Here is a 72,089-nt window from a genome sequence, read left to right as displayed (position 1 = left end):
GAGATGTGGAAGATGTTTCCATCAGTTCTGAATCTAATGGAAATACCATCGTCACAGCTGGGGAACACTTCATTCAGCACACACACACACACACACACACACACACACACACACACACACACACACACACACACAGAGTACTGTGGAAAAGTCTTAGCCACATGTAAAGAAATTGTCAACCAAAAATGGCTTAAAAATAATGAAATGAAATATTTCAACACAAAAAAAAAATACTATAAACGACTGAGCATCTTACAGAACCAGCCACAGAAGAATCTGGACACTGTCACTACGTTCAGACTGCAACCTGAAACGACCCATATCCGATTTGTTGTGAAATCCGATTTTTTTGTTAGGCCGTTCACATTACCAATTATATGAGACTTGTATGCGATCTCCAATATGAACGGAAAACGACCCAAAAGTGTCCCGCATGTGCAAACTGACACGTAATAAGCACATCTACGTAATACGTAAACAAAAAAAAAAAGCGCACTCTTCAAGTTTAATGATTTTTTGTTTGTTTGTTTGTTTAATTATCTGGTTAGTGTTAAAGTGTGAGGTCTCGTGTGTGTTTTTGTTTCTGAACTGAAATGAAAACGTGTAGCCTGGTAACGAGGGTTGACTCCTAAATGTCTCTCTAATTTCTATATAAGTGCACTACATGTTACTAGGAAGTAATGGATTTTTAAACTCTATATAGTGCACTCGAGCTTCAGTAGGCAGTCATGTGGGATACGGCCGCTGTATTACCAAACTCTTAATTCAGGCTTAATAATTTGCACATATTTATTTCGTCATATTAAACTTTTTCTACGTTTTTATAAATATTTATTTAGATTGTTTATAGCCAGCTGAATTCTGCAACTTCTCTCAGCGCTGGCTCAAGGTGCAGAAACACCAGTGCAGTTTGCTATGGAGATGACGCGAGACCTGGCGATGTGGTTTTTGTGGCGGCGGCGGAACTCACACAATAATCTGATTAATGTGGGCAGCAGAGTAATGAGACTGAAGGTGTCAAATTACTGGAAATTTCCAGAACAATCTTATAATCTTGTAATACAGGATGGTTTAAGTTATAAACCAGTTATAGAAACTGTTTTATTTAATCAGGCTAACAGATCAACATCCAGGTCCCTACCAAATCCACCATTAGCTTGATCAATTCTATAAAAGTCTATTTAAATTCTGAAAACTGTACAAATGTTGTTTTCCACCAAAGAGGCGGGATTAGCCAATGCAGAATAGTGACGTTTGTCTCTTGTTGATGACGTGTAGGTCGCATGAATGCGACCTGTCCGGTCAGACTGCAGTCGCATGTGAAAATAACGGATATGCATTGGAATTAGGACCACATATCCAAGCGGCCTGGGTCGCATGTGAAAAAATCGGATCTGTGTTGTTCAGATTGTCAATAACAAATCGGATACAGGTCGCATATGGGCAAAAAAATCGGATATGGGTCGTTTCAGGGTGCAGTCTGAACGTAGTCTTTGACTGTCACACTTGCTTCTTAATTTTGCACCAAAACCCAGTAGCCTTCATGATGTTTTCTTTTTTAATCTGAAAAGTGCTCTCTTATGTAATATGCTGCTCAGATACAAACTTTTTTTTTCTGTAACATTTAATTTTGTGCTGGAAAAAAAAAACGAACGTTTGGAACTCTAAAATGTTTTTGTTCAGACTTGATAATGTACAAGTCATAAAATAGAAATCTATAACAAAGTTTGTTTGAAAAAAAAAATAGGGGGCCTAAGACTTTTGCACAGTCCTGTGTGTGTGTGTGTGTGTGTGTATATATATATACTCAGGAATACACTCCACTCAGAAATCAAGAACTGGACAGCTGAAGATTACAAAATGTGTTCGGGTCTGATGTTGCGTGCACTAAACAAATATTGGCATCTTTAAACCTTTAAACAAGAACAACAACAATACCGGTAATAATGTTAGAGTTTACAGGTTTCACATTATTCTTATTATTATTATTTCTAATAAAACTGTTTGTTATGCATAACCATCTCCTTTTCAAAATGTACTAAAAATATTCTCACATATACTTTCCAGGTGGCACGGTGGTGTAGTGGTTAGCGCTGTCACCTCACAGCAAGAAGGTCCTGGGTTCGAGCCCCGTGGCCGGCGAGGGCCTCTCTGTGCGGAGTTTGCATGTTCTCCCCGTGTCCGCGTGGGTTTCCTCCGGGTGCTCCGGTTTCCCCCACAGTCCAAAGACATGCAGGTTAGGTTAACTGGTGACTCTAAATTGAGCGTAGGTGTGAATGTGAGTGTGAATGGTTGTCTGTGTCTATGTGTCAGCCCTGTGATGACCTGGCGACTTGTCCAGGGTGTACCCCGCCTTTCACCCGTAGTCAGCTGGGATAGGCTCCAGCTTGCCTGCGACCCTGTAGAACAGGATAAAGCGGCTACAGATAATGAGATGAGATGAGATGAGATGAGATGAGATGAGATGAACTTGGATAAGTGGCCCTGAGAAACCTTTGCTATTAAAATGTGCAAACATTATTGCTGGCACTAGATGGCGCTACGAGAAATGAACTAATCAGAGTGTATGGCTGCAGAAAGACAGACTGGTCACAGCAGCTGATCATATCCAGTGGAACTGGGTAAAAGCTCAGACATGCTGTTTTACTTTTCCCTTGTCATCTTGTTACAAGAAAAAACTGTGTGTGAGCGAGTGAGTCGATAGAATTCTACATGCAACACTTTCTATTTACAACCCCGATTCCAAAAAAGTTGGGACAAAGTACAAATTGTAAATAAAAACAGAATGCAATGATGTGGAAGTTTCAAAATTCCATATTTTATTCAGAATAGAACATAGATGACATATCAAATGTTTAAACTGAGAAAATGTATCATTTAAAGAGAAAAATTTGGTGATTTTAAATTTCATGACAACAACACATCTCAAAAAAGTTGGGACAAGGCCATGTTTACCACTGTGAGACATCCCCTTTTCTCTTTACAACAGTCTGTAAACGTCTGGGGACTGAGGAGACAAGTTGCTCAAGTTTAGGGATAGGAATGTTAACCCATTCTTGTCTAATGTAGGATTCTAGTTGCTCAACTGTCTTAGGTCTTTTTTGTCGTATCTTCCGTTTTATGATGTGCCAAATGTTTTCTATGGGTGAAAGATCTGGACTGCAGGCTGGCCAGTTCAGTACCCGGACCCTTCTTCTACGCAGCCATGATGCTGTAATTGATGCAGTATGTGGTTTGGCATTGTCATGTTGGAAAATGCAAGGTCTTCCCTGAAAGAGACGTCGTCTGGATGGGAGCATATGTTGCTCTAGAACCTGGATATACCTTTCAGCATTGATGGTGTCTTTCCAGATGTGTAAGCTGCCCATGCCACACGCACTAATGCAACCCCATACCATCAGAGATGCAGGCTTCTGAACTGAGCGCTGATAACAACTTGGGTTGTCCTTCTCCTCTTTAGTCCGAATGACACGGCGTCCCTGATTTCCATAAAGAACTTCAAATTTTGATTCGTCTGACCACAGAACAGTTTTCCACTTTGCCACAGTCCATTTTAAATGAGCCTTGGCCCAGAGAAGACGTCTGCGCTTCTGGATCATGTTTAGATACGGCTTCTTCTTTGAACTATAGAGTTTTAGCTGGCAACGGCGGATGGCACGGTGAATTGTGTTCACAGATAATGTTCTCTGGAAATATTCCTGAGCCCATTTTGTGATTTCCAATACAGAAGCATGCCTGTATGTGATGCAGTGCCGTTTAAGGGCCCGAAGATCACGGGCACCCAGTATGGTTTTCCGGCCTTGACCCTTACGCACAGAGATTCTTCCAGATTCTCTGAATCTTTTGATGATATTATGCACTGTAGATGATGATATGTTCAAACTCTTTGCAATTTTACACTGTCGAACTCCTTTCTGATATTGCTTCACTATTTGTCAGCGCAGAATTAGGGGGATTGGTGATCCTCTTCCCATCTTTACTTCTGAGAGCCGCTGCCACTCCAAGATGCTCTTTTTATACCCAGTCATGTTAATGACCTATTGCCAATTGACCTAATGAGTTGCAATTTGGTCCTCCAGCTGTTCCTTTTTTGTACCTTTAACTTTTCCAGCCTCTTATTGCCCCTGTCCCAACTTTTTTGAGATGTGTTGCTGTCATGAAATTTCAAAATGAGCCAATATTTGGCATGAAATTTCAAAATGTCTCACTTTCGACATTTGATATGTTGTCTATGTTCTATTGTGAATACAATATCAGTTTTTGAGATTTGTAAATTATTGCATTCTGTTTTTATTTACAATTTGTACTTTGTCCCAACTTTTTTGGAATCGGGGTTGTAGATGTGTTGCTGGCAGGTGCAGCAAAACAACAGAAGATGGATTTATGTTGCATTCATGGCCCAAGAATGTTCAAACTGCAAAGATTTGGACGCGTTTTGCGAGAAATTCACGGATTGGGCGCCTACGAAGTGGTCTCTCCTCTGCTCTGCATATTTTACTGAAGACTCGTACAAAACCTCTGATCTGTTGAGGAGCGTTGGCTATAATAAGCCCGTATTGAAAGAGGGTGCAGTACCAACAATTAAAGGAAAAGAAAACTACAAGAAAAAGAAAGTAAGTTCAGTTGCACCAGTTCTCCCGGACTGTGAGCTGAGCAGTAATGGCAGAGTACTCAGTATGGAGAATGAGTGGACCAGCCGTCAGATTTCTCTGCTGGATATGCCCCCCCCCACTGGATATGCTTGCCTCAGCAGGAATATCTCACCCTTACATGGAAGAAGCGAATGAACGAAGAACTGAAAGTCAGATTGTTTCAAAACAATTCGCCACAAGATCGGCCTTCAAGAAGCGAGAACACAGACGGGTAAGATGCGACTCTCATTTGGTTACATAACACGTTGTTTACCTGCATTTAGATTAATACATGTAACTTGTATTGTGTGTTTAAGTTACCGGTATAAGATTATTTAATTTGCTTCAGAATGTGATTGTCTCAGTTCATCTGATTATTTAATTAGCCTTTTACGTTTTATCAGTAAAATATAGCAGCAGTTCCCGCTGTGACGTCACGCACTCAGTGTTGGCTGGCTCAGCGGGGCAGCTCGAATGCTAATTTTGCGGTCAATTTTAACTCTCAAAAATATATATATTTTTTATTCCCAATTATGCAGCATACAAGAGTCAAGGATGGAGATACTATCTACTCAGAAATGTATTTAAAAATAAAGGTTCCGCGTATCTGCTTTAAGAATGTAATTGGTGAGCCAGCCTCAGGTAGCGACTCCACAGTCGCGGTGTGGCACCACTGCGTACTGACTATGTAAGTGCCACGTTACATAACCGCAATTTGCGATGTAATCCTCTGTAGCTGAGCGGTCTAGCCGGCTGTTCAGGAAAGGAACAGATTTTACAATTTCGGTTCAAATCCTGGTGTCGATGTAAAAGGTTGAGCTCAGACCTGCACAGGTTTCTAGTTGATTATAGAGATCTTGCAGTCACGTGACCGGAAAGTACACAGCCGCCAACTTGTCGGTAAAAAATACTGCTTCACTTGTGTACAGAATGGATCAATTTCAACCGACGGACTACACGGCTCATTTTTCTAATGAATAGATAACTAGATATATGTCTAAAATAAACGATCTACAGATTAGTGACCCTTATGGCTTACCGGACGGAGTTTTCATGACCGTGTCAGTGGATATGGAACTGCCAGCGGAATACCCAGACGTGTATAATTACCTCATTAACTTTCCCTCGCTGTTCAGTGGTGAAGCACTGCGTGCTTATAAATCTCTGGACAGTTATCTTTACAGAAATTCAGGATTTGTCAGCGACTCAGATGTGGCATCTTGTAAACAAGAAAATAACAATCCTCATTGGACGGGTAAGTCACTTAAGTATTGAGTATAGCACTGACCAGCCGATTATAGAATAGAATAAGGTAATTCCAGCTGTAATTCCAAATCGTCCGTGTTGTTTACCATGGATCTGGCGTTGGAGAGGTAGAGGCTTAGCAGTGGAGGTTTGAGTGGTTGTTTTCTGAGCTTAGTCAACAGGCCGGCTCTGCCTGCAGCCTCGCTTTTGCTTCCGCTCCCGGCGCCGCCTCCTTCGCTTTGCTTCCGATAACAATCCACGGAGACCCCGCTGGTCTCGCTATCTCGTCCGGAATGTTGTGCATGTGATGGAAATCGCTACAAACCGTCATTTTCTGCTGGAAACCAATGTCCAGTAAGTCCATACGGTTGTAGTGGATATTGAAGTCCGGTACAGACGAACAACACGCAAAAATACACACACAAAACATAAAAAACGTGCACAGGTAGGGAGAGCTTGTAGCCGCAGCCATTGTAGTAGAATTGTATATAGTAGGGTTTTCCAGAAGAAGAGGTAGAAGTAAAAGCAGAAGTAGAACCAGAAGTAGAAGTAAAAGGCGGAAATATGGTGTTTGACCGACAAGATGGCGTCTGTCACAATCTGGATCGGCTGTGACATCACATGCAAGTGCTCCATAGGGTAGGTTTCCTAATAACATTGCCCTTTAGAGCTAAAGACTGAGTTGAGAGACTCTCTGAAGCAATGAACGGTGTCTCTGTATGTGGTTTTCCCAAACTCACTCCTAAGAAGGAGTCCAAAGAGCGTCTTTGCAACGCACGTCCCTGATATAGGCATTAGTAGTTGCTGAAGGCAATCGTACTGTCGTTGCCGAAGGCATTAGTAGTTGCTAATCCAGTCGATGAGGTCACATGACATATTTGTTTTTAACCAAAATCTAATGAAATATAAAGTGTTTAAAATAAGATTATATATAGTATCATCTGGAAGCATTACATATATAATGTGGTCATTAATTAATGAAACTATTTTGCGTTTTTGGGCATTTTTTTTTTCTTTTTTATTCCAAGCGTGTTTTTAATTAAATGAACAAACGTTCACATGAAAGAATGAGCAAATAATAAGCTAAATAATTAAGTCAATGTGCTCCCATGCTCGCTCACTTCACTCCCCCCATCCCATGCACTCATGATTGTCACCTCGCCCCGGGCCGGAGTCCATCAAGGGGCAAGGTATTGTTTTCGGTGGGGTTTTTTTGTAAACGATATTATGGGAAAACAGCTGGACTGATCTTCATGAAACTTCCAGGATAGATGTAGCCTGGCAAGCCAGACTAAATGTGAATATTTAGTCTGGCCTCGATCCGTAGACATTTCCGAAGGGGGTAGGAGGAACAAACCGCTGTCTTTCAAACTGTCTCTGTGCGTATAGGCCAACGCTCTGACCAATCAGCGCAACAGTGACTGTGACGTAGTCAGAGCGACAGAAAGCAGTGGGGGAGGCCTTGAAATAAATAATTTTTCAAAATGCGTATTAATTAATAAACAGGTTCTAGATATTAAGAAGTTTGGAGATAATGACCACAAGTTTGGAGTCTATACCACATACACTCATTTTTTTTTCCCCAAGTGTTTTTCAAGGGTTTGCTTAAACTGTTTTTGAGAGTTTTTATTTAGTGGTGTTTGGTGAAATAATTTCCCTTAAATTTAAAATAACGGGAAAATAAGAAACAATCAAAAAGTAATGTTTCAAAGCTGTTTATTAATTCTTCGTACTGCACAAACTAGCCCCATCCTTTTGGCTACGAGCGGAGCCAGCTAGTAGATCAGACTTTTGCCATAGCCGGTCGGCAAAACAGCGAAAACGTCCTTCTTGAAAAGGAATGAGCGGAGAGCCTCTTCCTGCTCATGTTTCAACGAAAACTCCAAGTCTAATTCTTCTAAAACTGATTCCAAAGTGGAGTCAAACGCGCGCTGTTCACTAGCCGTAGCCATCTTTCCTGCTGTGCTTTCTCCAGCGTCGCGCAGCTTTGTCGTCACTCCTGCAAAAGCCCGCCCAAAGAATCCAAACAAAAACCTTGCGTTGTGATTGGCGGGCACGATTTGATGTCCGGGGTGTTTTTGTTTATATGGTGCGAGGCTAGACCCACTCGCAGGCAAAAAATATTTTTGGCCGCTAGGCGGGTGGGTCTAGTTTACTAGGCTAGGATAGATGGGCATTGGTCTCAAATAGAACCACCGACATTTTGAGGGTCGTCCGGTCACGGTCAAGGTTTTTTTGTGGCTACTGCCTCATAAACAGTGTCATCGTGCTGTTAGAATGTAAGAGTGTAACAATCGCGTGGTATGGTGCGTTCTGATTGGCCGAGAGCAGTACGGTGCGTTCTGATTGGCTGAGAGCAGCAGAGAATCAGAATCAGAACCATGTTTATTGGCCAAGTATGTTCACACACAAGGTTAAAATCAAGGTCAAGGTCACCAAAAAGGTCAAAATTGTTTTTTCACGATATCTTCCTTCATATTCATCATAAGTGGTACCGGGCGAGGTTTGTTTTGCCTGGCAACACTTGTTTCAACTGTTATCAACAATGCAAAGTGGGCAATGTTCTCCCTTATAAGTAGACATGCACAGAGAGAGAGAGAAAGCGAAAGAGAGAGAAAGTGAGAGAGAGAAAGCAAGAAAAAGCAAGAGAGAGAGAGACAGAAAGCAAAGGAGAGAGAGAGGTTTTGATCTGTGTGTACCTAAGGAGGTTGAATGGACCTTATATATACTAGTGCATCTCAAAATATTAGAATATTGTGAAAAAGTTCAATATTTTCCATCAGTTATTTAAGAAAGTGAAAACGTTATAGACTCATTACACATAAACTAAAATGTTTCAATCATTTTTATATTTTAATTTTAATCAGTATGGCATACAGTACAAAAACAAACAAAACCCATCTCAAAATATTAGAATATTTAATTTCAAGTTTGAGTAAAACAGGGGCGGCACGGTGGTGTAGTGGTTAGCGCTGTCGCCTCACAGCAAGAAGGTCCTGGGTTCGAGCCCCGGGGCCGGCGAGGGCCTTTCTGTGTGGAGTTTGCATGTTCTCCCCGTGTCCGCGTGGGTTTCCTCCGGGTGCTCCGGTTTCCCCCACAGTCCAAAGACATGCAGGTTAGGTTAACTGGTGACTCTAAATTGAGCGTAGGTGTGAATGTGAGTGTGAATGGTTGTCTGTGTCTATGTGTCAGCCCTGTGATGACCTGGCGACTTGTCCAGGGTGTACCCCGCCTTTCGCCCGTAGTCAGCTGGGATAGGCTCCAGCTTGCCTGCGACCCTGTAGAAGGATAAAGCGGCTAGAGATAATGAGATGAGATGAGATGAGTAAAACAGTATGAACACAGTGTATCTCTCGGTCTAGTTCAGTACACACAGCCACAATCATGGGGAAGACTGCTGACTTGACTGTTGTCCAGAAGATGATCACTGATGCCCTCCACAAGGAGGGTAAGCCACAAAAGGTCATTGCTGAAAAGGGTGGCTGGAAAAGGTGCACAAGCAACAGGGATGGCCGCAGTCTTGAGAGGATTGTCAAGAAAAGTTGATTCAAGAACTTGGGAGAGCTTCACAAGGAGTGGACCGAGACTGGTGTCAGTGTATCAAGACCCATCACGAACAGCCATCTTCAAGAAAGGGGATACAACTTTCGCATTCCTAATATCAAGCTACTCGTGAGCCAGAGACAATGTCAGAAGTGTCTTATCTAGGCTAAGGAGAGAAAGAAATGGACTGTTGCTCAGTGGTCCAAAGTCCTCTTTTCAGATGAAAGTACATTTTGCATTTAATTTGGAAATCACGGTTCTAGAGTCTGGAGGAAGAGTGGAGAGGCACAGAATCCAAGGTGTTTGAAGCCCAGTGTGAAGTTTCCACAGTCTGTGATGATTTGGGGTGCCATGTCATCTGCTGGTGTTGGTCCACTGTATTTTATCAAGTCCAAAGTCAACACAGCCACCTACCAGGAGATTTTAGAGCACTTCATGCTTCCATCTGCTGACAAGCTTTTTGTAGATGCTGATTTCCTTTTCCAGCAGGACTTAGCACCTACCCACAGTGCCAAAACTACTACCAAATGGTTTGCTGACCATGATATTACTGTGTTTGATTGGCCAGCCAACTTGCCTGACCTGAACCCCATAGAGAATCTATGGGGTATTGTCAAGAGGAAGATGAGAAACACCCGATCCAAAAATACAGATACGCTGAAGGCCACTATCAAAGCAACCTGGGCTTCAATAACACCTCAGCAGTGCCACAGACTGATCACCTCCATGCCACACCGCATTGATACAGTAATTCATGGTAAAGGAGCCCCAACCAAGTATTGAGTGTATAAATGAATATACTTTTCAGAAGTTGGACATTTCTGTATTGTAAATCCTTTTTTTGATTGATCTTAGGGAATATTCTAATAATTTGAGATACTGGATTTCTGATTTTCATGAGCTCATTCTCATCTCATTATCTCTAGCCGCTTTATCCTGTTCTACAGGGTCGCAGGCAAGCTGGAGCCTATCCCAGCTGACTACGGCCGAAAGGCGGGGTACACCCTGGACAAGTCGCCAGGTCATCACAAGGCTGACACATAGACACAGACAACCATTCACACTCACATTCACACCTATGGTCAATTTAGAGTCACCAGTTAACCTAACCTGCATGTCTTTGGACTGTGGGGGAAACCGGAGCACCCGGAGGAAACCCACGCGGACACGGGGAGAACATGCAAACTCCACACAGAAAGGCCCTCGCTGGCCACGGGGCTCGAACCTGGACCTTCTTGCTGTGAGGCGACAGCGCTAACCACTACACCACTGTGCCGCCCATTTTCATGAGCTATAAGCCATAATCATCAAAATTAAAACAAAAAAGGCTTTAAATATTTCACTTTACATGTAATGAATATAGAATATCTGAAAGTTTACCTTTTTGAATTAAATTATGAAAAAAAGGAACTTTTTCATGGTTTTCTAATTTTTTGAGATGCACTAATATATATATATATATATATATATAAATAAAGGAGGTCAATTCAACCTCTGGGTGGCACGGTGGTGTAGTGGTTAGCGCTGTCGCCTCACAGCAAGAAGGTCCAGGTTCGAGCCCCGTGGCCGGCGAGGGCCTTTCTGTGTGGAGTTTGCATGTTCTCCCCGTGTCCGCGTGGGTTTCCTCCGGGTGCTCCGGTTTCCCCCACAGTCCAAAGACATGCAGGTTAGGTTAACTGGTGACTCTAAATTGACCGTAGGTGTGAATGTGAGTGTGAATGGTTGTCTGTGTCTATGTGTCAGCCCTGTGATGACCTGGCGACTTGTCCAGGGTGTACCCCGCCTTTCGCTCGTAGTCAGCTGGGATAGGCTCCAGCTTGCCCGCGACCCTGTAGAACAGGATAAAGCGGCTAGAGATGATGAGATGAGATGAGAATTCAACCTCCTTTGGTACACACAGATCCAAACCTCTCTCTCCTGCACATGCGTGCACACACACACATTCAATGTTACAGGTGCAGAAATGTGTCTCATTCATGAAACTAAATACATACAAAGTTAGTATTAATCACTCGCCTAATGGAGTTATCCATCCATTATCTGTAGCCGCTTATCCTGTCCTACAGGGTCGCAGGCAAGCTGGATCCTATCCCAGCTGACTATGGGTGAGAGGCGGGGTACACCCTGGACAACTCGCCAGATCATCACAGGGCTGACACTAATGGAGTTAAATTTGATGAAAATGTAGCGATATCAATGTGACATTCCGATATCCATACGCAATTCAATTACATATTAAAATATATTCATAATGTTTTTCATACATTTATTTAATAATTAACTCAATGTACTTGCAATGTGCAAGAAAAATAATTGAACACGATCAGCAGATTCAACACCAGTCTCCCCTGTTGACTGTGAGAGTCCCTCGGTGGCGCAGCGCATCCTGTGTATTCGGCTGTGACCGAGTCGCTCTTTGTTGTGAACGAGTGGTCCGGGTCCCTCGTAAATTCAGAGCAAACTAAAGGACTACTTTGGCTACGATGTAGTTCGGGAAAACCACGTTAGCTTGACAATCGATCTTAGGAGGTAATTTAAGACTCTCTTGGCCTTAAGAGGCTTTCAGGAAACCCCGAATTATAGTCTTTGCCATTGTCTTTGTGTCTCGCCTGACCATTGCCTGTTTACTGACGCTGCCTGTCTCTCGATTTGGATTTACTGGCCAGTGTGCTCTTAAGGTCCATCTGCATTTACATACTGCATATTTCGTGCTTAGAACTCTTTCGCTATGAGCGCTTAAGAAATATTTTTGTTGCTGTTGTGCTTTTACATCCATCCGTCGTCTGCATAGCTGACACAGACGAGAGCCGCTGAGAAGAAAATCCACAATAATAAATGCACAGAAACAAGGATTGTGTTTGAGTAGCAGTTTATTGTGTCAGATAATTATATTAATATTTAACTGTTATTTATTTGCAAGTCTTGCACATAAGGCTTACACAGTAAGAATGCGCTTAACAGAAGAGACACACACACACACAAGTGGTTTTCCATTGCAGTCTGAAGCTATGCTTGATCCTGTGTCACATTTTTTTTTTCATACAGTTTAAAAGAAAAAAAAAAAAAAGAAAATGAAATTGGCTCAGGAGTCAAAGTGTAACTTTATTTTTTAAAAACTATTTTCCTGCTGATTTTGTTTCAGATTGTTGTCCTGCAACAGACATTTCAATTGAACAGTTTGTCACTCTTTATTTTGCATATACAGTGTAAAATATGAGGAGCTGATTTGTTTTACCCACCCAGAGCCCTTTGTACCGAACACTAGGACTGAGTTTATTTGTAGAAATAACGTCAGAATGTTGGTTTACACAAAAGCAGCCCAGTTTAAGCTCACCTACCTACCGACCTGTCAATCAAACCACTACCTCTCATTCCTGCGAGCTTGATTTGGAATTAACGTATTAAAATAACAGCAGCAAAGACACACACACACACACACTTCCTAACGCTCGAGTAACTGCATAGCAATGCATCATTCAAATATTAGCTTCAACTCAAAAGGACTTCTACTGAAATATCTAAACTTTTAAACAATACTATTTCTATCAGTTATCAGTAGTCAATTATACACATCTCGGACTTGATCGTCCTTCATCTAACTGATCTGCTGGTCATCTTTTCCTCTTCTTCACAGTGTAAAGTGCTTGGAATCAGAGTTAAAGCTTGAAAAGAGATGGAATAATAGTATTTCTTTGTCAATAAAGCATTTAAAAATAGACATATGTCATTTATCATCAGTCCGATGCAGAATTTAGACACAGAACATGAACGTTTATAGAAACCATTTCCAGTTGAACATTGAGTTTTTCACTCACTAACTTTGGCCTTTATTCATCAAATTGTATGTTTAGTTGTCTGAAACACACACACACACACACACACATAATTTTCTGCACCGTTTATGAAATTGTTCCGACTTTGGAATGAGTGAGAATTTCAGCACGATCTTTGATTCGACTTTGAATAATTAGGAACAAGACTCCGCCCACCAATTTGTAATTTGTATATTCTACCCAAGCACCAGTTCACCATCGTTTGCATTTACAACACAGAATTGATGAGAATTTTCCTTATGAACGCAGATGTAGCTGCTACCAGGACATTAGGGTGATTCTCATGAAGACCTTCACATTAACATAAAGTTTTTCACCTTATTTCAGTATTTTTTCAAGTTGAGAGCCTAAAATAGTGTGAACTTTACTATGTTGATATTTTTTTAACGGAAAAATATTTTAATGGAATTTTATTCTTATTTGAGGCTTACATGATCCAGAATAATTCTCATCACCGTTACAGTAAATGATGAAGCTAGATCATGAGTTAAAAACATTTGACAATTTATTTCATATTTCCACAAAATATCCCATTAAATGAACAGCACAGTCCATGCCAATTACTTTATATATTTTTTGACATTTATTTATTGCCCTCACAGTGAATGGTAATGAGAATATTGAGTAACGGTAATGAGATACTCTTGGCTAATTTCACAAATAACCTGACACATGCTAGCATCCTATAACTTTGCCACATGTTAAAGCCTTATATTGTGATAATAATCATAAAATAATATATATATTTTTTATTTTTTAAAGTAATGAGTATTAAACCATAACGGTAATGATAATAGACAGTGTAACTGAGGACAGATTTAGCAACATTAACATAAATATCACAAAGTAAGAGAAGAGTGAGCAACTGACCTTGTCTCCATTTTGAATCTTGTATCTGAAGTGATGCATCATGGGATAGCTGATCAATTTAAAAGGCACGGTGTACTTTTTATAGGGGGGTGAAATCATGAAACGGTAATGAGAAACATTTGGTGCGGACACATTTATTTTGTTTAAAATCAAGTACCTTTTTTTGGTCAACACAAAAAATATTAATATTATGCATAAATATAGATGTTTTAAAATAACTTTACACTATTATTTTTTATATAATTAGGAATTTTTATATGATTTAAAGTGAACATTAAAAAAAGGGATGCGGACACATAACGGTAATGAGAATTTCCATAGATTTTTTGTTTAATTGATATAAAAGTTAGTTTATATGATGATGAAAACCATTTGTCCATACAGTGCTCCCTATTTTCTTTACACAAAATATCAGAGTTTATGTGAATTAAGTATTGATTTTGGAAAATGCGTCCTGGACATGTTCACTGCAGCTTCATGAGAATCGCCCATTAGTCCTGAAATTCATTTAAAAATGACGTTTTGTTTTTTTATTAAAATTATTAATTTAATTAAAATGAATGATAGTTTTTAAGGGTGAAGATGTAACGCGTCAAGTCAAAAAGTTACAAAACTACACAATCAAGGTGTGCGTTTATAGAAAAAGTGTTTTCAATCCTCTTACACCACAAAAACTTGACGATTACGGTGTTTAATAAATTAAAGGAGGGCAGTATTTTTATCCGTTTATAGCTGCGTTATGTTTAAAGCTATGGAATGTCCATGAAACAAGTTCCTTCCTGTTATAGCAGCTATAAACACAGTTATTCCACACAGCCAGCTTTTTTGATGTTAATATGACAGAGAGGAGGAGGGGAAAAAAAAATCACGCTACTGATAAACCTGTAAACTGTGCTGTGGGAGAAAACGTAGAGTTTTAACTGACAAATCTGTTACAAATCACTTGCACTGGCGACTCCTTCCTTTTATTATTCATCTTCGATGAATAACCTCGCTGAAGTAGTCCTGGCAAAAAGGTTCTTAACAAATGATGGACTGAAATAGATTTGACTGAAAGAACTAGTGTGTTAAATAAATGTTTGATTTCAACTAGTCGGACAGGATTAGGATTAGTTAAATCCCAATTTGTTCAAACGTTAGTCAGTCAGAGTTTTCCGCTTCCTGACGTGAAGCAAAGTGATGGATTGTGAATCCGTACTTGTTCTGCGTTCCGATTTGGTCGTATCGATGTCGTGACTGACAAATAAAAGTCAAAGTACCATTGTTCTGAATTAAACTACAGTAGAACGATCACTATCTATTAGACTTTCGCAGCGAGCAGAGAATAAGGCCACAATGGAGAACTTCTTCAAAACCTGTTGTTAGGATTCTTAGAAAGAGTTGATCAGTATAAAAATAGACCTGAACTGTAATTTATAGGCAGCATGTCGGTAAATAATGAAACAGTGAGAAGAGTTAGAGGTTAATTTTTGGAAATAATCTAAAGCAGGTCTGTCCACCCTGATGGTAAACCTGTATATACTCAGAACACAGCATGACAGTTTTTTATTTTCCATATAAAACGGATCTCTAAAGCAGAACCCTGACCGTTACAATACAATCCATCAGTCTATTTCCGCTCTTTGGGTTTCTCTTCTTGTTCGTCCGTCGCCGCCGCCGTGTCCATTACCCTGTAGTCTTTCAGAATGGCATGTGCTGTTTCTTTACCCGTCTTTTTCACCATGGCCTTGATGCCCAGGTTGTCCATGTTGAACGCGGTGAGGCCCACGTTAATGGCGGAGTTGACGGCGTGGTCTGTAGCCTGCCCTGCTTCAGCCCCATACCTTCACCAAATTATTAACACGAGTTAAAAGAAGGTGATGAGAAGCTGAGGAGTGCGTTAAAGCATGTCGGAGGGGTTAAAGCATGTAGTTTAAAGCAGTCAATCAATCAATCAATCAATCAATCAATCAATCTCATGCACTGGGAAGCGCAAACACCACAAGAATAAAATCACATAAAAATTGAAACAAAAAAAATGGTTATATGGCGTTTTGATTCTTTACAATCATAATCGACACTGAAGTGCAAGATGTAGATTTGTAAGATGGTGATAAATAGACGGATAAGCCGCACCGTTTCCCCCAGGTTTCATTGACACGGTGATACTTTTGGCTGCTGGTTTTATTCATAAAAACGCAGTGTCCTAGTAACGCGTGTGCGCCGTGTGGATCGAAAACATCCACATCCCAACGCAGCAGCTACGCTTGGACAACATGTCTGGCTTGAATTCAGGATGAAGCAAAGCTAAACACTGCACCTTTTGGAACATCTGCTGGTCACAGGAGAGGAAAGGAAGTGCTATCTGCCCTCTTCCACATACATGATCGGTTATTACCTCGCCTGGGACGGAGTCCACCAGGGGGTGAGGTATTGTTTTCGGTCGGGCTTCTTTCTTTCTTTCATGAACGATATTACGGGAAAACAGCTGGATCAATCTTCATGAAACTTTCAGGACAGATGGGCATTGGTCTCAAATAGAACCGCCAACATTTTAGGGGTCGTCCGGGTCAAGGTTTTTGTGGCTACCGCTTCATATACAGTGTCATCGTGCTGCAAGAGTGTAACAATCGCACAGTACGGTGTGTTCTGATTGGCTGAGAGCAGCAGAATCAGAACCATGTTTATTGGCCAAGTAGGTTCACACACAAGGTCGAGGTCACCAAAAAGGTCAAAATCGTTTTTTCGCGATATCTTCCTTCATATTCATCATAAGTGCGACCGGGCGAGGTTTGCCTTGCCTGGCAACACTTGTCATCACTGTGATTGAATTGAGAATTCTCAATCCAAGGGAGTCCAAATGGTCAATATTTCTGAGAACACCGTGTGCCACAGCAGCTCTGTTAATAAGGTTATTTCTAAGATTAAACAGACTTTTTATAATAGGGGAGGGCGGTATGACAAAAATATCGCATCATTGCTCTCAAAGGCATTTATATGGTATCGTGGTATGGACCACAATATACAGGTTTGCAAACTGCCAGCAACACAATTATTGTGTTAGGAGAAGGAAAAGGGAAAAAAAAAAAAGGCACTGGAAAAGTGGGGAGAAATAAGTTGAAAAATTATGTGCACATAATGTGCTGAACAGGGCTTTGAACCGGTTCAAGGAACGAAAACGAAAACCGGGAACTTTTTCTATTTCACATGGAACAGAAACGAAACCAGAAACTTTATTATTTTTTATGTTCCGGAACAGAAACGCTTATTAAAAATAATGGTAACCGGTTAATACCGGTTTTTATTTCGTTCCTCAAAGTTTCCGTAGCCTACAAATAAAAAAGTCATTCTTCTCCTGCGCAAGTTTCTATGACCCGCTGGGGTTCACTTCCTGTGTGACATTCGCTGACTGAATGGAGAGAGCGGGAGGGTGGACTACTATCACGTCTCCACATCTTAAATAAGAGGTAAATATTGCAGTCTATCGTTATTCAAAAACGTCAATTTCAAACACGATATCAATATATTTGTCCACGTTAATGAGAGGCTCGCGAACATTAAATGACGTTAACCTCTGTTAGCCTATCAATGCATAGGGCCTGACTAGCCTTTGGTAACACACTAAACGAATTATCTTTCGTTTTTGGCACTTTTTCTGTTTGTGTAGATGGGAAGACATACTGAGAATCCAAATCGCCAACATTTGAAATAATAATTGTTTTGAATTATTTCTTGTCTTATTTAATGAAGGTTGTAATAGAATTAGCCTACATTTGGCTTAAGCTGGATGAGACAGAGACATAATTTTATAGCCATTTGTTAAACAGCTGACAGGGAACGTAATTAACCGCTCCGGGAACGAAATTTTTTTTGTTCTAACCGGTTCAGGAACGTCTATTTAATGGTGGAACCCAAAACCGGAAACGTTAAAATTCTGTTTCTGTTCGGAACGAACCAATAGGAAAAAAATTCTGGTTCAAAGCCCTGGTGCTGAATTCAGTGAGTCAGTCAGTAGGTCATTATAATAAAAAATAAAATTAAAAAAATTTATAGAAATACCACAATATCCACATTATCTCAGCAAAGTACCCTGTGATAATTTAAGGGCCCGGGTCCCACAACACCGATAACTATAACTACACCTATAACTGTCACTCTGCCTGAATTTAGTTCCAGTCTGGAGCAGAAACACCACAACTATAATCCCGACTTTAATATCGCTTGGTCCTGACACTCAGGGAAATAAATGCGTGCAACTTAGGAATAGTCATGGAAGTTTTTTCCAAGTCGTAGCACATTATTCCGGGTCGTACTGTACAGCTTGGGCTTCAAAGCAGCCCACGTACGGTACACACTCCGGCGAGTGACAAAATATGGATGCACTGCAAAAAATGATATCTTAGCAAGTGAAAAGAGCTTGGAAAATAGTTGAAACGATCTAGCGTTTCCTATTAGAAGAATGCAATACACCAAATCTGAGATTATTAAACCTAGTTCTAAATTGCAACCAACTTATTCGAAGAGGTCTTATCAAGTAAAAATATCTGTCCATGCAGCAAGATCATTTGACGAGTATTAAATCATTTTGTCCTTAAATTCGGTTTTCAATTTTTTGCAGTGTAGGACACCGACGACGGAAATATCATTATAAAGGATACAAAATACAGGGGGGGCGGCACGGTGGTGTAGTGGTTAGCGCTGTCGCCTCACAGCAAGAAGGTCCGGGTTCGAGCCCCGTGGCTGGCGAGGGCCTTTCTGTGTGGAGTTTGCATGTTCTCCCCGTGTCCGCGTGGGTTTCCTCCGGGTGCTCCGGTTTCCCCCACAGTCCAAAGACATGCAGGTTAGGTTAACTGGTGACTCTAAATTGACCGTAGGTGTGAATGTGAGTGTGAATGGTTGTCTGTGTCTATGTGTCAGCCCTGTGATGACCTGGCGACTTGTCCAGGGTGTACCCCGCCTTTCGCCCGTAGTCAGCTGGGATAGGCTCCGGCTTGCCTGCGACCCTGTAGAACAGGATAAAGCGGCTACAGATAATGAGATGAGACAAAATACAGGGCGGTTATGGATTTTAATCTGGATGCAATACGGATGCTAATAATTTACAGATTGGTCACGGACGTTTTCAGTATATTACAGATCGATTACCAATTTCATCCGAATGATGAATCATGGATAAAAAATTAAGAAGACTGCCGAAGTTCATAATTAAAATATCTTGCCTGAATTTATATGTTTATTAATTTACTATTGATATTTCATGGAAAATGACATATCCGTGAATAAAAGATCCGTGCTTTGTATTATATACGTTATTTAGCAGCTGGGAGGTCCGTATCGTGAAATACCGTGACCGAGGTCTTGAAAGTACTGAGCGAGGCCCTCTGGGCCGAGGTCACGGTATTTCACCATGCGGACCGACCTTAAGTTGGTAAATAATATATTTATTTTTTTCTTTACCGAATTCTAACAGAAAACGAGAGCGCCCGAAAGGGAAAACCGAGCCGAGCCGCCATTTTGAATCCTCATTCACGGCTGTAATGCAAATGGCTTCCTCCTTGGTATACAAGTGCACTTCCATGGCAGGGAAAAAAAAAAAAAGACAAACTACATTTTGCTGCCTATGTAGTCCCCTATTTATACAAATAGGAGTCATTCAGGATTCAGCCATGTTTTTGCTCGGTGTTAGCAACAGTTAGAGGTTTTTAGCTTTCTCCTGAAATGTTTTATTTTATTTCTTCTTCCTCAGGGTAGTAAAACTCGCTTTCGCTGTGAACACTGTCGTTATCGCTATCCATGATGTAAAATTAATGCTATTCTCCTGAGAAATGCAGGCAAAAATTTATAAGATTTTTGATAATCTTATAAAAAAAAAAAAAGATACAAGTTGACAAAAAAAATGCTACTATGTTTGTTGTTGTTGTGAACGAGCGAGTCGCCAGAGGTCCGTCACAAGGGTCCATATCGTAGGATACAGACCCGCTCGCCAGCCAATCAGAGCGCAGGATTTGGACCGCGAAAAAAAATAAAGGTTTTTATTTTCCGTGAATCCGTATTCAGCGACTTCATGATGCAGCAAGGATGTACAAAGATGCCTGGGGGAAAATAGCACGTGCTCAGACAACGTCACATGTGGCTCCAGAAGCAATCTCAGCGATACGGATAAACCCAGGCCTGGGCTATAGGTATCGTTACCGGGCTGGTGTGAGCACCAACCACAAACTACAGGGGACCAATTTATTCATAGTTATCGGTATTGTGGGACCGGGCCTTAATACAAAAGGAAAGTAACACTGTCGTATCACCCAGCCCTGCCTACAGCATCCAAACAGTAAATCTATTTATAATCACAACTATTCTGTTTATGAATTTATAAATATTACAATATTTAGGGAAAAAAAAAGTTGATAATGATTTATTGAAATGATTTAAATGACTTCCTGAAATGATTTCACGTACACTAATGAAAACTAATACTGAACGAGGAATTGCAATGAATTTGATTTTTAGAGAAAAATAAAAAAGGGAAGGGAATTAAAAAGTTTTCATTCCATTAACTGAGGAATCAGTGTGTTTAGCTGGAAGGGGTCGTGTCCCATCACCAGAACTGTAATTAGGAGCAACAGCTATCAGTCATAACCATGATTAACCATCGCCATGCTTTAGATTGTTAATAATTAGCAATGCAGTTAGAGCTCCTTTTTCTCATTCGGGGGATCTAATATGTTCTCTAGACCCCTGAATCTGTAAACAAATAGAGGGGAGAGATTGACATGTAAGTGGCTTTAATCTAAAAAAAAAAAAAAAGAAAAAAAAAAAAAAAAAAAAAGAGTCTGAGTGTAATGCAAGTGAGTCAGGGTTAAAACAGGATCAGCTTAAAGTGCTGATTAGATTAGATACGAGATCGCAGTCAGTCAGTCACAGTGTATGATGCTTCCTTTCGGAAATCGTTACAGTCTATAATACAGACGAGGAGTCAGGACTTGAAGGCTTTCTTACTCACTTATGCTTGACGGTGGTGACCGTCTCAGTGGCGACGCTCTTGGCGATGTTCTTGGCTGCGGTTTCCAGGCCTATCCACATCGTGGCAAATCCTGAGCATCAGACCAGAGAGAGAGAGAGAGAGAGAGAGAGAGAGAATACAGAAACCGAGAATGTAATAATAAGCTTAAACATCTATTACCATTTAGATTTATACAAAAGTCTGCATCCCACATGAACTCTGGATGAAATGGCAAACGCTCCATTTTGGCCACAAGCAAATATGTAAATTATTGATTTGACTGATTGATTGATTAGTTGGGATGTGTTTTGAAAGTTTAAAAGTCTGAACTAGGCATGTAGCAATATATAACACGATGATAAATCACGATACAAATATATGAGTATTTTAATTTCAACTACTCAAATTAACAGGAACACAGAGTGATCTATATCCCCCGCCCTATATACCAAGTTTCAAGATATTATTTGTCGTCACACTTTTCAAGTTCTGCTGCAGGAAACCAACCCGACCTCTTTACACTGACCTCAGCAGCCCATTGCATACGTAAACCCAGCGGACCTTTGGTCCAAGTGAGATAAAAATTAAAATCTCTCACATTTCTTAGTATCAAAAGGCACATATACATTACTTAATCAACACATATACCAACTTTCAAGACCGTACCGCTCATAGTTTTCAAGTTCTGCTCCGGAAACAAAACCTACCCCGAAGACTAACCTGAGAGACTAAGTCTGAAATTGTTTCCATGGAAACATAAATCTAAATTTCTCAGTATGAAAAGGCACATCTACATCACCTTGTGAACATGTATACCAAGTTTCAAATCCGTATCATGAACAGTTTTGGATATATGCTCCGGAAACGAACATTGCTCTTAGAAAAGTCAAAGTCAAAATCTATTTATGTAAAAATTTGAAAAATACTTTCTTTCAAAAATCCAAAATAGCAAAAGGCACCAGTTCACATGTTGCTTGATATGTATACAAAGTTTCATGAAGATATCTTCAGTAGTTTTAAAGATATGGCCCGGAAACGAAAATGTGACTGGACGGAACCCGTTTCTACATAATATATTAATATAATAAATACATTGCAATAATGGGTGGCACGGTGGTGTAGTGGTTAGCGCTGTCGCCTCACAGCAAGAAGGTCCAGGTTCGAGCCCCGTGGCCGGCGAGGGCCTTTCTGTGTGGAGTTTGCATGTTCTCCCCGTGTCCGCGTGGGTTTCCTCCGGGTGCTCCGGTTTCCCCCACAGTCCAAAGACATGCAGGTTAGGTTAACTGGTGACTCTAAATTGAGCGTAGGTGTGAATGTGAGTGTGAATGGTTGTCTGTGTCTATGTGTCAGCCCTGTGATGACCTGGCGACTTGTCCAGGGTGTACCCCGCCTTTCGCCCGTAGTCAGCTGGGATAGGCTCCAGCTTGCCTGCGACCCTGTAGAACAGGATAAAGCGGCTACAGATAATGAGATGAGACATTGCAATAATTGTCAGGCTGCATTATTTTAGCTTTTTCTAGCTGAACTTGCATTGTTTAAACAGCAGAGGGTGAAATAACATACAGGACACTTTTTCGATGGAATAAAAACGTGTTCTATTCCCTTCTAGCGGGTTTCATTCATTTGGTTTGATAGCATGCAATATTGTCAGCATATCGCTTATCCTACATGTATTACGCCACTCTACCCAATGGAGAATGAGCATTGAATATGGTTTACGATATTTGCATGGTTGTCAAGACAACATGACGTCACACGTCAGAGACATAAAACTTCTGCGCTAGCCAGCGACTGGGACAATTTGTAAACAAACATGGCCGCCAGGTTTGCTTTGTTAAATACGAAAGATTTTGAGAGAATTTAGAAAGAGAACGAGGTGTTGAACACCCGAAAGGAACGTGCATGTATAATAATAATGGCTTTTTTCATGGTATATCAGATATATTCCATTCAGCTACTCATCTTCGACTCATTCAACATCATGCTAGCTGAATGGAATATATCTGATATACCACTCAACGCCAGACAGTATTTTTTAAATAGCAGGAACACATGGCTTCAATCTAGGTGGAAGCAACACTGCTCTAAAATGGGAAAGAGCTGTTGTGCAACTGGCTATACAAAGAGTTAACAAGAAATCCGAGCTCTCTTTACAGACTGCTACAAGCGAAAGAAAAGTGAAGAAAAGGAGGTCGTTGTTTTCTGTTTAATCCTGACTACAGCTTTCACAAAGACCGACTAGTGGCCTAGTGGTAGCGTGTCCGCCTCTCAATCGGGAGATCGTGAGTTCTATTCACGGTTGGGTCATACCAAAGACCATCATAAAAATGGTACCTACTACCATCTGGCAAGGCACGCTGCAATACAGATGCGAGTGGGGAGTTAAACTCTCGTGGTTACCAGAGGACCCGCCCCCCACTGTAACCCTAGCTATGTAATAGGCGAGAGGCCGAGGGCTGCGGAAACGGAGATCGGCGCCGCCCGATGCGCCACATGGTACGGAAAGGACTTCAACTTAACTTTAACAGCTTTCACAAATGTTCATAAATGGCTATAATTATATACTGTTTCCACTGTGTGTATAGTGTACATCCTCCAACATGGCAGCGGTCAATGACGCAAGCAGTTTTGGTCACGTGGTTGCAAATGAAGTATCCAGTCGCTGTAGAATTAAAGGACATTTCCTGATTAACAAGAGCGCTCTGAGAGCACAATATCCCCCGCTGGCAACTCGGCCATAACTCTGGTAAAATGCGACTGAATTGAACAAAATTGCAATCTGCGTATTACCGACATATAACAAAGAATCCTGACAAGTTTTGTGAAATTCCTCCACAAATTGTGAGAGGAGTTGATTTCAGAAGGTGAGTACCCTTCCTGGGACGGACGGATATCGCCATGACATAATCCCCCTTTGGGTCTTTCGGCCAGCGGGGAATAAAAACGTTTTGCCAAATTACATGAAATCCCTCCAAAAATTGTGAGGGAAGTTGATTTCAGAAAGCAAGCGCACCTTGATGAAATTGCCAAAGTACAAGTTTGTTAATAATCAAGCGCACAACTCTGGGAAAATTTGCCCAAATTAAATGAAATTTCAATCTTCGTATAACGGTCATATAACGAAGCTTTTTACCAAGTTGGGTGAAATTCCTCCACAAATCGTGAGAGGAGTTGGTTTCAGAAGAACATACCGGTACACCCTCATGAAATTGTCAAAGTTATTTAATCAAGGGTCAAAACTCACGAAATTAAATCGTGATATGCATATTACCATGATATAACAAGGCCTTTTGCCAAGCTTTGAGAAATTCGTCCAAAAATTGCGAGAGGAGTTGATGTCAGAACGCAAGCACACCTTCATGAAATTGTGAAAGTGCAAGGTTATTGTGGCAGCGGGGGCGTGGCCAAGCGTCGGTCTGTGACCGGAGGGCGGAGTCGGGGAAGGTAAGTGGCAGAATCACTGCACCTGAGGTTGATTAATGTCTTTGTGTGTCTTCCCCAGTGACTGCGCCCTGTTTAAGGAAGAGGGCGAGAGCAGAGCGGGCTCTCTCCCCAACCTGACCACAACAAATGTGTGAGTGAGTGAAAGCAAGCTGAAAAGCTATAATAAATGGGTTTTGTGAACTCAGTTCTGCTGTCCTGCCGTCCTTCTGTGCTCCACCCACCCATCCGAACTGCTACAGTGGTGCTGAAACCCAGGATTTGGAGCGCCGAAGCAGAACAGCCCCATGGAGTCCTCCCCTTTCGCCAAGCTGGTCCACGCCCTCGCCACGGCCCAGCAAAGCCAGCACCAGGCACTAGTCGCCCTCCGGAAGGAACAGGAACAGTGGTTCGAGACCCTGGTGCTGGCTCAGCAGGAAGAGCGACAGGCATTCCGGCACCTCCTCGTGGCGGCGGGGTCCACCGCCGCGGGGCCGTCCCCCTTCACCCTGACGAAGATGGGCCCGCAGGACGACCCCGAGGCCTTCCTCACGTTCTCATGGATTAAAAAATCATCTGACTGAAAAAAAAAGCTCCATGTCGTTGGCCCCTACCACATCAGCGATGCGTCAAATTTTAAACGCCGTGTTGTCCATTATCCCCTCGGCCCATACTTATAGTACATTTACATAATTTTAACAATGACTAAAGCTAAGGCAAGACTTTACCATTGTCATTACTGGCTATAAATGATGAAACATCAAGTTTTCAGCGCAAAGTGCAAATTTATTTCAACAATACTTTAGTAATGCACAACAGTGGTTCAGAGAAAAGTGCAAGTGCAGCTGAACTTGAACCATGCTTTCAAAAGAGTGGAACAGAAAGAACTTGCAAGAAAAGTAAAGTGAAAGTTCACTTTTTCTGCTTCTTCGCGGTGAAGTCAAAGGCATCTAGTTTTTTGCCATTGCTTCCATAGACTTTTTTTATGGCAAACTACACAAAAGCGCACACCTGCCATTTTCATCTTTTTGCACCATGAACTAAATGGCTTGCCATTATCGCCCATTTCATTTCGCCAAGCCCATCTCCACTTATTCTTTACCGTTTTGTCGATGTCTGACACATCTGTGCCTTCATTTAAAAGAAGCGCGTCCATGCTGGCAAAACCGAAAGTAATTTGACGCGCTCTAGTGATGGAAATCGAAGGGCCTATGTCCGGTGGCCTTATACGCAGTACTCGAGTTGAGGGGGGATGTGGGGGGAGGCATCCCCCTTCTGAAATAAAAATCTCAAATCATCCCCCTTATAAAACGGCCATCCCCCCATCACATCCCTTGGGCCATTTTACCAATTAATGTGGAAATTAGCCTACTATTATTTTAACAAATATTACTACCATTTCAACATTAGAGGCTTTGCGCAGTGGTAGCCTACATGTAGCCGGATAAAAAAGACGCATGTTTATTTATTCGGTTGCACCTCTCATTCACACCTATACGGAGGTTTCAGTCACTGAAAACAGCTACTTTCGCAAACTGGGCAGAGTGGAGATTTCTGAAAACTCCATCTTCAGACACGCGTGTAAATCGGGAAAACGAAGCAACAGTGGGCGAGAGGGCGCGCGCGAATATAATGAGTCATAGGTGTGAATCTTTCACCGAATGCCAATTGTCCCGGTTCTTCATGAAATCGCACGCGCACGCACAAATTCATTAGGTTAACTTTCAAATAACTGTTCTTGTGCACTTGCGACACCGGAGCCACTTTCCTGAATTTTGAGCTTCGGAATATTTGCTTCTTTATCTATTTAATCAATGAATTCATTTGTCACATACATTAAATTACTAATGTAAGACATTAGTAGCCTATTTAAGCAATAGCTGTTTTCTCCACTGTTTTCCGACCTTTTGTGCTTAGTGAATGAGACACTTCATTACACTCCACTGACTGACTTCCAATTCCGGACTTTTTTGAAAATGTAAAATATAGGCCTACGAGATGTTTTTTGGGACTTAATTCGCGTTGGTCCTTCACTATTAATTTTTGAGACTGACGAGGCAATAAATACTGCGGAATTATTTTCTCCTTACTATGAAGTTTGGCATCTTAAACAAGTGTCGGGAAATCTTGCAGCCCGACTCTGCAGCCTCCAATGTTTAAGCGAACTGCTGAAACCATAATGTTTAAAGATTAAATCGTAGGCTAATCAAACCAAAGAAAAACACAGCCTTTCCAGAACGTTGTCTGCCGAAGCCTGTTTAACCTACAAAAGGCTTAATAGCATAGATCTTGCTGCGGCTTCAACTTTTCACCTGATCACCTTTCAATAGGCAAATATCATTATTACTACTACTATTAGTAGTAGACAAGTAACCTAGTTGCCCAGTAGTAGGACAGCCAAATAGTTTCATCAGTGGCCTCCGCCGAGCCTCCCCGGGACTAGACAGTAGCGGAGGCTGTATTTATTTATTTATGCCTATCTAGCGCAACAACTTATTCCTTTACATATACTCAAACATAGCACAAGAAAAGGTTCAACAACAGGCAATCACAGCAGCTTGGTGAAGTTCTAAATCACATCGGTGTCAGACCTATGGGCCTACCCCCCACCTTTTCCTCGGATCTGCATCACTCTCATTATTGACCTTTAGCGCTCCCAGTTGACGGAAAACTTTAATCCATGCGTTCTTTGAGCAGGTGGCAGAGACCTCGGGGTGGCCGATGGAACAGCGCGCGGCGCGCCTCCTCCCCCTACTAACGGGAGAGGCGCAGCTGGCCGCGCTACAGCTCCCCGCCGACCGCCGGCTGGCCTACGCGGACCATCGCCGGGCTGTCCTCCAGTGTGTGGGGCGCACCCCTGAGCAACAACGGCAGCTCTTCCGCGCTTTGAGCAAGTCAGCCGGCCGTTTGCGTTTGGCCATCAACTCCGGGACGCCTGCGGGCGGTGGTTGAGGGCCAACAACCGCGACGCCGAGGGGATCATCGACCAGGTGGTACTGGAGCAGGCCGGAGCTGCAGAGTGGGTCCAGTGCCACCGCCCGGCGTCGCTGGATCAGGCAATCAAGCTGGCGGAGGACCATTTGGCGGCTGTCCCAACGGCAGGACAGCAGAACTGAGTTCACAAAACCCGTTTATTATAGCTTTTCAGCTTGCTTTTCAGCTTGCTTTCACTCACTCACACATCTGTTGCGGTCAGGTTGGGGAGAGAGCCCGCTCTGCTCTCGCTCTCTTCCTTAAATAGGGCGCGGTCACTGGGGAAGACACACAAACACATTAATCAACCTCAGGTGCAGTGATTCTGCCACTTACCTTCCCCGACTCCGCCCTCCGGTCACAGACCGACGCTTGGCCACGCCCCCGCTGCCACAGTTATGCAGCCGAATTTAAAGAAATTACAATATGCGTAATACCGACATATAACAAGGCCTTTTGCCAAGTTTGGTGAAATTCCTCCAAAAATTGTGAGAGGAGTTGATTTCAGAAGGTGAGTATCTTTTCCTGGGAGGGAAGGAGGGAGGGACGGATGGAAATCACCATGACATAGTACCCCTCTGGGCCTTTTGGCCAGCGGGGGATAAAAACCAGCCATTTCCATATAAGGTGCCTACGCGAGGCCTTTCACTGAAGATAAACTGCCATGTATTGCATATTACCCTGAACTCCACTTGCAGCGACCACCATGGCTCCATCGAGAGTGGATCGTCCCTCCTTGTCTTTCTTCATGGACTCTGGGATCAGTTTCGCTCCGTGTTTCTTTACATGAGGGGCTAGCTCTCTGCCCAAGTGACCAGCGATGGTGCACAGTCCATCCACTGCAACGACAGAAGGAGGAGTCAAAACAAAGTACGACACTTTCTAATGAAACATCTGGCACGACAATCGGCGTTGACTGATGCTTTACCCAGAAACTGGCTGACTTTCACAGCTCCTCCTGTGGCTTGCTTGGCTACTTGGAGGCTTTTAGTGACCGTAGGGCTGACTTGGGTGGGCTTGTCTTCGGGTGTGATGTGTTCCCTCAGTTTGGAGGCTCCTTTCTGGATGGCCTTCCCTGTGTATTCGGCTCCCTTCGTTAATCCCCAGCTCAGCCAGGAAGCTCCTGAGTGTATTACAACAATCAGCCACAGGTGTATTGTAACAATATTAAAAGATAGAGAGTCATACTTAAAAATAATAATATGTACACATTACACTTATAACATTTACAAAACGATCCACTTTCCCTAAATGTAGTCAGTCAATTAGCCAAGATACGTTGAAATGGACACCGCCAAAACATCGGAGCTGATGTAATTTAATAACAGTGAGCTAATTAAATAGTTAAGCTCATTTAATACAGAGTGTATGTAATGCCTCTAAACCCCACTTTTTTTCGTTGTACAAAGCAACAATCATTACGTTGATTGATCATGTGTTTTCGAACCAGAGCTGATCCAAAAGGCCATAAATTAATGGAAAATCAATAAGATCAGCCGATTTTCACGGAATCTGCCGAGACTGAACTGGACGATCCTGAAGGGGTGCGGGACGTCACATGTCTAACAATCCAGGTATCGATTTCGTTCCCGTGCGCAGCTGTGGTTAGACCAGTCACGATACAGAATCACGTTTTGGAGAGAATTCTGATAGCGATTGCGATTCTTGTACGTCGGATGAAGGGGCAGATGATTACAGGGTTTCTGCAGGCTTGAACAAGTTCAATTTAAGACCTAAGACCATAACAGGTTAAATTTAAGACTTCATCTCATCTCATTATCTCTAGCCACTTTATCCTGTTCTACAGGGTCGCAGGCGAGCTGGAGCCTATCCCAGCTGACTACGGGCGAAAGGCGGGGTTCACCCTGGACAAGTCGCCAGGTCATCACAGGGCTGACACATAGACACAGACAACCATTCACACTCACATTCACACCTACGCTCAATTTAGAGTCACCAGTTAACCTAACCTGCATGTCTTTGGACTGTGGGGGAAACCGGAGCACCCGGAGGAAACCCACGCGGACACGGGGAGAACATGCAAACTCCACACAGAAAGGCCCTCGTCGGCCACGGGGCTCGAACCCGGACCTTCTTGCTGTGAGGCGACAGCGCTAACCACTACACCATCGTGCCGCCCAATTTAAGACTTATGCCACACAAAAAAAAAATAAAGAAAATTGGGAGAGCCTGAATTACTTTCGAAATAACAAAATTTATTATCATTCACCAATGAACTCATTACATCCCTAGGGTGCGCTCTTGCATTAATGAGGAACTAAGCTGCAGTGGAGCCAAAGACATCCCGCAAATCACTTGAGGATGAGGCATTCGATTCCGTACGGTTTGCGTGTTGTAGCGTTACAGTTCGCACGGAGTTAGCTGATGCACCGTCTCGAGATGTGCTTGGACCTGACAACGGTGAACAAAATTGAGTGATGGCATGCGACTGTTGCGGACTTTTATGGGCAGCCTGGTGCTTCTCCACTTTCACGTGCGATTCCGGTGCCTTTACACCCAGGGTGCTGAGTTTGAGTGTTCTTTTGCACAATGTGCAGTACGCCTCAAACGGATTGTTTGGTACATGTTTTAACCAGTCTACGAAATCATTGCGTTCAAGCCAGCAGTCGTTAAACTTGCATTTGCCCATTTTGCTACAAACCGTGACGATCTCCCTCGCTTCTTTTAGGCTCTACTGTCCAAATCCGCACGTACCATGCCCTGTGCATCACCATGCCAACCGGGCTAGACGCCGGATTCCACTGTGTCTCATGTGTAGTTTGCAGCGTAGCCTACTGATACTAAGTAGGCCGAGCCTATATGACTAATTATGAATATCACCAACGCATTTAACAAAAAAAAAAAAAAAGCGAATGGGGTAAACGGACGTAAGGATTTAAAGGAACAGTCCACCGTACTGCCATAATGAAATATGCTCTTATCTGAATTGAGACGAGCTGCTCCGTACCTCTCCGAGCTTTGCGCGACTTCCCAGTCAGTCAGACGCGCTGTCACTCCTGTTAGCAATGTAGCTAGGCTCAGCATGGCCAATGGTATTTTTTGGGGCTGTAGTTAGATGCGACCAAACTCTTCCACGTTTTTCCTGTTTCCATAGGTTTATATGACCAGTGATATGAAACAAGTTCAGTTACACAAATTGAAACGTGGCGATTTTCTATGCTATGGAAAGTGCGCACTATAATGACAGGCGTACTAACACCTTCTGCGCGCTTCGGCAGCGCATTGATATCTGAGCTCTGTATCAATGTGCTGCCGAAGTGCGCAGAAGGTGTTAGTACGCCTGTCATTATAGTGCGCACTTTCCACAGCGTAGAAAATCGCCACGTTTCAATTTGTGTAACTGAACTTGTTTCATATCACTGGTCATATAAACCTATGGAAACAGGAAAAACGTGGAAGAGTTTGGTCGCATCTAACTACAGCCCCAAAAAATACCATTGGCCATGCTGAGCCTAGCTACATTGCTAACAGGAGTGACAGCGCGTCTGACTGACTGGGAAGTCGCGCAAAGCTCGGAGAGGTACGGAGCAGCTCGTCTCAATTCAGATAAGAGCATATTTCATTATGGAAATACGGTGGACTGTTCCTTTAAGACTTCACAAAATTACATTTAAGACCTACAATGCAAAATATGCTCGTATTTTAGACTTTTTAAGGCCTTAAATTACGATTATCAAATTTTAGACTAAGACTCCGCGGAAACCCTGGATTATCAAGTATTTCCGGAGAAAACGGTTCTCTTTTCGAGCCCCCAAGACGAGAAACTGTCAGTTCACGACAGTCTTCCTCTGTAGTGCGTGTGTTCCTGAACAAAACTAAAAACAAATCAAGTCTTGCAGCATTGCAATCTGAGAGCGTTTAACATGTTTCAGTTAATAATTAATGATGATTACACGCATTTTTCTTCTTGTTAAAGCGCATCAGGTATGATAAGATCGGATGTCGTGAGCATGTAAATCTTGCTCATAATCCTGCATCTGGTGCACTGTGTGTGTGTGTGTGTGTGTGTGTGTGTGTGTGTGTGTGTGTGTGTGTGTGTGTGTGTGAGAGAGAGAGAGATAATCAGGGAATCAACAAACTGTCCAAATGTCAGATCAAACGTCGTTTATTAAAATCAGTGGGTTTCTTTTTTGCACCAATAATTCGCATGTGGTCGTTCTTGTGGTGATGAACACTTAATGAATCAGATTTATTATTAGTCGGTGATAAAATCTGCCTGCTTTGTTTACACAAACCTCACCCACTGCCGCTTTAGATTAGTGTTTCTTCTTGGAAATTCGTGAACCGAATGTCCTGTTGTATATGGATTTGAACATCCAAAACACAACGCAGCACTTTCACATCATTATTTTTGTAAGATTCCTGCAACAATATCCAAACCCGGTGAGTAAACAAGCACGGAGGCAGATGAACGGAAACGACCCAGATAACGGGGGTTCCACATGACGTTGTGCGAGATTAGCCCTGGGGCAAGGCTGCCTTTTTCTGGGATCCGGAAGCTGCGATTTATCAATAGTTTTGTGCTTGATAATCAAATAACAAATATTATTTCCCCCCTGCTTTATTAAAGGAGAACTTTTCTAATTATCAAAATTCTATTTCTCATTTTATTAAATATAGGAATGCATTTTTGATCGCTATTTTGTCGCTGCTATAGCAAGTTATGAGTGTTTGAAATATGCTCTGTAATATATCAGTCCGTATGTCAAAGCCACGGCCGTAAATGAGATTCGTTGAGACCTGTGCGAGACATCGTAGGACGGAAGTAAAACGTACAGCGAAAATCAAAGCGACCGACATCTGCCGACGTTGTCAAAAGACGCGCGCGCTCTCTTTCGAATGCTGACGTAATCAAGCCGGAAGTTTTGTTTGTTTTGATAGCAATCAGGAAAGTTTGAAAAAAGTAGGCAGTAATCGTCATTTAAACTCGTTTTTGTGCAATACTTCGTTTGGAAAACAGTTTTCAAAATGGCGGCACTGACACCTGGCTGACACTTCTTCACGTTTCAAAGTCTCGCACAAGTCTCGTGAAGATCGCGCGGATAAGCGACGCCTGCCGTGGACCAAACGAACTAAATTCAACACGGCTAAAAACTGAATAGGCCGATAAGTATAATATTTAATTGCAATTAGTTGCCAATACGAGTCACGATATAAGGTTACTAAAACCGAAAACGTAATTGAATAACACGTTAATTAAGAAATAAAGCAAGTTTAAAAACGACTTCAGTTCTTCTTTAATTCATTTTGGTTGTTACTAAATGATGTATATTAATTTTAAAGCAATACAATAAGGGATTAGATACATTAAGTGTTTGCTTATGAAAACATCATCCATCGTTTGTTGTAGTAAAAATCGAGCGGTGTGTGAAGAGCAGCAGTCGGTGTAGTTATAGCTTTATGATCAATATCAAGAAGCAAATGTGGGAAATATTTGCACAGACAAAGTCAAGAGGGAGGGAGGGAGTAAGCACCCCTCCCAAGAAAAAACAGAACGACATGCAGTTATATTTGCAGTTACTTGTTTACTGGGCAACTATAATTTAACTAAAGGACGACAACAAACATCGTGAACATGGGATCAGTTTGTCCTGGGAGCCCCGGCTACTGCTTCCTCCACTGCTGGGCTTCATTCTCAGGCTTAGTGCAACTGGATTTGGAGATCACGAGGCAAGAATTTACACACAGCTGGAATGTGGATGCTCATCTCATCTCATTATCTCTAGCCGCTTTATCCTGTTCTACAGGGTCGCAGGCAAGCTGGAGCCTATCCCAGCTGACTACGGGCGAAAGGCGGGGTACACCCTGGACAAGTCACCAGGTCATCACAGGGCTGACACATAGACACAGACAACCATTCACACTCACATTCACACCTACGCTCAATTTAGAGTCACCAGTTAACCTAACCTGCATGTCTTTGGACTGTGGGGGAAACCGGAGCACCCGGAGGAAACCCACGCGGACACGGGGAGAACATGCAAACTCCGCACAGAAAGGCCCTCGCCGGCCACGGGGCTCGAACCCGGACCTTCTTGCTGTGAGGCAACAGCGCTAACCACTACACCACTGTGCCGCCCTGAATGTGGATGCTGATTAATATAATATATACAGTCACTCTAGCCTGAAATTAAATTAATAAAACAAGTTTGGAAATAAATTTAAAAAGATTTAGGCATGCATTTAACAATTACTCCACAAAATTGAGTCGGCTAAAAGCCACGTGCAACGAGATTGAGTGGAATAACTGTTTTATTCTATCCACATTCACTGGATTTTGAGGAACAGAGCATTTTTATTTTTTGCAAAGTCGATAAATAAAAACTTTACACAAAACGTCCGACAAAATCATTTCCGCTTAGACGGACTTCTTAAAAACCCATCGATGGCAGCACGAATTGACTTTAGTGTTGTTTTTTTGTAGAAAGTGCCGTCTTACTGTCGTGCCGAGGTATAGAATAGCTTTAGACACTTATTTAATTCTTCCTTGGACATTTCACTTCTTTGAACTTTTCAACAAGTCTAAAAAAAAAAAAAAAAAAAAGGACATGTTCTTCCCATCAAATACTTTTATTCCATGCACTACCATTCAAAAGTTTGGGGTCCCTTTGAAATGTCCTTATTTTTGAAAGAAAAGCACTGTTCTTTTCAATGAAGATCACTTTAAACTAATCAGAAATCCACTCTATACATTGCTAATGTGGTAAATGACTATTCTAGCTGCAAATGTCTGGTTTTTGGTGCAATATCTCCATAGGTGTATAGAGGCCCATTTCCAGCAACTCTCACTCCAGTGTTCTAATGGTACAATGTGTTTGCTCATTGCCTCAGAAGGCTAATGGATGATTAGAAAACCCTTGTACAATCATGTTAGCACAGCTGAAAACAGTTGAGCTCTTTAGAGAAGCTATAAAACTGACCTTCCTTTGAGCAGATTGAGTTTCTGGAGCATCACATTTGTGGGGTCGATTAAATGCTCAAAATGGCCAGAAAAATGTCTTGACTATATTTTCTATTCATTTTACAACTTATGGTGGGAAATAAAAGTGTGACTTTTCATGGAAAACACAAAATTGTCTGGGTGACCCCAAACTTTTGAACGGTAGTGTATTTCATTGCTTATTTTGTATTTTTTAGGGTTTTGTTTTCGAGCAGTTTTTATTTCGTCCTCGTTTGCTTCAGCAACACGTGCCGCCATTTTGTTTTTCTCTACTCACGGTATATGAGCTGATATCCTAGTAGTAGAGCAGCCAATCAGAGCACGCGATTGCTGATATCCAGTGAATGTGGATAGAATAATGTTTTTCATCTTAGTTGTTCGCTAAATTAGTCAAGGCGCTCCGGGAAAGGGGGGACCCTTGGAGGCAAAAGGCCTCCAAAATTTTGGCTTATTGACCTTTGAACTGAAGGAGTCGAAACTAAAATTCAGTTTAATTTAAAATATACAGTCCTGTTCAAATGTCTTGGACACAGGCTGTAAAGATGACTTCAGGAACAATGAAATTAAACGTTTTACATGGGAGGAAAAAAAAAAACAAAAAAACAAAGAACAGTATACTTTAGTGTGACGATCCTTTGCTTACAAATAATTTTAATCATCTCATCTCATTATCTGTAGCCGCTTTATCCTTCTACAGGGTCGCAGGCAAGCTGGAGCCTATCCCAGCTGACTACGGGCGAAAGGCGGGGTACACCCTGGACAAGTCGCCAGGTCATCACAGGGCTGACACATAGACACAGACAACCATTCACACTCACATTCACACCTACGCTCAATTTAGAGTCACCAGTTAACCTAACCTGCATGTCTTTGGACTGTGGGGGAAACCGGAGCACCCGGAGGAAACCCACGCGGACACGGGGAGAACATGCAAACTCCGCACAGAAAGGCCCTCGCCGGCCACGGGGCTCGAACCCGGACCTTCTTGCTGTGAGGCGACCGCGCTAACCACTACACCGCCTCTTCTATAACATTTATTTTTAATTTATTTTTGTAATGTTTGGAAATAAAACTTTTACACGGACTCAATTATGAAAACAGTTGTCATTAAACAAACACCATTTTTTTTTTTAAACCAGGGTGCTTATCCAGTACTGCATGTGCTCAGGTCTCACCTGTAAGAATCCCGTGAGCCACTTTCTCGCTCCACTCTGGTAGTGCTTTGTCCTCTTCAGCAGGGGGCGCCACCTCAGGCACCGCTGGCTCTATGGGCACCTTCTGAGGCAGGTTAATCGTGTCTGCTGCTTCATCGGATGGCTTGGACACACACACACACACACACACACACACACACACACACACACACGAGGGAATGAAGCAGTTAAAACATGACAACGTTCCGCACGTTCTAGCACCGTGCTCGTGCAGTCACCAAAAGCAAATGATCAGGAAACACTGCTTGGGGAAGTGAATCTCTATCTGCGATGATAATTCCATCATGTTCTCTTTTCATCAAACGGCTGTTTGGGTGCTTTGTGAGGTCGGTCAGCAGACCGACTTCTTCACACAAGGCGCTGTTATTTCCAAAACAAAGCCAGTGTTTGTATTTGCACCCACCTTGAAGGAGGACAGTGACGCTCTGCGCCAAGCCGTGCCGCAAGATGAACCCGGTGCGGAGGAATGTTTACAGAATGTTCTCGCACAGGAATGTGTGACATCAGGTCAAAGACGATGACGTTTTTAAGCCGATTATACCAGTAAGACGATGCATACTGTCCAGTGAGGCTGTACTCGAGTTGAGGGGGGATGCCATCCCCCCTGGAATAAACAAATGGTCAAAATCATCCCCCCTCCCTTCCCTTGAGCAATTTTATCAATAAATGTGGACATTACTTCTATTTAACATTGGAATTAGAAATGCCATTCCACGTAGCTTTGCTGAAACTGAGCATACGATAAGCAACCGCGAGAGACCGCATGCGCAAGCGAAGCGTTTGAGGAGGTGACATTCAGTTGGGGTTCCGTTATTTTTGATTTCATTCGGCGTCAGTGACAGCAGCGGACTGCAGCATCATGGCCAAGCGGAGTGGACAGCAAGACCTAAGCAAGTTCGGATTTAAGATCGCAAGAAAAAACATTTCAGGAGGTAAGTCAAGAGTTACGAATATCAGTCCCACTTTCTGTGAGCCCGCTATCACGCTGTAAAGTTCCCGATATGGAGCCTAATTTGCGGGCGGCGGATAACAACACAGCTATCATAATGAATGTTAGTTTGGAGTCTAGCCAGCTATCGATAGCTTACTCAGGTTCATGTTAGCTTTGATTTCTTGTATAAGGCCATTAATTTAATCAGCCTGGACGTTCGTTTGTTATTCTTCAGGCAACAAAAAGTGTTATTCAAGACAGGAAGGCTAAAATAAACGACACTAGCGGTTTTGAAGGCTTCATTGCCTCATTAGAGAGCCGGTCACAACATGTAAGGCAGAGCAGGATTGGTGTAGGACTCGACAAAGTGTCTGCTAAAATGCAGCTTTCTTTTTCTTCGTCATAGGCTCTTCTTCTGTCTCCTCAATGGGCCTTTTCCCCTTTCCAAAGAAACTTTCCAAAGATGCCTGCTTTTAACTCATTTTGCTAGCTTGTATCCAGTATGTATCAAAGTGCTGCTATGTATCGAAGCAAAGTATCAAAGTATCCAAGGCAGCTCCTTGGTAACCGTCAACGTTAAAGGAACAGTCCACCGTACTTCCATAATGAAATATGCTCTTATCTGAATTGAGACGAGCTGCTCCGTACCTGTCCGAGCTTTGCGCGACCTCCCAGTCAGTCAGACGCGCTGTCACTCCTGTTAGCGATGTAGCTAGGCTCAGCATGGCCAATGGTATTTTTTGGGGCTGTAGTTAGATGCGACCAAACTCTTCCGCGTTTTTCCTGTTTACATAGGTTTATATGACCAGTGATATGAAACAAGTTCAGTTACACAAATTGAAACGTGGCGATTTTCTATGCTATGGAAAGTGCGCACTATAATGACAGGCGTACTAACACCTTCTGCGCGCTTCGGCAGCACATTGATGTCTGAGCTCTGTATCAAAGCGCTGCCGAAGCGCGCAGAAGGTGTTAGTACGCCTGTCATTATAGTGCGCACTTTCCATAGCATAGAAAATCGCCACGTTTCAATTTGTGTAACTGAACTTGTTTCATATCACTGGTCATATAAACCTATGTAAACAGGAAAAACGCGGAAGAGTTTGGTCGCATCTAACTACAGCCCCAAAAAATACCATTGGCCATGCTGAGCCTAGCTACATTGCTAACAGGAGTGACAGCGCGTCTGACTGACTGGGAGGTCGCGCAAAGCTCGGACAGGTACGGAGCAGCTCGTCTCAATTCAGATAAGAGCATATTTCATTATGGAAATACGGTGGAGGGGCGGCACGGTGGTGTAGTGGTTAGCGCTGTCGCCTCACAGCAAGAAGGTCCGGGTTCGAGCCCCATGGCCGGCGAGGGCCTTTCTGTGCGGAGTTTGCATGTTCTCCCCGTGTCCGCGTGGGTTTCCTCCGGGTGCTCCGGTTTCCCCCACAGTCCAAAGACATGCAGGTTAGGTTAACTGGTGACTCTAAATTGACCGTAGGTGTGAATGTGAGTGTGAATGGTTGTCTGTGTCTATGTGTCAGCCCTGTGATGACCTGGCGACTTGTCCAGGGTGTACCCCGCCTTTCGCCCGTAGTCAGCTGGGATAGGCTCCAGCTTGCCTGCGACCCTGTAGAACAGGATAAAGTGGCTACAGATAATGAGATAATGAATGAGAAATACGGTGGACTGTTCCTTTAAGGTGTCACGTGACCTAGATAACAGCGGGAATCAACGTTACAACATTATAAGAAGAAACACAATAATAACAAAAAGGAAAAAAAAAAAAATGCATAATGCCTCAAACATCTTTTAAGAAGTTTAATCTGATTTACAATTTGTTGCTTGTTTTAGCTTATTGGTTCCCTACCTACCTCTGTATTTAACTCAGTGTTCAGCTTTGAATAAAAATTCTTTTGACTTGATATGAAAAGATTCAGTTGTTCATTTACATTGCCTGCTGAGGTTTTAATAAATTATTTACCAAACGATTTAAAAGGAGCCTACCATTAGGGTGTTCACACGGCACATATTTGCATCGATGCTGCACCGATGTATTTTGTTGCGATATATCTTACACCGGTGTAAATTTTGCGCAGCGTTCACACGTCACAAACCTGCTTACTAGAGAGAAGCATGTTAGCACCGGTGCAGCCCCACTTGCGGTCACACGGCAGTTTCTGCGACCGTGCAATAGTAGCAAAAACTTTATTACTATCATTTCCTTTTATTACTATCATTTCCTATCATTATTACTATCATTTCCGATAGTAATAATGCGGAAATGAAATATGCGCATGCATGAAAATGTACTTCCTTTTCCCGGTTGTCATGGCATCACCAAGCGCCGGGAAAACAACGTGGATGAAGACACCAATGTTGCCAGATACTGCTGACGTTTTCCAGCCCAAAATATGTTCAAATCCGCCAAAATGCACTTAAAACCGCCCAATCTGGCAACACTGGAAGACACGCAGTTCTGTTGTTGATATTCGCCATTTTGGAAGCGCAAAATACCAGGATGCAAATTATGCAATGCCCGTATGTAATCAACTCTCCTCACGCGTAGCGAGTCTACCCCTGTAGCGTTCAGACGTCCCATTTTATATCGGTGCTGCCCCGCAAACTAGCATTTACTCCGGAGTAAATTTCTTAAACCACCTCCCGAGCAGGGTTAGATTTGCACCGGTTTAAGCAGCTTTCAGGGGCGACACCGGTATAACTTTGTACCGTGTGAACGCTCTACCGGGGCAGCCCCGGTGCTACACCGGAGTAAAAGTTGCCGTGTGAACACCCCTCATGACTACGAAGTTACACTTCAAATTTGTCATCTGCATTTCACCCTAATATGGAGAATGTGGTCGGTATGTCAGCCAGGAGACTGACTAAATAGGACACGACATCCACACTGTGCATGTTTTACAGTAAAATACCAGTGTATTATGTTTTTTACAACAATAAAAAGGGTACACAGTGTGTACTACACACTTTATCAGCACAAAATACTGTATGTCTGGTAAATGAACAAGGTCCACAGACCTACGTTGTGTGCAAACCCTTCTAAAAGCAAACCAGTTTCCCACTCACTACGTTTACATGCACGTCCAAATCGAGCTGCTGTTGGTAATCGAGCAAAGGGTCCCAGCAGGGGTGCCAGAGAAATCCAATCCTACATGCACAAGTGAAATCGGGCTATTGTGCAAGGTGCATTGTGCACCCGAGCCACACGTGGCGCTACACGCCCCATCGTTTTGGTACACTTCCGGTTGTCGTCATGAAGGAGAGCTTTAGTGTTGCCAGATACTGCTGACGTTTTCCAGCCCAAAACATGTTCAAATCCGCTAAAATGCACTTAAAACCCCCAATCTGGCAACACTAGCAGTTCCGTGTTCAAGCTGTTAAGCTTGCTCTAACAGACTATGGCTACAAACTGTCCGGCGCAGACCACTGTTTTGTAAGACAACTTATTTTGCACAATAATATTTTTCTAAAGTCCATTTTTTGCTTACAAAAAAATTTTTTTTGCTTACAATTTAACTTATGTCTTAATAAACACACAAAAAGTTCAATTGTTTTGTTTTTATTGACATTCTTCAGATGTTGGACACATATACACACACACACACAAATACAGTGACTTGTTTATGTACACAATTCACAGCTATGCAACAGCTGTACAGATGTATTTGGTGATACAGTAAGTGAGCTACATTTTAACAGTGCAAACAATGCCACAAAAAGAAAAGATTCATGCCGTTGTCATGATTCGTTGTCATGCCGACCGAGGCTGTTGTGTTTCCCGCTTGTGGTCTCGTCACTCGTCACTTCCGGAAGTAGCTCGACAACTAGCTCGATAGGGTATACATGCACAAAGTAGCTCGGCAGAAATCGCATAAACTAGGTCGTGTAGCTCGATTCCGAGAAATCAAGTTCGGTTCAATTTCAGCCGAATTAAGGTGTATACATGGCATTTTGAACTTCGATTTCAGTCGAGCAACGGCAGAAATTCGATTCTCTCTATGTGCATGTAAACGTAGTGACTGACGGACCAACCGACGGGTCGACACGCGACTAAAAATTTCACCATCCCCCCCCCGGTTTGATTTGATTTTACAACTCGACCACTGCAGTGAGGTGTTCGGAAAGTCTGTCTGCGCTCTCTGACAAAACTGATGGATCATAACAATGAGGTCATTGTTGAACTTTGGCTCTTTTTTTTTTCGGGTCAGGCACAGCAGCATGGCAGGGAGTCAGCAGTTTAAAGCAGCACTCTAATCTTCTCTGCCTTCAAGCTCGAGCTGGGATGTTTTTCCGAGCCACTGTTTTTCTAGAAAGCATGAAGTATCGAATGAAGCATCAAGTGCCTTGCGGTATTTAACCCGAGCCTGGTGGTGTGGCTGAGTAAAACCGAGTGATCTCGTTTAGAAACGGGTGTGACGGTATCACATGCTGCCAGATATTACAGGTGATGACATCACAAAAATGCAGTTGAGCAATAGGGTGCATGAGTTGCCCTCACTTTCATAAAATCTGATGCATTTTTGTTTGGGTGTTCCTTTTCACCAATAAAGACATCCTGTAAAATTTTTTGACCAGATTCAAAAGTCTAATGGTGGCACCATGAGGTTCATTTTTTTTGCCAAAAAACGCTTATTTTATGTTTTCGCGTAAGGTTTGAATCACAACGTTGGACTCCATTTATTGATTTCTTGTGACCCAGAGATCATGTTAAGAACCTTTGCAAGGGATTGAGAAGCATTAATGTGATTCATAATACATTTGTATTGTTTAAAAGTAGTTGAACAATGATTCAATGAACAGCTAAAACTCAAACTGTGCTTGATAATATATTTAGAATATGTACTAAAAATGTGGATCTAAGATATTTGGTATACTCTATAAGGTGCCATAATGTTTCATGAAAAGTGATCGAAATTTTGTCATAAAAGTCATAAAATAGCAGCTTTTTCCATAACTTTGAGCTCCTGGTGCCACCATTAAACTTTTGAATTTTGTTAGCCTGGCAAGCCAGTAGTCTGGTTAACACCAGACCATATCACAAGTGAAATATGGTCTGGAATCCGCCTATTGAATTTCTCGTAGGGGAGGTGTGGTTTACGATTGTCAACGGCCGTTTATTGGATGTTGCGAATGTCTATCATTTGGCGTATACGTAGCCCATGGCCAATCATGGCAGTTGTACCCGGTGACATAGTTAGAGCGACGAAGAAGACGAAGAGGTTTTTTAAAACAAACTTTCGCTCTAAACTATTCAGAACAGTGTCTAAAGCTTGATTGAAAGTTTGGTTCGTATCGCTCACCGCCATGTTAAATGTGATCCGTAAACAGTCCCAAATAAACTACAAGCTTCCGTTTGTCGAGTAGTACGCGTCACCGTCTTTCCACCCCTCCCCACTCTCTGATTGGCTCCCTAACTCAGGCGAGCCTTTAGACCATAGTTTCCATGCTGTCTTTTCAGATCGGAACGATTGTGCAAAGCAGCATAGGATTTCCCAGACTAGCAAGCCAGACTATATGTGAATATTTAGTCTGGCCTCGCTCGTAGACATTTCCGAAGGGTGTGGGTGGAACAATCCGCTGTCTTTCAAACTGTCTCTGTGCGTATAGGCCAACGCTCTGACCAATCAGCGCAACAGTGACTGTGACGTAGTCAGAGCGACAGAAAGCAGTGGGGGAGGCCTTGAAATAAAGAATTTTTCAAAATGCGTATTAATTAATAAACAGGTTCTAGATATTAAGAAGTTTGGAGATAATGACCACAAGTTTGGAGTCTGTACCACATACACTCATTTTTTTCAAGTGTTTTTCAAGGGTTTGCTTAAACTGTTTTTGAGAGTTTTTATTTAGTGGTGTTTGGTGAAATAATTTCCCTTAAATTTAAAATAACGGGAAAATAAGAAACAATCAAAAAGTAATGTTTCAAAGCTGTTTATTAATTCTTCGTACTGCACAAACTAGCCCATCCTTTTGGCTACGAGCGGAGCCAGCTGGTAGATCAGACTTTTGCCATAGCCGGTCGGCAAAACGGCGAAAACGTCCTTCTTGAAAAGGAATGAGCGGAGAGCCTCTTCCTGCTCATGTTTCAACCAAAACTCCAAGTCTAATTCTTCTAAAACTGATTCCAAAGCGGAGTCAAACGCGCGCTGTTCACTAGCCGTAGCCATCTTTCCTGCTGTGCTTTCTCCAGCGTCGCGCAGCTTTGTCGTCACTCCTGCAAAAGCCCGCCCAAAGAATCCAAACAAAAACCTTGCGTTGTGATTGGCGGGCACGATTTGATGCCCGGGGTGTTTTTGTTTATATGGTGCGAGGCTAGACCCACTCGCAGGCAAAAAATATTTTTGGCCGCTAGGCGGGTGGGTCTAGTTTACTAGGCTAGAATTTTGTCAAAATATTTCACCCAGTGTGTTTTCTTACCAAAAGGAACATAAAAACAAAAATGCATCATGATCGGAGGAACTTTTCAGTTTTAGGGGGCATTGAAAAACACTGTGTATGCTTGAAAAACAATAATAAATGATTTCGCGTTTGTACAGCTGCTGCTTCTCGTCGCTTAAAAATAGCGATCTTTCGCGGTCTTATTGTTGTTGGTCTTAACAACTCCCCCCCCCCCCCCCCGCTGACGTAAGCGGTTCTCTCCTCTGGCCCAGCAGAGAGTTGGTGCTACCCTGGAACTGGCTTTTCTGGCCCCAGAGCCAGTTCTTTGTCAGTGGAAACAGAAAACCCGGTTCCAAACTAAGCACTGGCCCCGAACCAGCCCTGGAACTGCTTTGGTGGAAAAGGGGCACATAGTATCCCTCCGGGCCTTTTGGCCAGCGAGGGATAAAAACCAGCCATTTCCATATAAGGTGCCTACGCGAGGCCTTTCACTGTAGATAAACTGCCATGTATTTCTGTATTTCATATTACCCTGAACTCCACTTGCAGCGACCGCCATGAAACGCCATCAGGGTGTTTAGGGTTTTTTTCAAGGTTTTTTTTATTTTTTATTTTTATGAATTAAAAGTCACTTCTTCATGTCTTAAAGTAATCATGGATGTCGTTTCTCTTTACTTAGTTGTTCGGTTCTTGACATAATACGGATTACGACAGTTGTGGTGTTGAATAGGGCTGTTTACTATTTACAATTTGAGCTCAAACGCATTAAGAAGGCAAGAAACTCATCCGCTAATTAACTTTTGACGAGGCACCTGTTAATTGAAAAGCGTTCCAGGTGACGATCTCATGAAGCTGGTTAAGATAATGCCAACAATGTGTAAAGTGTCACAGTAAACACTGGATACTTTGAAGAATCGAAAATATCAAACATTAACACTTTTTTCCCCCTTTACCGCAGAACTCCATACATGTTCCAGATGTTCTTTCAGAGTTGTGATGTCTTCAGAATTGTTCTACAATGTAGAAAATACAGGAAAATCCTATGAATGAGTAGAGTTGGGGTGTACAAACTTTTGACTGGTACTGTACACTGATGCAATATAGACGATTTTAATTGGCTATATAGACCAGGGGTCATCAAACTACGGCCCGCGGGCCGACTCCGGCCCGCCACCCGCCTTTGACCGGCCCCCCAGCCCCTCTGCCCCCCACCACTTGAACTGGCCCTATGAGGCAATCCCCAAAAGTGGTCATGGCCTATTTTTTAAAATTGCTTTTTGGCAAATAACATGTCTGCATCTTGTTGATTTTATCAATTAAAATTGATATTTAGTTATAAAATGAACTATTCATATTTTCCGAATTTTCATCATATGCTCGCGATCAAGCAGTGACAGGCAGCGCATGTGCAGAGAACTGTCAGTGTTCAGGACAGTAAAATGGCTAGCGGTCAGCGAAAAGCTGACAGAGAGTGCAGAGTTTTTAAAGAACAGCGGACCACCGATTATTTTTTCGTTCAGTGTAAGGACCGTGCAGTTTGTCTTGTATGTAAAGAAAGTGTGTCGGTTTTCAAAGAATATAATCTGCGTTGTCACTACGAAACCCGCCACAAAGAGTATGCTAGTTTGTGAGGACAAACAAGAGAAGACAGGATTCGGAGGATGAAATGCGGACTGGCTGCACAACAGAATGTATTCCTTCACCAAACCCAGATCAACCAGGCTGCTGTCCGAGCTAGCTATAAGGTAGCTCACCTACTAGCTACCCATGGAAAGCCGTTTACTGATGGGGACTTTGTTAAAGTATGCGTGCTTGCTGTGGCCGAGGAGGTGTGTCCCGACAAGAAGGATGCGCTCAACGCGGTGAGTCTCTCCGCACCTACTATGACCAGGTGAACCAAAGATTTGGGGGACAACATGTATGACCAGCTGAATGAGAGAGCGTCAGAATTCGAGTTTTTTGCTTTGGCCATGGATGAGAGCAATGACATGCAGGACGCAGCACTATTGCTCATATTATAATTTCACTGTTTTTTTAAATGTATTTATTTTATAGGCCTATTTATTTGACCTTTATTAAGTGCTGCACACAATTATTATTAATATTATTAATAATATCAACAGGCCTACCTACAATTTATAATTTTCCACTCACCTTTGCCAGTGTCAATCACCTCAACTAGGCAGATGTTTCTTACCTTGACAGCTTTGATGTTATTTTTATTAGAAAATAAATAAATGGAATATCTGTGGTATTTCAAATTAAAACAAAGTGTGAAGACTCGATTACTACTTTTGCAAACCACTAGTAAAGATAAACAAATATGTGCCAGGAATCAAGTGTTGATATAGTAGTGTGGGGATATAGTAGTGGGGGGGGGATATAGTAGTGTGGGGATATACGGTAGTAGTGTGGGGGGGGTATAGTAGTGTGGGGATATAGTAGTGGGGGGGGATAAAGTAGTGTGGGGATATAGTAGTGTGGGGATATACGGTAGTAGTGTGGGGGGGGGATAAAGTAGTGTGGGGATATAGTAGTGTGGGGATATACGGTAGTAGTGTGGGGGGGTATAGTAGTGTGGGGATATAGTGGGGGGGGGATATAGTAGTGTGGGGATATAGTAGTGTGGGGGGAATATAGTAGTGTGGGGATATACGATAGTAGTGTGGGGGGGATATAGTAGTGTGGGGGGAATATAGTAGTGTGGGGGGAATATAGTAGTGTGGGGATATACGGTAGTAGTGTGGGGGGGGTATAGTAGTGTGGGGATATAGTAGTGGGGGGGGATATAGTAGTGTGGGGATATAGTAGTGTGGGGATATAGTAGTGTGGGGATATAGTAGTGGGGGGGGGGGGATATAGTAGTGTGGGGATATAGTAGTGTGGGGGGAATATAGTAGTGTGGGGGGAATATAGTAGTGTGGGGGGAATATAGTAGTGTGGGGATATACGGTAGTAGTGTGGGGGGGATATAGTAGTGTGGGGGGAATATAGTAGTGTGGGGGGAATATAGTAGTGTGGGGGGAATATAGTAGTGTGGGGATATACGGTAGTAGTGTGGGGGGGGTATAGTAGTGTGGGGATATAGTAGTGGGGGGGGGATATAGTAGTGTGGGGATATAGTAGTGTGGGGATATAGTAGTGTGGGGGGGTATAGTAGTGTGGGGATATAGTAGTGGGGGGGGGATATAGTAGTGTGGGGATATAGTAGTGTGGGGGGAATATAGTAGTGTGGGGATATACGGTAGTAGTGTGGGGGGGGTATAGTAGTGTGGGGATATAGTAGTGGGGGGGGGATAAAGTAGTGTGGGGATATAGTAGTGTGGGGATATACGGTAGTAGTGTGGGGGGGGATAAAGTAGTGTGGGGATATAGTAGTGTGGGGATATACGGTAGTAGTGTGGGGGGGTATAGTAGTGTGGGGATATAGTAGTGGGGGGGGGATATAGTAGTGTGGGGATATAGTAGTGTGGGGGGAATATAGTAGTGTGGGGATATAGTAGTGTGGGGGGAATATAGTAGTGTGGGGGGAATATAGTAGTGTGGGGGGAATATAGTAGTGTGGGGGGAATATAGTAGTGTGGGGATATACGGTAGTAGTGTGGGGGGGGTATAGTAGTGTGGGGATATAGTAGTGTGGGGGGGATATAGTAGTGTGGGGGGGATATAGTAGTGTGGGGATATAGTAGTGTGGGGGGAATATAGTAGTGTGGGGATATACGGTAGTAGTGTGGGGGGGGTATAGTAGTGTGGGGATATAGTAGTGTGGGGGGGATATAGTAGTGTGGGGGGAATATAGTAGTGTGGGGGGAATATAGTAGTGTGGGGGGAATATAGTAGTGTGGGGGGAATATAGTAGTGTGGGGATATACGGTAGTAGTGTGGGGGGGGTATAGTAGTGTGGGGATATAGTAGTGGGGGGGGGATATAGTAGTGTGGGGATATAGTAGTGGGGGGGGGGATATAGTAGTGTGGGGATATAGTAGTGTGGGGGGAATATAGTAGTGTGGGGATATACGGTAGTAGTGTGGGGGGGGTATAGTAGTGTGGGGATATAGTAGTGGGGGGGGATAAAGTAGTGTGGGGATATAGTAGTGTGGGGATATACGGTAGTAGTGTGGGGGGGGATAAAGTAGTGTGGGGATATAGTAGTGTGGGGATATACGGTAGTAGTGTGGGGGGGTATAGTAGTGTGGGGATATAGTAGTGGGGGGGGGGATATAGTAGTGTGGGGATATACGGTAGTAGTGTGGGGGGGGGTATAGTAGTGTGGGGATATAGTAGTGTGGGGGGGATATAGTAGTGTGGGGGGGATATAGTAGTGTGGGGATATAGTAGTGTGGGGGGAATATAGTAGTGTGGGGATATACGGTAGTAGTGTGGGGGGGGTATAGTAGTGTGGGGATATAGTAGTGTGGGGGGGATATAGTAGTGTGGGGGGAATATAGTAGTGTGGGGGGAATATAGTAGTGTGGGGATATACGGTAGTAGTGTGGGGGGGGTATAGTAGTGTGGGGATATAGTAGTGGGGGGGGGATATAGTAGTGTGGGGATATAGTAGTGGGGGGGGGGATATAGTAGTGTGGGGATATAGTAGTGTGGGGGGAATATAGTAGTGTGGGGATATACGGTAGTAGTGTGGGGGGGGTATAGTAGTGTGGGGATATAGTAGTGGGGGGGGATAAAGTAGTGTGGGGATATAGTAGTGTGGGGATATACGGTAGTAGTGTGGGGGGGGATAAAGTAGTGTGGGGATATAGTAGTGTGGGGATATACGGTAGTAGTGTGGGGGGGTATAGTAGTGTGGGGATATAGTAGTGGGGGGGGGGGATATAGTAGTGTGGGGATATAGTAGTGTGGGGATATAGTAGTGTGGGGATATACGGTAGTAGTGTGGGGGGGTATAGTAGTGTGGGGATATAGTAGTGTGGGGGGGATAAAGTAGTGTGGGGATATAGTAGTGTGGGGATATACGGTAGTAGTGTGGGGGGGGATAAAGTAGTGTGGGGATATAGTAGTGTGGGAATATACGGTAGTAGTGTGGGGGGGGTATAGTAGTGTGGGGATATAGTAGTGGGGGGGGGGATAAAGTAGTGTGGGGATATAGTAGTGGGGATATACGGTAGTAGTGTGGGGGGGTATAGTAGTGTGGGGATATAGTAGTGGGGTGGGGATATAGTAGTGTGGGGATATAGTAGTGTGGGGGGAATATAGTAGTGTGGGGATATAGTAGTGTGGGGATATACGGTAGTAGTGTGGGGGGGGGTATAGTAGTGTGGGGATATAGTAGTGGGGGGGGGATAAAGTAGTGTGGGGATATAGTAGTGTGGGGATATAGTAGTGGGGGGGGGATATAGTAGTGTGGGGATATAGTAGTGTGGGGATATAGTAGTGTGGGGGGAATATAGTAGTGTGGGGATATAGTAGTGTGGGGATATACGGTAGTAGTGTGGGGGGGGATATAGTAGTGTGGGGATATAGTAGTGGGGGGGGGATAAAGTAGTGTGGGGATATAGTAGTGTGGGGATATACGGTAGTAGTGTGGGGGGGTATAGTAGTGTGGGGATATAGTAGTGGGGGGGGATATAGTAGTGTGGGGATATAGTAGTGGGGGGGGATATAGTAGTGTGGGGATATAGTAGTGTGGGGATATAGTAGTGTGGGGATATAGTAGTGTGGGGGGAATATAGTAGTGTGGGGGGAATATAGTAGTGTGGGGATATAGTAGTGTGGGGGGGGGTATAGTAGTGTGGGGATATAGTAGTGGGGGGGGATAAAGTAGTGTGGGGATATAGTAGTGTGGGGATATACGGTAGTAGTGTGGGGGGGTATAGTAGTGTGGGGATATAGTAGTGGGGGGGGGGATAAAGTAGTGTGGGGATATAGTAGTGTGGGGATATAGTAGTGTGGGGATATACGGTAGTAGTGTGGGGGGGTATAGTAGTGTGGGGATATACGGTAGTAGTGTGGGGGGGGGGGATAAAGTAGTGTGGGGATATAGTAGTGTGGGGATATACGGTAGTAGTGTGGGGGGGTATAGTAGTGTGGGGATATAGTAGTGGGGGGGGGATATAGTAGTGTGGGGATATAGTAGTGTGGGGATATACGGTAGTAGTGTGGGGGGGTATAGTAGTGTGGGGATATAGTAGTGGGGGGGGGGATATAGTAGTGTGGGGATATAGTAGTGTGGGGATATACGGTAGTAGTGTGGGGGGGGTATAGTAGTGTGGGGATATAGTAGTGGGGGGGGGATAAAGTAGTGTGGGGATATAGTAGTGTGGGGATATACGGTAGTAGTGTGGGGGGGGTATAGTAGTGTGGGGATATAGTAGTGGGGGGGGATAAAGTAGTGTGGGGATATAGTAGTGTGGGGATATACGGTAGTAGTGTGGGGGGGGGATAAAGTAGTGTGGGGATATAGTAGTGTGGGGATATACGGTAGTAGTGTGGGGGGGGTATAGTAGTGTGGGGATATAGTAGTGGGGGGGGATAAAGTAGTGTGGGGATATAGTAGTGTGGGGATATACGGTAGTAGTGTGGGGGGGGGGTATAGTAGTGTGGGGATATAGTAGTGGGGGGGGATAAAGTAGTGTGGGGATATAGTAGTGTGGGGATATACGGTAGTAGTGTGGGGGGTTATAGTAGTGTGGGGGGTTATAGTAGTGTGGGGGATAGAGTAGTGGGGATGGCTGTGCCAGGCTAGTAATCTCTACTACACAATGAGGCCTGCTGGTGGTCATATTTGTCTGGGTCATACAATTCTATGTTATATAGCTGACCCGACCCCGGCCCCCCATCACAGTCAGGAAAAGTTTGGCGACCCCTGATATAGACTATTCATCCACATTTAAAAAAAAAAAAATTATATATAGACACACACAGGTAGTCGTCGACTTACGACCTATATGACTTATGACCGATCGACTTTATGACCGGCAAGTGTTTCCCAGCTGAGCGTATGACAGTTTCCGCCCCAGCTCCCGGCAGCGCCCAGCATCCAGCCAGTGTTGCCAGATACTGCTGATGGTTTCCAGCCCAAAATATGTTCAAAACCCGCCAAAATGCACTTAAAACCGCCCAATCTGGCAACACTGCATCCAGCCTCTTCTATTATGTGTGCAGTGTTTCGCTGGACAAACAACGAGCGAGCTACAGCGCGCGTACGGCTTAACCAGATCTTGTGCTATAACGTGCGCAGCTGGTAATCAAAGTAACTTTCACTTTTCTGTTACACTGTTCTGTGTCCAAAATGAAAAGTTAATTTTCAACTGTTCAGCTAAAAAAAAAGTAATTAAAACGATGTGTTTGCAATTTATTTATAATCAAAAACTGATACAGGTGGATGAAAGAGTGATAGTGTGATAAAGTACTATACTAGTACTACTGAGTGATAAGAAGTTTGAATGAATGCTTGATAAGTAGACAATAATAAATAATTAGGTGTATTTTTCGGCGCGTGCTGTGCACTATGACTCAAAATAATATACCGGCAAGAAATAAAAGTTACTTTCACCCCGAGTATGCAGTGTTTGACTGAAACTAAATGATGAGCCACAGTAATGAAATAAGAAAATGTTGATAAAATAAGACTTTAAGATGATTACAATATCATTACACATCACAATATACTTACGTTCACTTAACAGAGGCCGACTTACGACCAGATCGGTTTACGACTGGTCAGTCGTAACCAAACGCAGTCGTAAGTCGACGACTACCTGTATGTGTGTGTATATATGAGTGATTCCACGCTTATGGGTACTGAAATGGGGACATGAACTTATTCACCTAAAACCATTTCTTTTTTTACCATCAGGTCACAAAACATGTAATCTTTAATGAATGATATGTTAAAAGATAACTTTAATTTTCTGAGATGTAATAAAAACATATTTATATGCCAAAGTCAAGCCTATGAGTTCCAAAATGATGTCTGTTACATTACTTCTGTTACGATTGTCCATCTCGCGTCTGTTACAAATTAATTACAATCTAGCTATATACCATGTTAATCTTATTGAAAGAATGTGTATGTTTATTCTACTACACATGTTTATTAATTATATTTGCTAAAACATCACCTTCCTATGTTTCAAAAAGTAATTCTACATTGTTAAAATTGAGAATCTATATGTCCACAACACTTCTGTTACGTTCTGACTTTGGCATATAAATATGTTTTTATTACATCTCAGAAAATTAAAGTTATCTTTTAACATATCATTCATTAAAGATTACATGTTTTGTGACCTGATGGTAAAAAAAAGAAATGGTTTTAGGTGAATTTTTAAAAATAAGTTCATGTCCCCATTTCAGTACCCATAAGCGTGGAATCACTCATATATATATATATATATAGGGAGTTGTCTTATGTACATTTGAGTCACATTCAATAGCTCAACATAAGAACTTAAATTCATATCAGTTCATTTGCAATATTGTGCAGAAATGTGAACATTGTTAACAAGAAAATCCTAGGAGGCAAGAGAGGGGAAAAAAAAAAAAAACCCACAGAGTCTCACTCTGATCGCCAGCTAATAGACCGTATATCCACATCGACTGCGGCGACCTGCAGAAACTCACCTGGACTCTCAGGTCCGTCAGTTGGGACAGGACATCCCGGAAGACGTCGCGGTCTGACAGGGGCAGTTCAGAGGACAGCACCACACCCACGTAGTAGCCTGGAGATGGAGCCATCAAATCAGGGAACATGTAGACGCCGGTGTTACACAGCAGGACTGGAGAGTCAGTGGCCATGAGGGGGTAGAGCCAATCACACACCTGAAATCAGCATGACACGCCCATCAGGTCATCGACTCATTAAACACAGATCGGAGTGATCAATACGGCAAAAATACATCACGTCGAGAGACAGCTACAGAGCTCAGGGACGAGAACGTAAAGGCGGGAAAAGGGAACATCGGACCCAAGACATCCAATCAGTTACAGGAACGGGGCAAGAATATCATTTCATGATGATGATGCTAACAAATTTGCTAACCAACCGACAGCAAGGCACCTGTGATACTTTGTATAATTAAAAAAAAAAAAAGTAAATAAACATTGAAAAGGATTTTTTTTTTAATCTGTAAAAGATAAGAACATTTACCAATTTAAACCACAGAATTAAAATATTACTAAGCGGGGGGGGTTGCACCGAATCCAAGATTCGGTTTCGGCCGAATCTTGGCCTTTTTAAAGGGGTTCGGTTTCGGCCGAACCCTAGAGCACCGACCGAACCGAATCCTATGTGCGGCACACGTGCATGCGATTACGTCGTCAATGTTTAGGAGAAGATAGCCTCCATTGTGCTTGCAGTCGAAATCGAAAATGGAAGCAGTGAGCCGAAAGAGTGTTGTGTGGCCGTACTTTCAAGTGAAAGAGGGAGATTCAAGTCGCGCAACATGCACACTTTGCAGTACAGAGTTGCCTCGTGGTGGGAAAGATGCTAAACAGTACACAACATCTCCGCTGTTAAAACATCTCCGCTCAAAGCATCCGACGGAGGACAAGTTGTGCACGGCCGAATCTAACGTCGGCGAGTCTTCAGGTACCGCAACCGCACAGTCACGGATAAAAAGTGCTACTCAGACCACCATTACCAACGCTAGCTATAGAACTAGGTTGTTAATAAAATAGCCTACGTGGAGACATGTTCAAGTTTTTTGTGCCACACTTTGTTTAATGTATCTAATTAAGTCTACAGTTGTAAGCGCTTGAAATTGAAGTGAAATAGCCTATAATTTATGTTCCATGAGTGGAAGCATTAAACATGATCAAGATCCCCAGTAAGTTTTTTTTTTTCCTGAGGAAAACAGATTCAGCATTAAATATCACCTTTTTGTTTGAAAATTAAAAATTAAGTAGGCTTACATGTATGCAAGAGTTAAAATGTAAATGTGCTGTTTTGCTGCATTCTATCTGCAGAGATTCTTTTTTTTTTTTTACTTTTTATTTTTTGTTCAACAAAGAGCACTTTAGCAACGGCTCACTGTTACTGACAGGCCTTAATTATTCTTTTAGCAATAATGTCACTTTTTGCTCTTTTCTTTGTTCTTTATAATGGACACTATACTAAAGCCTGTATACTGAATGACTTTAAGCTGAAAATTTCAGTGGTGTTCTCTAAAGGCCAATTTATGCTGACAACGCAGTCCTCGCAGACGGTGTCGCAGATGGCATCTGCATAGCCCCCCCACCTTCGCAGACGCTCTGCGCGCACCTCCCAAAAATTGTGACCACCGCAGAAGCCTCGCAGACAAAAGGGCTCTGATTGGTCCCCTCTACATCCGCTGTACACGCACTTCCGCTTCCCTACTTTCCCGGTTTGGTTTGTTTTCACAACCGCCATTTTTAAAAACACGAGTGAAGATGGAGCAGCACGAAGAGCGGTTGATCGAGGAAGTACGTACATCTATACGACTCCAGTTCTAGTCATTATAAGTAACCGGAGGATAAACACTCCACTAACCACACCCACCAACTACTCCTAGCGATTTCACGACTTTGCGCCCCCTTGCGTTGTAGCGGTGAATAACATCGCACACGCCTATTACTCCCCGCTCAACAATAAATTACAACTGTCTGCGAAAAGCTATCTGCGAAAGCCTTGTTGCAAGAGCATGCAGAGGCCTTAAGTGTGACTATTCAAATACAAAATAGTGGCAGAAGTTATTGCCTATGTTTTTGCAGTTTAAAATAAAATAAAATAAAATATTCCTTCTGGATAAAGTATCTCTATCTTACTATTAAGAAAAGGAAATGTGCAATGTTTTTCACTGCATTATAATGTACTAGCTGATGTTCAGAGTAGGATTCGGTATCGGCCGAATCTTAAGCAGTGGATTCGGTATTCGGCAGAACCTTAAAGGCGTCATGCAGTGGCGATAAAAGTTGCATTATTCTGCACCAGAATGCTTTCGAGATTCGAAATAAATTGACCGTCGATTTTTCAAAAGCTTCCCACGGTTGTAATCGGTCCTTATTTGATCATGCCCATCACTTGAAATTTTCCGCGTTCGCAGAGCCCCCTCTCGGTCAATGGAACAGCTGCATGACGTCATACCAGTAACCACTCGGTGCAGTTGCAATGACGGACACACCAGAAAATAGGAGCGATGCTGAGGAAATTAGCTTTGATTTTACCGATACAGAAGAAGAAAATGGCCCACAAGTAGAGATTTTGACAGCTGAATGTCCTGGTGGTATCCAGCATTACAGATTTGAACCTGAGCGCTCATCTTCAGAAGAAAATGAGGACAGTTCTGACGACGACAGAAACGAAGACGAGAATGAAGACCGGCGACTTGAAGACTTGTTTTGGTTGGTTTCTCTGACTAAATCACTACTTGTGTGTATTTTTAAAGACCATTTTCACTTGAATTAGAATTCTGTGTGATTTAATCTATGATTATGTGTAATACTGATAGCTGTAGGGGGTGAAAGTATAGCTAGAAAGATTGAATTCTAGCAACTTGACAGCTTGCGATCTCGCGAAATGCAGTGGGCCTTCTGATACAGTAGACCCCTTGATATTCCAGTTTTCATCATTTTCCTTTTATTGCGGTTGATTTTAACTTGATATTCAGTATGTTATAGGCTGGGAGTATTGAGCTTTGTATTGTATTGTTTAGTAAACGTACAATCGTCAGTAATAAGTGATAATTATTAGTTAAAGGCAGCTCTGTGGCATAAATCTTTCAATTAATCTTCTGTCATCCATTTGCTAAAATTATGTGCCACATATGTTATCAAGACAACACTTCATGTGACAAAGAAAGATATGACAAATACATAAATGTATGAAAATCATTTTGTACAATTAATGACTGATACATAGAAACACTTAAAACATGTGTTTTAAAAAAAATATTTTTTTTTCTATCAATACCTAGCCATGACCTTGAAATCAGATCCATTGATAACAACAGTCACAAATAGTGTTCAGTGTTCGTTGTTACAGCCAAACACAATACACCGATTAGGCATTTTGTATCACAGAATATTAATACATCATTTCATAGTGTTTTGAGTGTTCAAAACTATCCACAAACTGAATAAATCCACAAAATCCGCAATGTAAACAACTCTGGTAAACGCACGCTATAGAGAAAACACGGTGACAGGCCAGCATCACCCAAGGGAGGTTACTGGTATGACGTCACACATAAGTTGACCTAGTTAACGGCTGGCTGCCTAAATTTGGCTGTGCGCGTCAACTTTAAATGCTTGTAGCGGGCGCATCGTGACACTGAGATCGCGGGAAACCGAGGGGCTTGAATAACCCACCAAACCCGACATTTTGACACATGATATAGCCTGATTGCTGAAATTACCGCACGACGCCTTTAAAAATCAGGATTCGGTACATCCCTATTAATTATACACAAGCTATTTTAATTTTGAACCAGTTCGCCATTTTGACAACACGCTCATTTCCACGGGTCACTCGAACTGAACATGATCGCTGTCCCATGTGGAGAGTTTACCGAGCACAGGCAGATACCGAGGAGACATAATCATCAAAAACAGGAATTTATTCCAGCCTGATATTCCAGATTTCACCTGGAAACTATTTTAAGTGTTTTAACAGACGCACAGAAATCCTCTCCGCAAATGAAAATGAATAAAGCGATTTCTTTTTTCAGCTATGTGGCCATCGGGCAGCGTTTACACCATTACACTCATCCAAACAGCTCGCTGTGATCTTGATCTCCTCCGTCATGACGAACACCAATCACACTTTCCCTCAGACAGAACTGGGCCTCCTGACCGATAAAGAGCGGCGAACACACACTCATAGGACTGAGGGACAGGAGCAGGACTGATTAACTAATCCTGCAATATCGTCCGCTGAGGTTTGCGAAAGTGGGCGAAAGGGCGGTGTAGGTGGAGCTAGTCCGGTCTGAATGACTGCAGTCCGATACTGCGTTAGCGCAAAAGTCATTCGATTATCACTGAATGAGATAACAGCACCAGGACACGTGTTAACACCGAATGTACACGCCTGTTCAGTATACCTCAGAAAAGGCCAAACTGAAGTGAAGACGCTTGGGTTTGAGATCAAAGATGAAGGAGACGACCGAGCGGAACTGCAGAGTTCCAGGACTCGACATTCACTTTTTAATCCACTCGTCCGGTCGGACAAGCAGCGTGATTTTTCACTTGGCCTCACCGTAACCTTTTTATTACTAGTTCAATGAAAAGAAAATGATTAACAGTTTATCAAAAAAAAATAATAATACAATGGTGCTTGAAAGTTTGTGAACCCTTTCGAATTGTTCTATGACCTAAAACATCAGATTTTCACACAAGTCCTAAAAGTAGATCAAGAGAACCCAGTTAAACAAATGAGACAAAAATATTATACTTAGTCATTTATTTCATCTCATTATCTGTAGCCGCTTTATCCTGTTCTACAGGGTCGCAGGCGAGCTGGAGCCTATCCCAGCTGACTACGGGCGAAAGGCGGGGTACACCCTGGACAAGTCGCCAGGTCATCACAGGGCTGACGCATATGGGGCTTTTCCACTACCAACGCGGCTGAGTTGGGCTGAGTCGAGCTGAGTGGGGCTGGAAGTGGGTGGACACATTGGGTGGAGTTAGCGAAAGTGGGTGGATGTCGTGTGATGTCGTTAGGCGGCGCAAACAGTGACATTGTCGTGTGATGTCGTTAGGCGGCGCAAACAGTGACATCAGTGACCTTTTAAGCGGTAGTCTCACGACCCGGATAGTAAACAATAAACTGGCTGGCCTTTCCTCGCTTGGGTTGGTCTTCCATCTTCTAGTTTTCTGATCTTCTTCTTCGTCGTAATTCTTCTTCTTCCGGGTTTACGGTGTTTACAGATCCCAGCGTGCTCGCGGGGCGTGTGTGGGCATGTCAGGACACTCCTCCTCACCAATCAGTGCACAGGGGAGTGTCTGCTCACGCCCCCAGCCCCACTCGGCTCGGTTGAGCTCACTTCAGCCCTACTCCAAAACCGTGCGAGTTTTGGGTGCTGAGTAAGGCTGAAGTGAGCTCAGTCGTGCTGCTCTGAGGTAGTCGAAACGCGAGCCGTGTTGCAGGGTTTTTTCTAGAAAAATTTAGTATGAGGGCGCTCACCATGGCGAGGGAGCAGAGCGGGGGGGGGGGGGGGGGGGGGGATGGTGCCGGTTGTCCCCCCCTGCCGTGCAAAGCCTTTGAAAAATGCTCCAATGGGACATTCTGAGGCTATCTGAGAGGGAAATTGTAACAAATTGTCTGTCAACATTGAAAAAGAAAGAAGTAATCTTCTTCTGTCCCGGACAGTCTTTGGCTTTCTTCCGCTTCGTGCCACGGGATGACATCTTTAAATGCCCAAGTGTCAACAAAAACAACTCGCGAACTACTTCTGTCAAAAGCTCCCGCGCCGGTGGGTGAAAGGCCATTCAGTCTCGAGAAATCGCGCTCTACAAGTCAGCTGACCTTGTATGTAACCCATGTCAAATCTCGCGAGACCAGCTGCGACAAGTAAACAACTAAACAACATGGTGCCTCAGTCTGGAAAACGCCAATTCGGATTGTTTTTGCACCGTCTGGCGGTGTATCTACTATGATTGGAATATTTTTGGAGCAATTATAACGTATTTGATGATCAGACACATTGTCACGTAGTGTTGCTGGGGTGTTTTCACGGAGTCGGTAAGGGGGCGCACGCCGAGAGTAAGAGGGCGCAGCGCCCCTGTTCCCCCGTTTAGACGAAAGCCTGGTGTTGGGCTGGAAAAGGGTAGTGGAAAAGGCCCAATAGACACAGACAACCATTCACACTCACATTCACACTTACGGTCAATTTAGAGTCACCAGTTAACCTAACCTGCATGTCTTTGGACTGTGGGGGAAACCGGAGCACCCGGAGGAAACCCACGCGGACACGGGGAGAACATGCAAACTCCACACAGAAAGGCCCTCACCGGCCACGGGGCTCGAACCCGGACCTTCTTGCTGTGAGGCGACAGCGCTAACCACTACACCACCGTGCCACCCGGTCATTTATTTATTGAGGAAAATGATCCAATATCCAAACATCAATAAAGATTAGTGCGCCTGTTCCAGAAGCAGCCATGAAAACCCAAGCCATGGCGAATTTCCCAAATTAGCCACTGTCCTTGACTGATGATCTTGTATGTTTTGGGTCCTTTCTTTCGCCTCACTTTGGCCAAGGTTAATCTTGGCTCCTGAACTTCTGTGGCTCATCTCTGGATTTCTCTTCGAATCCCATTCTGGCTTTGATTCTTCCTATGAGGAGGGGTTTTTTTGCATCTTGTGGTATGGCCTCGATATTTCTGCTCTCAAAGTCGTCTTCGAACGGCGGATTCTGATACCTTCAGTCCTGCCCTGTGGAGGCTGCTGATGTCACGGACTTGTTTTTAGGTTTTTCGTCACAGCTCTGACCAGGTTTATCATCAGCTGCTGTTCGATATCTGCTTGCTCGTAAAGCAGTGTTTTTTCTTGGTCAGGACATTCCAGGGTTTTTTTTGTGATTTGATTGCGTCCGATTGATTTTTCCTCTTTTTCCAGCTTCAAAATGACTTGCTTTTCTCCCATAGACAGCTCTCTGGTCTTCATGTTGGTTTATCCTTTTTAACAACAAACACACTTTTCACTGACTGAACCCAGGGCTCAAACCAAGAGTAGACAATAGGGTGCATGAGTTGCCCTCACTTTCATAAAATCTGATGCATTTTTGTTTGGGTGTTCCTTTTCACCAATAAAGACATCCTGTAAAATTTTTTTGACCAGATTCAAAAGTCTAATGGTGGCACCATGAGGTTCATTTTTTGCCAAAAAACGCTTATTTTATGTTTTCGCGTAAGGTTTGAATCACAATGTTGGACTCCGTTTATTGATTTCTTGTGACCCAGAGATCATGTTAAGAACCTTTGCAAGGGATTGAGAAGCATTAATGTGATTCATAATACATTTGTATTGTTTAAAAGTAGTTGAACAATGATTCAATGAACAGCTAAAACTCAAACTGTGCTTGATAATATATTTAGAATATGTACTAAACGTGGATCTAAAATATTTGGTATACTCTATAAGGTGCCGTAATGTTTCATGAAAAGTGATCGAAATTTTGTCATAAAATAGCAGCTTTTTCCATAACTTTGAGCTCCTGGTGCCACCATTAAACTTTTGAATTTTGTCAAAATATTTCACCCAGTGTGTTTTCTTACCAAAAGGAGCATAAAAACAAAAATGCATCATGATCGGAGGAACTTTTCATTTTTAGGGGGCAACTGATGCACCCTAGTAGACATTTAGAGCTATTAACCATTTAAACAAATCAATGGCTCCATCAGGGCAACAACAAACGCCTGTCCGTCACATGTTCCAGTATTTTTGATCACATGAAAAGTGAGTGGGTTCAAACAGAAGGTGCTATGTTCCAAGTTGACAGGATTAAATGTACATGGGGTCCTGGGACGATTTCCTGTTTGACAGGTGGCATTTTGCGAATTTTTGTCTGGATTGGCCATGTCTGCGGTTGTTGGCTAGCTTTAGTCTGGACGCACACGTCCGTGAATTTCTAAGCAGATTTTCTTTCTTTGTTTTGTTGCATGAGTTCACAGAGCCATATTTTAATTTTAACATCTCAGAAATGGGCGGCACGGTGGTGTAGTGGTTAGCGCTGTTGCCTCACAGCAAGAAGGTCCTGGGTTAGAGCCCCGTGGCCGGTGAGGGCCTTTCTGTGTGGAGTTTGCATGTTCTCCCCGTGTCCGCGTGGGTTTCCTCCGGGTGCTCCGGTTTCCCCCACAGTCCAAAGACATGCAGGTTAGGTTAACTGGTGACTCTAAATTGAGCGTAGGTGTGAATGTGAGTGTGAATGGTTGTCTGTGTCTATGTGTCAGCCCTGTGATGACCTGGCGACTTGTCCAGGGTGTACCCCGCCTTTCGCCCGTAGTCAGCTGGGATAGGCTCCAGCTCGCCTGTGACCCTGTAGAACAGGATAAAGCGGCTACAGATAATGAGATGAGACATCTCAGAAATCAGTTATTTGTTGATAAACTGTTTCTAGATGCAACCGTATGCCTTTTTTTTTTTTTTTTTTTGCAATGAGACACAAATAAAAATAACCTTGTTTAGTAAAGTGTTATTTGCCAAGCAGCTTTGGACAATATATTCATGGATTAAAGCAAAAAAAAATTTATTTGACTGAAAATTTACGGGGGGGGGGGGGGGGGGGGTTATGGGTGGATTTCGATGAAATTCTGAGAATGGTTAACTTAGAACTGATAACTTTATCATCAATTAATTAATGGATTAATATATTCAATTTATTGCACTTTCTTTCCATTGCTTCCGTTTATTATTTTTTTGTGGCAAACCACACAAATGCAAGCGCCTGGAATGTTTAGTTTTTTGCACCATGAACTAAATGGCTTTCCGTTTTCACCTATTTCATACAGCCAAGCTCACCTCCACTTGTTTTTTACACCTTTATCGATGGCAGACACATCAGTGCCTTCTTTCATGTAAAGCGCATCCATGCTGCCGAAACTGAAAGCAGAATGGCATGCTCCTCTATGCTCGACGTCAATATAGAAAAAAGTTTGGATCTTCGCTTAAATTAAAATTAACCTTACTTTGTGTTGAATACGACTTCAGAAACAATTCAAGATTTTATTCAGAGAAATATTGTGGCCAACACGAGTGTTAAGTTCCCTAAAAGATCGCGTGAAGTTGGCTGCTATCTACTTTGAGTTCGTTCTCATTTTCCTCCATCATTTCATAGGCCAGAAACAGATGCTTTGACGTAATTTAACTTAGTAGGCTATGATTATTATTTAACCGTAGTCTTCTAGACATTTTGACTGTTCGGGGCATTGAACGCTGGTGTATGATTTTCAAGGAATAAAGTTTAGCGCATGTCGGAACATCATTGCGCTCGCAGCCTCCAACTCCTCAAACGCCCTTTAAATTGTGATATAACGTAGGCTATAAGGCACGGTTCTAACATACCTTACACATTGGCCTAACGAAAATAATAATTGTTGGGGCGTCTGCTGATTTGTTAGCTATACATTTAGGTCTAATTACTTCTGACAGTCTGCAAGCATTGCACCGTCGGGTCTTCAAGTCTGGCTGAAGCAGAGGAGCGGGCTTTCCGGGGTTTATTTTTTCGTTTTTTTTTTTAACATGCTCTATTTCTATATGTCCAGGTTTGAACTAAGTCATTTTGGCAAGATTTAATTTAATACAAAACAGAAATGGTCAGACACAAGCACGCCAAGCACATGGGAATGTATTTTGCCAATTTTGACAGCGCATGTTTTTTTAATGCCGCACTGTAGACAGCGAACGTTTAAACTAGGGGTGGGCAAAAATATCGATACGGCGATATATCGCGATACTTTGTCTTCCGATTCAATATCGATACTCAAAATTTGAATATCGATATTTTTTCAAATAATAAAATCATGTTTCAGACGGGTTGTAAATCTAGTACGGCTTCCGCAGCTCCGCTCCGCGAGGTGTCGCTGTGCCGCTACCTCACTGCAAGGCACTCTTCGTCTTCTCTTTTTTCCCCGGCGGTTGCAGTGAGGAAAAAAAAAAAAAAAACAGGCAAGCATGGCTGTTAACATAAACCTAGAGACGCCGCCAAACTTTAAGGCAGATGTTTGGAGGCACTTTGGATTCCAAAGGAAAGGAGAGTAAAAAAAAAAAAAAAAAAAAAAAAAAAAAAAGTGAGCCGGACAAAGAGAATGCACTTTGCAAAACCTGTTTCGCTCCAATTAAATTAAGATGCTCCAATTAAGATGCCCACTGCACTTTTCAATGTGTTTCAGACAGTGTGTTGTTCCTGCAAAATAAGCACAAGTTAAATGTTCTCCGGTATATGTTCTCAAGTTTACAAAGAACAAATTGATATTAGTGTTAGCACTGAAATGTCTGTGCAGTCTGCAGTGCAAGTTTTAAGTTTTCATAAAACAATTTGATTCTGCGGCCGGCACGGTGGTGTAGTGGTTAGCGCTGTCGCCTCACAGCAAGAAGGTCCTGGGTTAGAGCCCCGTGGCCGGCGAGGGCCTTTCTGTGTGGAGTTTGCATGTTCTCCCCGTGTCCGCGTGGGTTTCCTCCGGGTGCTCCGGTTTCCCCCACAGTCCAAAGACATGCAGGTTAGGTTAACTGGTGACTCTAAATTGACCGTAGGTGTGAATGTGAGTGTGAATGGTTGTCTGTGTCTATGTGTCAGCCCTGTGATGACCTGGCGACTTGTCCAGGGTGTACCCCGCCTTTCGCCCGTAGTCAGCTGGGATAGGCTCCAGCTCGCCTGCGACCCTCTAGAACAGGATAAAGCGGCTACAGATAATGAGATGAGATGAATTTGATTCTGCTTGTTAAGCAGCACTGACGTGTCCATGCTTACAGAAAAGTTGATAATACTAGCGCAGAAATGGGAATTGTCTGTATGTTGTAGTGAAGCAACTCTTGGTTTTGCCAGCAGTAGAATAGAGACAAATATATGTCTGGCAAGAGTGTGTAGTTATGTATGTGAAATGTAATTTTACAGTGGTCAATAAATTCTGATTTTCTTCAGTGACACAGATATTGTGATGTGGTTGAAATTTCTTGCAATATATCGATTATCGCAGAATCGCTGTACCGTGATAATATCGTTATCGTGGGCAAAATATCGCCATAGTATCGTATCGTGAGGTATCTGGTGATACCCAGCCCTAGTTTAAACATGATCAAACATAGGAAATGAACGACACAAAGCACGGCTCAGAAACAAAAATTTAAATAAACCCTGCTGATAGTTGATGGTGTTGCAACACATCAGTGTTATAACCCCACCCGTCATTTTAATTCTCCTCGGATCAGCACCGACCTCACATTTGGCCTTGGGAGGGTTCAGTTGACGGAAATCCGTCACACGACGGAAAACTTTAATCCATGTATATTTCTTGTTAAGCTGAAATTGTAAGGGTTTGGTTTTTTTTGTGAGTTATAGAAATGCTTTTTTTCATGAAGGTATATCTTAACCAGTGAGTGCGTCAATAATTTTCCCAGGCTTTGATCTCTTACCTGTAGGAAGGCGGGTGGCCTGGTGGGCGTCGTTTCAGAACGGACGTTGGTGAACTTCACGATACGCAGGTATCCTGGGTAAGAGGGTGCGCTCACGTGTCCTTCAGGAGTCACGAAGAAGATCTGGACACCGTTGGGCAGGAAACACAGCTCCTCTCCGTCTTCCCCCAGGAACTGTGGCGAGGTATTAGAGCTGGACGTGTGGCTGTAGAACTCATCCCCGACTAAAGACAGCTCTCCTGCAGCTGTTCCGTATGAAATGCTGACGTGTCCATCAGCAGCCTGCGGGGAGTACGCAGGTGGTTGTTCGGTTCCTGCAGGTTGGCCGTCGGAGAACAGCACTGTGGGTGGTGCTGGTCTCGTAGGGAGTGTGGGGTACAGGTTCTGAGAAGATGCCTCGTCCCCTGGTCTGCTCGGGACAGAAGGAGGAGCTGAGGGATCCACGCTGTTCTCCAACACTGTTAATCGAGACATGATGTTGTTCAGGGTCTCCTGCATCTTCTGCTGCATTTCCCGGGCTGAATCCCACTGAGCTCCAACGCACTGGTCTCCTCTCGTGGGCACGCTGAGCGCTCGGAGAAGGTGCTGACGTCCCTGACGGTAAAGCTCCAAAGCCTGCGTCTTGCGTCCAGCCTCATCCTCAGATAGAGCTTTGTTAATGCACTGAAATCCCCGTTCATAGCCGTCCTTAATCACCTGCAGTCTGGCTCTGTCGAAGGCATCCTGCTTTGCTTTCGCCATGCCCTGCGAATACATTTTCATAGAAAAAAAAAAAAAGTCACTTAAACACTTTCAAACGACACAATTATTGGCACAAGTTGCGGATTGGAATTTCCACAATATGACAAATTAATCTGAAAATAGCATAGATTCCACAGCATCATGGTATTAGCTAATCGACCAGTTAAAAACAAACACTGACGATGTAGGTGGTGTTTTACACCAGGGTTTTTTCTAGAAAAATTTAGTATGAGGGCGCTCACCATGGCGAGGGAGCGGAGCGGGGGGGATGGTGCCGGTTGTCCCCCCCCGCCGTGCAAAGCCTTTGAAAAATGCTCCAATGGGACATTCTGAGGCTATCTGAGAGGGAAATTGTAACAAATTGTCTGTCAACATTGAAAAAGAAAGAAGTAAGGCAAAAAAAAAAAAAAAAAAAGTGTTTCCGGTAACATGAAATACTAAAATAAGGTCGGTAGGTAGGAAAGTTGTTTTTTTTTTCTTTTTTTTTTAATTTTGTTCGAAAAAATTAACACAAGTAAACATCTTACAAAATAGTATTTTGGCACAGAATCCTTTATACCACACATCATAATAAAATAAGTGTTTTAAATCTTTAAACGAATAAAAAAATTTAAAAAATCGCGAGAGTTCGAGTTATGATCTGAGCAATTCCAGCGTTATGGACGTGACACTTGAACTCAAAATGGCAACAAATGACCCAGTGCATATTTTATTGTCTCCCAGTATTTACACAGGTGTTGCATATTTTAAGGCTGTACCATACTGGAGAAGTGATAGAACAAGAACAATTCCCATAGTACATCTAGGGCATGCCAGAAAATGCCAATAAAAGATGCGTTATGGATGTGACAGAAAAAGTATCACTTTTCTTGGGTGACTGTACGTTTTTATCAAACTCTGTGAAATTGTAAACCTAATGTCGAAATGGAGATATCCATTTGATAGAGGGGTCCAAGGTGAATATTAAAAAATCTTTGTTTAAAATATTTTGTATTTCATGCAGAGTTTCGGAAGGAAAAGTCAGCGTTATGGATGTGACGAAATTCCGTTACGGATGTGACGCGTCTGAAATAGACATGGCGTATGTTTAGAAAATCAGCAATTTAACCACCATAACCCTTTGAAAAACTCTCTAAATATCAGCTAAAACTATCAAAGTTCTTAAATAATATTTAGGATGGCTATTGTTTTGCTGTTTTGTGGATTTTAGCATACATTTCTGTGGCTTGTGGCAATAATATAGAATTGTACATGATCAAAGTTGATTTTAGCTTGGGTTTTACATTATAAGAAAGAAAGACTGACAGTGACGCATTAGGTTGGTTACAAATTGGTTCAACTTATTCACATCTGTAAAATACAGGCCTAGGTGATATCTCTGGGAGTGGTTTTGATGTATTACATGTTGCTTTATTTTTGCATGGTGAGGTTGACATTTACATGGAATTGCCCATCTACGGAAGCGATATTTCATGATATTTTCATGTAATAACGTGAAAACACCTTATCAAGAAATAACGTGAAAATAACATCCTAGGCTAGGCTACTTCCATTAAAAGCAGACGGCCTAGCCTAGCCTACTGTAGAACTTGGGTCGAGCAAAAACATGGCTGAATCCTGAATGACTCCTATTTGTATAAATAGGGGACTACATAGGCGGCAAAATGTAGTGTTTTTCCCTGCCATGGAAGTGCACTTGTATACTGAAAAGGAAGCAATTTGCATTACAGCCTTGAATGAGGATTCAAAATGGCGGCTCGGTTCAGTTTATGCAGGAGGGCTGATAGAAGTGGCGAAACATTTTACTTTTTATCGTTTCTTTCACAACTTGAATGCGTTGAAACAAAAAATTATGACAAACTAACGCCGCTTACACTAAAATATCGAGGGAAATTTGTAATAAAAACTTTACGGTCGGCAATTTCGACGCGGAAATTCTCGATCGGTCGGGTTACCGGAAACACACTTTTTTTTTTTTTTTTATTTGGCCTAATCTTCTTCTGCCCCGGACAGTCTTTGGCTTTCTTCCGCTTCGTGCCGCGGGATGACATCTTTAAATGCCCAAGTGTCAACAAAAACAACTCGCAAACTACTTCTGTCAAAAGCTCCCGCGCCGGTGGGTGAAAGGCCATTCAGTCTCGAGAAATCGCGCTCTACAAGTCAGCTGACCTTGTATGTAACCCATGTCAAATCTCGCGAGAGCAGCCGCGACAAGTAAACAACTAAACAACATGGCGCCTCAGTCTGGAAAACGCCAATTCGGCTCGTTTTTGCACCGTCTGGCGGTGTATCTACTATGATTGGAATATTTCTGGAGCAATTATAACGTATTTGATGATCAGACACATTGTCATGTAGTGTTGCTGGGATGTTTTCACGGAGTCGGTAAGGGGGTGCACGCTGAGAGTAAGAGGGCGCAGCGCCCCTGTTCCCCCGTTTAGACGAAAGCCTGCACACTTTATAAGATGAAAAACAGCGTGGACGTGAGGAAAGGTGACAGGCTGAGCCCAAAAATAAAACTCGCTTCATTTAATTCTGTCATCGATGCCATATTCTTGTCGGTTTCAAAATCTAAGAAAGTTACAAACATCCTCGGAGTTGCTGTTGAAGTCAACATGCACAAATCTGCGAATACACACTTTATCAGGAACACCCACCCATCCGCCTGCTGTCTGTTTTATGCGGTTCTCTCATCAGCCGATCCCTTGACAGCAGCACAATGCATAAAAATAACACAGACACAAATCAAGAGCTTCAGTTAAAGGACCCATGGCATGGTGGTTTGTTGATGCTTTAAACGGGCCCGTGGAGGCTTCCGGATGTTATATCTGCAGCCTTTCTCGAAATGAACCCTCGGCACGTAAATATAGCCTCCTGGGAGAAAGCCCCATTTCAGCGCTTTTCCCAGTGCGTCGTTTTGCTAATGAGAAGCAGGAGGCGGGGAAGGGTAGAGGGTGGGGGCGGGCCATGGGGGAGGGGCTTGACCAAGCTGCGCACACACATACTCGCTGCTATCAGCGCCTGTAGCCACGCTGCTAAGACAAAACCCCGTTCTCCCTCGGACTCCTTTCGTAAACTCAACATGACACAGAGAACAGAGAGTGAGAGTGTTCGGAGTGGTAGTTTATGAACGTATAATACCCTAGGCTTGAACACGCACTCCATAACCAAAGAGGATAGAAGCAGCAACTACAGCAACATATCGCTTATCCAACAGAAGACATGCATTGCGGAGCAATAGTCAAACATAAGCTCATAAGTTACAGTCAATTTCCAGACTAAACTCAGTTTAACAGAGCATGCTGCATGCTCTTTAGTTTTGTAGCGCAGAGTACCTGGCTAACTGCAGGAAGCGGTTAGCTGCACAGCTAATGTAGCCATTGCAAGGCTAACGCACCGATTTTAAAACACGGCAAAACGACTTAACAGTTATACACTTACTTGTTCGGTGTTTGTTGCTGATGCGGCAGGGATGCTTGGTACGGACCCAGGCTTCAGTGACAGTTGATGTGCAAAACCTGCCCTGTACTGTCCCAAGTTGTGGAAACATTCATCAGGAAAATGCTTCCGACAAACATACACCGTCTTAGGTAGATTCGACGGCGTATTATTGAAGTAAATAAAATTAAGCCACTGCGTCTTCAGGGGCTCTCCCGTCGGCAGTAAAAACAGACTCCTTTCTGTGTTGTCACATCCATGTACAGCGCAATTTCCATGTTTCGCTCGCTTAGGTGATGCCATGTTGTTGTGTCCTCTATGGTCTCCTCACTACAACTGGGCGGGGCAATCCATACAGTGGGTGGGAATCCAGAGGGGGGGCGTGGGGATCATCTCCCTTGCTGACGTAGTAAAGGGAAGAGCTTATCAACGCGCCGTTTTGACGCGCCATTCTCAAATGTTGGGCATAGTTTGGTTTACACATTATGAAATTTCTAGCCACTGGGGTGACTTAAGAAGGTCAGAGGAACTCATTTTAACGTTAAAAAACCTCAAAGTGAAAATTTCATGCCATGGGACCTTTAATGTTCACTTCAAACATCAGAACGGGAAAAACCGTGATCTCAAAGTGTGACTTTCTTTCACTGTGTTGGTTTGAGTCAGACGGAACGGACTGGTTTGAGTATTTCAGAAACTGCTGATCTCATCTCATCTCATTATCTGTAGCCGCTTTATCCTTCTACAGGGTCGCAGGCAAGCTGGAGCCTATCCCAGCTGACTATGGGCGAAAGGCGGGGTACACCCTGGACAAGTCGCCAGGTCATCACAGGGCTGACACATAGACACAGACAACCATTCACACTCACATTCACACCTACGCTCAATTTAGAGTCACCAGTTAACCTAACCTGCATGTCTTTGGACTGTGGGGGAAACCCACGCGGACACGGGGAGAACATGCAAACTCCACACAGAAAGGCCCTCGCCGGCCCCGGGGCTCGAACCCAGGACCTTCTTGCTGTGAGGCGACAGCGCTAACCACTACACCACCGTGCTGCCCAGAAACTGCTGATCTCCTGAGGTTTTCACACACAAACAACAGTCTCTGGAGTTGACACAGAATGGTGCGGAAAACAAAAAACATTGAGTGAGCGGTGACAGTTCCGTGAGTGGAAACAAACGCCTTGTTGATGAGAGAGGTCAGAGGAAAACGGACAGATTAGTTTGAGCTTTTTTGCCAGGTAGGATGTCGTAACTCATATAATCACTCTTTGCAAACGTGCTGAGCAGAAAAGCATCTCAGCATACAACAGCAGAACACCACATTGGGTTCCACTCCTGCCAGCCAAGAACAAGTTCCTATTAAAGTGGCCAGTGAGTGTATATTAGCTTAAAATGTTCTGTATTGAGACAGGTCCAAGATCCTGGACATACGAGGTTTGCTTGGCTTTACGGGCCGAGATTCGGTGCCTGTGTCATTCCCTCCGGGGAGACTTCAAACTTCAGCATTCATAATAGTCTAGTATGGGTGCCAATAATTTTGAAACCGGTATTTTACAGAGGAAAAAAAAAACTTGAACAAAATATAAATACTAGGGTTTTTTCCCTGTTTATGTTTAAATTAAATACACTCATATCTGCGTATGTTTGAGCTCAAACTGCCCTTCGTTACATGCCTTATTCATTTTTCTCTCACTTTCATGAAAGGTGCCAATAATTTTAGGTATCAAGTTATACTGTCTGTTCACAGTTAAGAGGATGTTTTCCACCCGTATTCAGACAGAATCCCGCCTCCAGCGCTGTGATTGGCTAAATCTATCCACTACCTACGCTGTGATTGGCTATCAGCTCGAAAGTATTATCACGGAAATTGACTGAAAACAGTTGGGTAAAAAAAAAATAATCCGAATGTTTATAGTAGCTATTTTCGAGATAATATTGCTCAGAAGCACTGAAGCATACAAGTTTATATCCAAATTTACATTTATTAAGGGATAATCCAGTCAGTGGAGCTGTAAAATCATGTAAATAACGCCATCATGGAGTCATGAAATGATAACGTTAACTCTCAAAATGGAGACCAGGTCTAACAGAAGCTCAAGACATGGAGTTAATTGTCATTTTTAAAATGTGAGTTAGACAGCGATTTTAGACTGACACTGAACCCGGAAACACGTCTGAAACATGTTAAACAGTTAATGAGAAATAAACTCGCGAGTTTGCTCAGTAAGCCCTGTTACTAACGCCTTCATTACTCATTAAATACAGCACACCTTCATCACTGACTAACGCGTCACTTCCCACATACAGTACGAGCAGAGTTTAGATGGGTGACTTACCAAAACACGACCTGCTGTAGAGAAGCTCAGCTCAGCTCAGCTCAGCTGCTAAATCAGTGCGAGTTTGTTTCAGTTCCTCCGGGGCGGACAGTTTCTACACCAGCGTCCTACACACATTCACGAAGCTACAAATCATCTGTTAATGTAATTGTAGAATTTGTATGATTTGTAGATCGTAGAGTCTGAGCGCCGCTACTTAACTTCCGCATAGAATGTTCTGGATTGGTCGGTTGTCATGGTGTGACCAATCAGAGAGGAGGAGAAGGAACTGAGAGCACTGAGTCACTGCATTATTATTATTATCTCATCTCATCTCATCTCATCTCATTATCTGTAGCTGCTTTATCCTGTTCTACAGGGTCGCAGGCAAGCTGGAGCCTATCCCAGCTGACTACGGGCGAAAGGCGGGGTACACCCTGGACAAGTCGCCAGGTCATCACAGGGCTGACACATAGACACAGACAACCATTCACACTCACATTCACACCTACGCTCAATTTAGAGTCACCAGTTAACCTAACCTGCATGTCTTTGGACTGTGGGGGAAACCGGAGCACCCGGAGGAAACCCACGCGGACACGGGGAGAACATGCAAACTCCACACAGAAAGGCCCTCGCCGGCCCCGGGACTCGAACCCGGACCTTCTTGCTGTGAGGCGACAGCGCTAACCACTACACCACCGTGCCACCATTATTATTATTATTGTTGTTGTTAAATAATACAAATAAGAATAAATAATAACAATAACCATTATTATTATTATTGGTGGAGGTGGTGGTATTATTATTAAGGTATACTGTAGATATTCCTTTTAACATATAATATTGAACCTACGAAGAGGAAGAAGTAGAAGAGGCAGAGGAGGAGGAAGAAGTAGAAGAGGCAGAGGAAGAAGAAGTAGAAGAGGCAGAGGAAGAAGAGGAAGAAAAAGAAGAAGAGACAGAGGAAGAAGAAGCAGAAGAAGAGAATAAGAAGAAGAGAAGAGAGGCAGAGGAAGAAGAAGCAGACAAAGAAGAAGATGAAGAAGAGAAGAGAGGCAGAGGAAGAAGAGAAGAAGAGGCAGAGGAAGAAGAGAGGCAGAGGAAGAAGAAGAGGCAGAGGAAGAAGTAGAAGAAGAGAGGCAGAGGAAGAAGAAGTAGAGGAAGAAGAAGTAGAGGAAGAAGAAGAAGAGGAAGAAGAGAGGCAGAGGAAGAAGAAGTAGAGGAAGAGAATAATAAGAAGAGAAGAGAGGCAGAGGAAGAAGAAGCAGACAAAGAAGAAGCAGAAGAAGATGAAGAAGAGAAGAGAGGCAGAGGAAGAAGAAGAAGAGAGGCAGAGGAAGAAGTAGAAGAAGAAGAAGAAGAAGAAGAAGAGAGGAAGAAGAAGAGGCAGAGGAAGAAGTAGAAGAAGAAGAAGAGAGGAAGAAGAAGAGGCAGAGGAAGAAGGAAGAAAAGGCAGAGGAAGAAGGAAGAAAAGGCAGAGGAAAAAGAAGAAGAATTAGGATTGTAATACTCATCTTGCTGCTTGTCATTAAGTCATTATTAAAGTAGTGACAACATTCTCAATACTTTCAGGAAAGTTTTTTTTTTCCTCCAATATAATTTATCACAGCGTTAAATTGATGTCATCATGTCACTCAGCCTTAAGTTATAAACATCCCAGAGTCTCTTCGGAGGATTTCTGAAGAAACTGATTGGAGTGTTCATTTTCTCTGTATCATAATCATAGATGCTACTGTAAAAATAAATAAATAAATAAAACTTTTAAAAAACACTAAAAATCTATTGCTAAGAAAAAAATGTACATTATTTATTTTGGTTCCCAAATAGCAGCTGGTCAAAATACTCCTGAAATACTTGGCAACCCGATCTGAACTCGTGCTTATCATCGAGTAGATCAGGCCATGAAGCCTGGGCCTGGATCTCAGCATGAGACTGACCTTTCAGAGTCGGCCTCTAATGAGGAAAATCTCTTGTGTAATTAGTTTTGAATCAGAGGTGAACAGTGTAGGAGTGGGGTGTATGGCTTCTAAAGAATATGATCCACTAATTAGGATCAAATGTATTCGCACAGGAATGTCCACGATGTTACTGTCCCTAAATAATTAACGGTCATGAAGTGTCACTGGAGCAGTGGTGTTCAGGTCATGAGATCTAATGAACTGTACAAAAACAAGACTGGCCAATAGTGTCAATGAGGTTGTTGTTTTTTTTTTTCTCATTAACAAGTTTATTTTTGTTTGTCTATCCACACTAACAGTAATTAGTGTAATTCTCAGTGATACCACGGTTTATTGCTATGCAGTGAAATTAGAAAACGAGGTGACGGTCAGACGGTTAATTAGTTTAAAAGAGTCTCTGGATGCGTTAGCATTTATTTATCTGTGTGTTATCTCCTGACACACTCCCTGGGACAAAGAGCATGAACGAACACACACACACACACACACACACACACACCAGAGGTGGACAGTAATGAAGTACATTTACTTGAGTACTGTACTTCAGTACACTTATTGAGTATCTGTACTTTACTTGAGTATTAAATTTTTTGGAAACTTATG

The 72,089-nt window shown here is 42.9% G+C and overlaps 1 protein-coding gene across 2 annotated transcripts; it reads right to left on the bottom strand.

Moving 5' to 3' along the window:
- Window positions 1-12,271: 12,271 nt before the first annotated feature.
- On the bottom strand, window positions 12,272-69,671 carry spartb (spartin b). Of its 2 annotated transcripts, none has more exons than XM_060897724.1 (8): window positions 69,547-69,667; window positions 63,029-63,772; window positions 51,565-51,762; window positions 35,631-35,772; window positions 28,423-28,617; window positions 28,175-28,333; window positions 21,102-21,192; window positions 12,272-15,945 (listed from the first exon to the last, which is right to left on the bottom strand). In XM_060897724.1, exons 2-8 carry the CDS (start codon window positions 63,767-63,769, stop codon window positions 15,732-15,734), a joined length of 1,740 nt encoding a protein of 579 aa, XP_060753707.1. In that variant the 5' UTR covers window positions 63,770-63,772; window positions 69,547-69,667; the 3' UTR covers window positions 12,272-15,731. The 2 variants fall into 2 exon arrangements, with proteins under 2 accessions (XP_060753707.1, XP_060753708.1); XM_060897725.1 differs by lacking the exon at window positions 12,272-15,945 and adding an exon at window positions 18,999-20,842 and having other exon boundaries at window positions 69,547-69,671.
- Window positions 69,672-72,089: the final 2,418 nt, after the last annotated feature.

This window comes from Neoarius graeffei, chromosome 17 (genome assembly GCF_027579695.1).
Source record: "Neoarius graeffei isolate fNeoGra1 chromosome 17, fNeoGra1.pri, whole genome shotgun sequence".
NCBI classification, from domain to species: Eukaryota; Metazoa; Chordata; class Actinopteri; order Siluriformes; family Ariidae; genus Neoarius; species Neoarius graeffei.
This window is presented reverse-complemented; position numbering and strand designations above follow the sequence as displayed.

Coding starts and splice junctions, on each gene's coding strand:
- spartb (XM_060897724.1), bottom strand. CDS start 63,769: ATGGCGAAAGCAAAGCAGGATGCCTTCGACAGAGCCAGACTGCAGGTG. Junction 28,334..28,422: donor GAAAGTCAGCCAGTTTCTGG/GTAAAGCATCAG, acceptor CTGTCGTTGCAG/TGGATGGACTGTGCACCATC. Junction 21,193..28,174: donor CGCTGCAAGTGGAGTTCAGG/GTAATATGCAAT, acceptor TCTGATGCTCAG/GATTTGCCACGATGTGGATA.